Here is a 72089-nt window from a genome sequence, read left to right on the forward strand (position 1 = left end):
GTGACTAAGATTAATTCCACAAAAATTGTGTAAAGATGATCTTTATGATAGGCCAAACAGCTTTCATTTCAAAGAAAGAGTGTCATGTAAAAGTCATTAAATGCCATTAAATGTGTAAACTAAACGACAAGTGCACAGTACAAACCACATAGTAAAATCTTCTTGTGCTTATAGTATACAAGTACATGATCCTAGATTTTGGCCTCTTTAACCACAATTCAGACAATTATTGAAGGAAATAAAATAGGTGGATGAGTGTACCTATAATTGCATTTGCTGTTTAATTATATGACGATTAGAAAAGAGGATCGGGCTAGAATGTCATCAGTAGTTGATAATAAAGAAAGCCTAATAAACCAAGTACAACATTTCTTACATTTACATCAGCTCATTATTTTCAAGGTCCATCTATTTAAATCTAACTAATGATCCAGTGAAATTAAAATATTGAAGTTTAGCTTTTAGTCGGATGAATAAGCTTTATCTGGAATATGGTTACGTTAAACATTTTAAAATGTACTTTCCACCCAAATAAGTTTTTCTCCTTTCTCCTAAATAGCATTAGCAAGTTGCAAATGATGGCATAAGGCCATTGCTGCATCCCAATCCTCCTACTCATACTATGCACTAAAAGTATGTACTGTTTTTGTTATGGAAAAGTATATCAACTTTTGTGTGTAGCAAAACAATATGCAAGCACTGGCACATACTAACAGGAAACGGAAGTGGACGACACACATCAAAATACAGCTCTTCTTTCAATTTATGTATTTATTCAATCATTGTTTCATATGCAATGCTAATTCTCTGTACTTATATTTATAAATTTAGAGACACATTAGTTATTTGATTGTATTAATGCAGAGGAGCGTCACTAAACTCCGCCTACTCACGGTTTATATTAGCCGTTAGAGTGTGCATCATTCTGCACTTTGAATTTCTACGGGAAATAGTAGACCGTCCAGAAATCTTTGGAATGCTGTTTTCAACCTACTATGTTTTGGGACGTACTAATTCTATTTGTGAATACCACTCAGGACGGATAGCAGGTGAATTGGAACGTGGCACATGACTTATTCCAATATTAAAAATAAATGAAATACAAATATCCCACCCCAACATTCTTGCCAGAAAAACAAACGAAAAGAAACTCCATTCTTATTGCCCAATCTTTAGGGGATTTTGTAACACTTTACAATAAGGTTGTATTTGTTAACAATTACAGTACGTTAATTTGGTAGCTAACATGAAATAAAAATACTTATATACAGAATACAGAATTTATTCCTCTTAGTTCATATACATTATAAAACTAAATTGTCACTGTTAACAATCCACCATGTAGGCTACTATCATGAATAATGGTATTGGCATTAACTTACATCAACAAGGATTAACACAAATTTACATTGCTTAATGTTAGTAAACGCATTTAATTAAATATGATTTATTTTAAAGTGTAACCAAGTATATTTTCTAGCTACCACAGACCTACATCTAAGAACAAGTAGAGAAATTACATTTCTAGTATGTGTTCCAGTTGGTTGCAGGTTTTGAGTAAATTGTTCTTTCCTTTAAAAATCAAATTGGATTTCATGTCTCGGTGGCCTCCCAGGTTAGGGTGCAATATACCATCGCTGTCACCACAGAATTACAAATGTGTAACTCCATTCGTAATATAAAAAGTTATAAAAACAAAGACTACGCATCCCCACCAAAAGTTTCACAGTTTTTTGCAAAATCACATTAGCCGTGAAGAGATAAACTACACGGCTGACTCAGTTTAATCTAATGGGAGTACATCAGAACACTCAATCTACAATCAACACACACACATTCCATTGCTTTTAGGGGCTGCTACCTGTGTGACTTATTCCTCTTCTCAGTGTGGACGGGAAGTTAATTAACTGCCTGTAGGACCGCCGGGTCTTTTGACAAGCAGAGTTGGACATAGTACTCCACAAGTGATAAATTTGATTTGCAGCAGTCCACCCAACATCATCAACTTTGTCCTTCCTTCAATTTAAGCCACAGCAGTGCCCACAGAAGATCTTTCGTTCTCCACAGCCACTTAGTCATGTTACTTGCCACGCCATCAACCCACCAGATCTTTAAAAGCCTGTGCAATCATTTTTGCTTGTTTTACCCACAGCGTGTCTGTGTGTAATTGTTTTCATGGCACTTAATTATAACTGTGGGATAGAAGGTCACGTCTACAGTAGTCAGTCTTATTTCAAAGCCCTGCTTGACAAAAAGGGCGGGTGATGAGCGAACACGAGGTAGGTTCGGGCCGGTTAAAGGAACTGTTGCTCAACCAGTCAATGCCATGTCAATTTAGTTTGCACACAGAGCTGGGCACACAAGAACGCATACACATCGACAGCTAGATGAAACAATTCTTAAAAGATGATCTAACACAGTATACCACACCTCATACCACACATTATGTGTATAAAACTATTTTTATTTATGTTTCAAAATTATTCATTTTCGCCTCAAGGCCAGTGAAAATGCCACCAGGGCAAGTCGAAATCAGAACTATTTAGTTGGCTTAGCAGAAAATCCTTATTGTTTAGCCCTGCAAAGGTTATTCGATATAACATTAAACACAAACAGACAAGAAGTCAATGACAGGGGATTTACAATAAATTTCAGTCACCCATGTAACCTCAATTTTTTCAATAGCGCCTCGAAAGGCCATTGTGGTATTCTGTAACGTTCGCCATTCCACCACACATTACTGTTCTTCTGAAGTCTGCTATCTAATGATGAGAAGACGACCACATTGCGAACCAGAGGAGGTCTGTGTCTAAATGCTGAAAGAGACCTGAAGGGTTGCCGAACTACAGAGCTCTCTCTCTCTCCCTAGGTTTTTTGAGAACCTGAAGCATTGCTCTATTGCAAACTGTCATTTCCTTCAAGTAGCAATCAGTCAAGTGTGGGCAGACGTACACACACACATCTGACAGGAGTTAAGCCTCAATATCCAACCCTTGCAGGACCAAGGCCAAATAAATAGTCTGTGTCCGACACTCCTGGACTCTTAGTAGCAGATTACTTTGCCATTGGGTTGAAGACATGAATTATAATATCTGGATTTATAGTGTGTGGCAAAAAACAACAACCAGACGTCCCACATAGATTCCTAGAGTACGGATTGCCGTGTACGTGATGAAAGCAATTGTACATTTTTATTTCCTGGGTGTCAGGTAAACTGTACAAAAAACTGTATTTTTTATACTGTGATAAATAGTTTCCCCCATTTTTCTTGTAAATGTTTTGTATTGTTCTGTTATTTAAGTTTTTGACCGTATTTAAAAATAAACCTAAAAAATAAATCTTGTTAAAAAAATAAAATTTTGAAAACAAGAAAACAACTGGGATTCCAGAAGTAAACTGTTAAATAACGGGTTTTCCTGTAAAATTACACATTCCTCCTGTTTTTCTTGTAAATTTACAGCCTTTTTCTATAATTTTTCTGTTTTTTGTAAACTGTAAAACTTTGTGACATTTTGCGTGAAACTTCCGGTTCAATGTTAACAATTTGTATTTCAAGTCATTCGTTTCCTTGCAGAATGTGAACTTACACACTGACAATTAGAATAGATGACAATTTTGATACTTGACGACGGATATTTAATAATTTTACTGATTCTTTTCTTTCTTATTCTATTCGTTTCGTTTCGTTGCGTCTCTATTTGTATACTGCTGTATACTATACACTAATTTATTTAATATTTAGATAACATTTAAGTGTCATGTGGTGAATCAGTCAGATGGCTCCTTTCTGTCAAAGTGAGCATTTCTTGTCCAAGACAACCTAAAGACATGTGTACCATATTTAGCCAAAATGCAGGAATTTGATGCGTGTAAAATACAAAGACTGACTTGGAATCAGAGTAGCATTTTTTCAGAAGCTCTTGTTGTATGTAGAAAGAATGGTTAGCATCAATCTGCAATGTTGTAGTCCATTAGCAGCTTCCACTGAAGCATATACTTGCCTGACCGTTGCTGAAATTCTTCCTCCTGTAGTGACAAGTTAAGACATTATTCAGACAAACCGCACAGACTGGGCCGGTACACACGCTGTCATGGTTGACAACAGACCCACAGCAGAGCCGGAAAGCCATGCTCCACTGCTCAAAATGTCAAACTTCTAAAAACTTCTAAATGACAGCCAAGATCCGCCTTTATACTATAGCAGATGACAGGTATTATGCACCTTACACAAAGAGCACAAAGAGAAAAAGCAACATACTTGATGAAATTGGACTGATTGTACAGCACTAATATGCCCCTTTGAGTGAAGAGCCACTTCTCTTCCAGAAACGCGCATGGCACGGCGGAGAAGTAAAATATGGCGAGTGAACGGAAACTTAAGGTCCGGATGTATAAGGGCTGGATGTGTAAGCCGAGGAGTTAAGATCAAAGCAGCTTGGATACGAATGTAGGCCCAGTGGATTTAAAAGGGGCTACTTTCTGCTCTACCCAGTACGCATACAGATGAGATCCACGCTCAGCCACTCCCTTGTATGACTAGGCAAAGATCCCTTATGCTGAGAACCTAAAGGGTAAAGACTGACTTAAGTGTTAAACAATTCAGACAGCATATTAGTAAAGATCTATGCTTTAGCGTCCCCGAGATTATGATTGGAAAGGAATGGCAAGAGCGGTATGGCAGTATGCAATTCCAATTTTCTGTAATGCAAACCTGAAATATAACGCAACTATACAACTTGGCAGCTGCTGAATTAGCTTCTTTGGTGCGCGTTTGCCTAATTTACATTCGTCTAAATCTCAGAGCATTTACAGAGGCCAAACACCTCTATCGATCTCATGGTCTCTGAGTGGAGTCCTTGCTTACTAATATGAGGCGGCTGCAATTAAGAACCGCCGGTTGAAGTTCAGAGGTGGCAATTTGCATGCTAATACCAGGAGAGCCTAGAATTAGCTCTTGCTGTGTCTAAAATCAACAATGGCCTTTACATGTACTTGCATTCTTTATACACAATGTGTTTATTACCTTGTTAGCTAGTAATAAGGCATTGAAGAGCAGCAAAACAATACGATTTGAACCCCGGTTATGAGACACGACTAGCCAGATGGTCGTAACCTGTGTAAATTGCACTAGGGTTTCTGATCAATACTCATTTCCTTAGTGCTCCATCAATTTCCAGAGCCATGTCGGTTTCACTGGTGCTCTGTCTTTCACGCGTCTTTAAAATGGCTACGGGGATCCTCGAAAACACCTCCTGGCTTTAAGAGACCTGTTAAACCCTATAAAACTAGAAAGTTGGTATTCATGATGTTTTTTTCCCCCATCAAACTTGTTTTAGGAAGGAACTAGTCATGCAATTCAAGGCGTCAAAATGCTATTTATTTTATGGAATGTTTCAAATCTGATAGATTTCAAAAAATGCGTTATCCAACAAGGTTTTTATACCTCACACCACATAAAGTGCCTCAAAAAGCACATTTGGATATAGAACAGTTGCACTGACTTGAATAAAAGCCGTATGCTGAACGTTTCTGTATGTTTATTTCATCCCTCTCACGCTGAAAATGTTCATTAAGAGGCGTCACACTACACTTTACATTTCATTGATTTCCATTCATACGAATGCAAATGCTAAGAGTGCAGGCTCCTGCAAAAAAGTTCTTATTTCGTCACGTTCCAAAGTTCAAGGTGAACTCTGAACTCGTATAACATGAAACCGTGTAACTAATAAAAGATCGATACGTCACTGTGACCATTTCAGAAGCTAGAAAACAAAGTGGCATTGCTCAATCCAATTTTGTACAGTACAGCTTTTGAAGATTCTAAAATACTTTTAAAAGAGAGACAGTGCAACCACATCTGACTGAATGAAAAACTCTGCTGTGTGATATCACCAATAATTGCAAGAGATGTGGTAGGTGTTTTGCATGCTGAAAGGCTTTTAAGATTACTGAACTAAAAAAATATATATTTACTCAATAGTCATGGTGTGCAAATATCCAAATTATTGACTCACTGAAGCAAGGTCTTGCATATATTGTAAAATAATTGTTTGAAATTTTGCCGCTTTCTCATCACTAAACATAGCACATAACAATTGACTATAAAAAAGTCGGTGATAAACAGCTGCCAGATTATTAAATTTAAAATATTATCATACCTTAATTGTTTAAAAATTTAAAAAGATGTCCGCAGCCAATATGCGTAACATTACCCAAAAAATAGTAAAAATAAAAGCTTTTAACAATTTCGCTTCAACGAGACTCCGAACTAAAGACAATTTGGGGCCCACATGCTGCTCACATTGGAGTCAAAATGAAAAGAATATTTGCTTGAAAACATTGGCTAAGCCTTGCTAGCCTTAACGTTGTTTTCATTTACATGCCTACACACTTTAATGTTCTTTCATATTATCCTTTTATCACTGTCTCTCCTGCAGAGCTCAAACAAAGCCTAATCTCATGAAGCTGAGATTGAGACATCCTCAAACGCTCCAGCTAGACGTTTAAACCCAAGATCCCATGAGATGACCAACGATATTTGTAGTTACGCTCTAAGCCTGCCGTGTTATCTCGATCCGTGGTCACCGGCAGTTAATGCGCATGGACGTGTTGAGCCCTCGCAGTAATCACTAATGTTTATCAGAAGCTGTCATCTCCAAAGCTAATTAAAAATCATCAAACAAGGCTAAACAACAGAGCTAATTAACGGGACACTGAATAATAATCCTCAACGGACGAGATGCTAGCATGAATTTTCATACAAACGAGTGGAGGCTTCTGATCATAGGCTTTTTCTGGACAGCCTATTGGCTACACTAGTTTATTAGCACTGTAAAAAATCTCTGGAGACTTTTATTAAATGTCTTAAGCCTCTGTGCCACTGTTGTGGATTTGGAGCTTGGGATCTTTGCTTCAAACTATAACTGTGTAATTGTGTTTGCATAATTTATAACATTATAATCCTGAATAGAATACTGATTGGTTGAGTCACATTCTATAAACGCACACCTAGCATAGCACATTTAGCATAGTATGTATTATTTTGCCTATGTTGCCTAGCAATTACAAAGGTTTAGAGTAATAAATTATTTATTTATTCTTTTTTAGCCGACTGAAGAGGCATTCATATTATGATGATAACTATAACGCTAACCATAACTATATCTATATTTGGGTCAATTTACATATGGTAATTTAGCAGATGCTTTTATCCAAAGTGACTTACAAATGAGATAAACAATAGAAGCAATAAATATTGGACAATAACAACAACTTTCACTCTGGATGGAACCTTGCTAAAACTGAACTGCTCGTGATCCCGGCCGACCCGAAGACTCAGCAAGACCTTTCCATCAACCACTACTGCTTCCAGAACGGCCAGAAACCTGGGAGTGGTAATTGATGATCAGCTGAACTTAACAGACTATGTTGTCAGCACCACCATGTCCTGTAGATTCATCCTCTACAATATTAGGAGAATAAAACCTTGCTTTCTTAGCATACTACGCAAGTTCTTGTCCAGGCTCTTGTCCTCTCCAGACTGGACTATTGCAATGCTCTACTGTCAAGTCTTCCAGCTTGTACAACCAGACCTCTTCTGATGATCCAGAATGCAGAGTGGTATTCAACGAGCTGAAGAGAGTGCACGTCACACTTCTCTTTGTTAGGTTGCACTGGCTCCCTATAGTCGCTCGCATCCAATTCAAATCTCTGCTCTTGCACTACACCACTGCTGGTTCGGCACCTTTATATCTTCACTTGCTAATTCAGATTTATGTACCCGCCCGATGCCTGTGCTCAGCTTTCGAACAACGTCTTGTGGTGCCGTCCCACAAAGGAAAAAAACATCTGACCCATTAGTAGTGTCTTCTGTACTTGCCATCCCCCCCCCTAAAAATCGTAGCTTCGTATACTGTGGTAGGCTAACTGAGACCAGTTTTACTGCGCCTATGCATTGTTGTTCTTTGCTTCTATTGTAAGTCGCACTGGATAAAAGTGTCTGCTACAGTAATTGACTAAATGTAAATGTTACTCTGAGCTAATGTGATGAAGTATTACAGTCACAAAAATTTATGTAAAAATTAAACGTAAATAAACGTTATTGTGGCCCAAACCTAACTTTTGGTACACATCCCCAAAAACTAGAATCCCTGTAGATTATTTCTGAAATATGTTTAGCCAGTATTATTTTGGGTTACCATTAGAAGAACCGTTTCTTGGTTTAACAAAGTTACACGACACATCTAACGAATTGTTATACAATAAAATATTCATATTAATTAATATTCATGTAAATTAAAATATAAAGTCTTATATTATTAGCCACTAGCCAGACTGATAAGCAAACATAGACCGGAAGTTAACTTCGGGCCATGTGCGTGCATTTGATGATACAGTCTATGGATGTGATATGAACCTTGCTATTCTTTTAAATTAATTATCGTAATCGATATTGTACATTGTGTAAACGGCCCTTAACACTGAAATCATTCATCATATTGCTGTCACTACAATACCATCATGTCTAGACCTTACCATGATAAAATCACTGTAACGTACAACCTAGTAGCCTGTCGGTTTACTTTAATACCTCCTGTTCAACCTAATAAAAGAACCTTTGCAATACGACCCGTCACACACTCAAAGACAACGCAGCGGGACAAATCTGTTTCTCTTCATTTTCCATCCGAGCATGCTCTTAGACACAGGAGGTCCATTTTCAATTCTTCCATAAAGCAGAGGATCAGTGAAACCACAAAGAGCAAGTGTTGAGGCCCAGTAAAGACAATTAAATGAACAGGAATGTGTATTTTTTAGAAGTCATCCTTATAGCCTACCGCTATTGTGAGAGTACCACGATTTGCATAACACAGGTCTCAAAAAATGTGGAAAATAAGACAGTTAGGACACAAAGCAGCTTTGAGTTATTAGAATTTTAAGCAAGCGAAAATGAAACCCTTCCAATTACCCAAGAGATGCAGACTTCCATTTGCGACAGGGGTAACTTCTTCGACACAGCGGAGCAATAAAGCTGCCAGGGTTATTTGTGACATCGAGGGGCAAAGAATCGTGCCGTCTTCATAAGGAAAGAAAGAAAAGACACATGTTCAGAGGAGTCTTTGCAGATATCCAGCCAGAGATCAGAATCAAATGGAAAACAAACCAAAATGAAGTGGAGAAATGCACTAAAAAATGGATTCCATGCCGAAATTGACAGATAGATAACGGATGCATTTAGTAAAGAAAACTCTTAGACAATGACATGCTTCTTTAGGAACCTATAAACTTCAAATACATTGCAAATTATTGATATCATAAATTTGATAAAAGACAATTGTTCTACTACATCCATTTTATTTCCATTATTTCATTTGCTTTCTAGCAAGACTTTAACCACACATTTGTACCTTTGCTTTTTTCTCTTGTTCTTTCATTTCCCCAAATCAACATTATGTTTAACGTTAAACTGTTTTACTGTTTTCTTTTTGTTCCTAGGCCTTTTCACTTCTGATTCTTTTGTTGATCCCATTGAGTATGAAGGGGGAATACTTCGGAACCAAAGCTGCTTGAACGCAGTAACTGCTGTTGCTCTCTATGGGATGATGAATTGAATCGAGGATCAAGTGATTATGCACCCCTGAGGTGTGGCCATGCAAACCAATACAAGCCTTTGAACGTGTTTCAAACCCTCAGCCGACTGAAACGCAGGTGTCTGTATCTCACTATGAAAACGTGGGAAGCCCATTAGCGCTTACGGGCCAGGAAAGCTGACCTAGAAGCTGCCAGAGGCCTGGAAATTCTCATTAAGATCAAGGTCAGGAACTTTCAATTTCACAACAGGCTGAATCAGCTCTCATCTGACTGGCTAAAATAACAGGTGAGTGGGCAGAGAAAACAAGGAGTGACAACATGCACGGTAAAGCGGGATGAAATGAAAAAGACAAACGTGCTCATGTAATTAACTGGAGTGTTAAATTCAAGACAGCCTTTCATCACTCTGACACAGCTAAAACAACATCTCATGAAATAATAATTTTGCAAGAGGATCTGCCATGAATACTGCTCGCCATTCTGTAAATAAATGGGTATAATTAAATGCAACTGAGCAAATAATTGTGTGTATAGTTACGGCAAAACAAATAGGTTTATCACACCCGTAGTTAAGTGTGGCTTTCAATCCTAAACACTGATCTCTTCTTACATTTCTTTGAGCTTCTGTGCCACTCTTACTCTTGAAACTTCACTGCGGTACTGCCAGTATCTTACTGAATGTGATAAATTGCTTGTGATGTACCTCATTTGTAGGTCGCTTTGGATAAAAGCCTCTACTTATTAATAAAATGTAAATGTTAACTGCTGGTCTAGTTATAGTAGAAAGCTGGTATCAATCTATTACTCAGTTCCCAAGGGGGTCAATACTGAGCAAGACCATTAGAAGCAATACTGCTGAGAAAACCAGACCGTAGGTAGAGAGGACATGCTGTGCGTGTCATTGGAATTCTGCAACTAGTTTTAAATCCCGTCATGCTTTTCGATATCACCGTAATTCTTTTCGATGGATTTATCGGTTAAGATTACGATAATTCTCTCTCGCAATTCAGTTTTCATAAAGTATGACATTGGATTTGTTTTCCAAGAAATTGCCTAAATATCTCTGCAGCATGACGTGTCTCACTGAAATAGTTTCTGGAGATGTCACACTTGTTTCTGTGAGGTTTCCTTAAGCCTCTAAAACAGCAAACAAGTCAATGCAGACTGTCCTATTTTTAGAACCAGAAACTCATCAGAAACATTCTCTGCCTGTCAATCATTTTCCATGTTAGGGTTTACAGACTTTAAAGGAGGAAAGCAAATCAGCTGAATCACTTGCAGCACTTTAGCAACAAGCTTCAGCAACACATTAGCTTCATCACTCAAAAACATACATCATCGTTCAAAAGTTTAGGGTAAATGTATGATGTCAAAAATCATTTTAAAAAGCTGACCTTGCCCATCATGTTACTATTTACGGGGTGATACATCATGAAGTAAAAAAATAGAAAAAAATCTATTCTAAGCAAAGGGTGCCTCAAGATGCATCTTGAGGCACCCTTTACTTAGAATAGATTTTTTTATTATAATTCCCATAATAACATTTGTGTTATTCTATAATTTACGATTAAATATAACAGTATATTAAATTGTTAATCTGGCCGTTTACATTATTTTGAGTCTGCAGAGCAACAGAGGCCATTAAAATCTTTTCATTACACAATAAAAATGCAAAAAGCTGAAAAATTTCTTATAAATAATGTACCAAACTGCTTTCTCTAAACTTTTAAGCCATTTTAGACTACATGATTAATTAAAAGGGAAGATTTTATCTCTTCCTGTTGAGTTCTATAATCCTCATATCACTTCACAAGATAAACTAAAGCACTAAAGCGCTAAGAACACAATCGAGTGATAAGCAGGCAGCATCCAAATGGAAAATAACATCTGCCGTTTTTTGCCATACTGCCAGTCAGGTGACATTTAGATAATATATGCACAAAATCTAGAAATCTTCATATTCTGTCCCAGAAGAAAGCTGGTGTAGTCCATTACATGAGAATTTCTCAGCCTAATCATTACCGGTCAAGGGTTAAATTGCATTTGCGATGAGTAATAATCTTCACCAGGATATTAATGAAATCTAATGAAGGCGAACGAGAGGCTTAGTGTTCGAAGAATTAGATGTCATGTCCGCTACAACTGGTCATGAGAAATCAGAGTTTTGAAGAAAATCAGTAAAGCGTTTAAACAGCATCTGTGCAATCCTGGACACCTGGTTTGTTTCAGTTTGCAAGAGAATGTTTTGTTTTTCTAAGCCAGCAACTGGATCTGACGTCTCATGCTTATAACCAACATAATCAGACCTATTTTAGTCCAAATATATTTTTAGTAATTATGCAATGTAGCACGTCAAGCTTAAATGTGTTAGCATTCATAGAAAGCACCATACCCGCCTAAATCTGTGTGATGTAATGTATTCTTTATTTTGCTTAAATGGATTCTGTCAACTGAACAGAATTTCAATTGAATTTCAATCAGTTGGCACGAAGGTTCCTCGCACAGTCTTAATCAACACTGTAAATTTACTGAATTTTAACAGTAAATTTACCCAAAATTCCCTTTTAATTTGTTGCCCTGGCAACCAGCCTTTGACAGCCACTGATCAAAATCCCAACATGTTCCCATCACTTCCATTTCTGACAACTGAAATATTAATTTCTGAAATGGCAATCCTATTTTGTTTGCTCCCTTTATTCCGTGGAACACTATAAATGTCTTTGATTATTAATAATTTAGCTTTTATGTACCGTGCCACTCTGGTACCACCGGCCGATGTTGCAAGTCAGCCCTTTTCCGACAATCTAACCCCATATCTAGCCTGCTGATATTTGTAGCTGCGCATCTCCTGTGCAAAATCTTGCAATGTCAAAACCGTCTGGTTTCCAGGGTGGAACCAAGACAAAGGAGCCGTTTTAGTCAGTGACCCTGCTACCCAGCGATAATCTGCAATGCCGTAGGATTAAACCCCTTTGAGTTTCCAGCCTGGCTGCCATAAGCTTTCTGTTATCGCCTGCAAGCAGGTTCTTGAGTTACGTAACTTCTACAACCCAAGCTTGCACCAAAAACCTGGGAGGAGTCTATGCTAGCCTAAGATTAGCGTCAAGGATTAATTGAGATGTGTAACAGTGGAGTTTTTAGAAGCACGCAACCTGATGGATCTCAAACGCTATTTAAAGACCTCTCATTCACCCCCATACTTTATTGATCAGCTTAGATTATAAATAGTATAACATTTCAGGGATTTCATTTCATTTTCAGGTTTGGAAAACAGTACATTTGTAGGTGCTTTGTTGTCCGTGTTTATGTTTTTGCTCTTTTTTAGAAAGTCAATTATGTTTTGTTTACTTATAGTCAATTATCTTATTTAAGTGAAATAAAAGAACGTATTTAATAACAAAATATGTCATTAATCAGATAACAACATTGCTATTAAATGAATCTTCTTGGTAACGATACCAGCAAGTCTTTGTGTTGACCCTGTCCTCAAAGTGATAGTTTGCTCAGAAATAAAAATGGTGTCATTATTTACTAACCCTCTTGTCATTTCAAACCTGCAGGATTTTCTGCAGAACACACAAAAAGATAACTTGAAGAATCTTGTTAACCAACAATGGCGGTACCCATTTACTTCTGTTGTATGGACATAAAACCAATTCAAGTAAATGGGTACCACCATTGTTTGGTTAACACTCTTTAAGATGTCTTCTTTTGTGTTCTGCAGAAGTCATACATGTTTGAAATGACAAAAGGGTAAATGACGACAGAATTTCCATTTTTGTGTGAACTATCCCTTAAAAGAACATAATTGACATAAGGTAACTGCTTACGATTCTCCTCTTAAGCCTCCCCGAGAACTTTATGTATCTTACCTACAACCTGCCCTCATCGCAGTTAACTGACCCTGAAAACTGAGGTTAGGTTTTCATTAGTTCTAGGTCCATGGTTTCACCTGACAGGATCGATTTATGTGCCATTTTACCAATGATGATGGTGATTCCGGGGAAATAGAAATGTCCCACTAATGCTGACTACAACACCTGGACAAAAGCAAATAAAAAACTATTTCATTTATCCACTACTGTAATCGGCCTCATTGAGCATATGTTCCAAGCATCGGTACTGGCCGCCACCCAAACTACCAAACCAAGTATTCATTGTAAATGATGCAGACAGATTACTGCTGTGATCCCAGATCTGCTCATTACATCCAAGTCATTTCCTCAGATCCAACAAAGAAACATCCATGTTACATCAGTAGTGCGTGAAAGTAAAGCATTGAACCATTGAGCTGGTGGTTTTATGTCACCCATTCTCCTGTTTAGCCCTGGGTGCTGTGGAACAGACCAAATCCAAATGGCTACGCAGTTCAGCTTCGCTGCACAACAATCCATCACAGAGCTGCCAGTTGGAGAGTCAACGGACTACTAACACATTGGTGCTGAAACGCAAAGACAGTTCCCAGAGAACAAGATCAATGCAAAAGACCTCCAGTTATGTAATATGCTGGAAAAATGTACAACACACGAACTTCTGTACAAGAATTATACTGAGGAAAAAGGTAAAATGTTGTTCCTAATTTGAGCTAAATAATCCCATAACCTTAATGCATAAATTTGAAAAAATATTGTCGGTTCTGACAGTCCATCACCGCAATGTCCTGTTGCTACTGAAATAACAAACTGAAAATTATTCATTATATTTATCTGAAAATAAAAGGAAAATGTTTCTGATTTATTTTTACATCTCTTAACCAAAATGAAACCGTGGTACCTCAATGCTAGTGTTACTATTGAAAACATTTCTGCATAGTCTTCACAATAATTATAGATTTACAATAGTGACTGATCACTGCAGGATCTAGTATTATGGCAGATATTGAAACTTCCTCATTTGTCGCCGAATGGATTTCCCGCAGCATGCACCTCGAGCTCATACAGAGGTCATTTACTGTATTGCAAAGTGTAATACATCATGACAGAGACACAGTGCTTAAAACGGTACACCTCCATAACTCATTTGTAATAGTCTAAAATTAATAAAGTGTTTAACCGCAATCACAGAAACTTTAACTAATGTACTGCAATAAAACTGTCAGGTTTTATTGTATTTTATTGAGTCGAGGTGATCATATGGGCCAGAAGGGTTTCATCCCGATCCATCCCTCTCTCCTTAATTTCACTCTCTATTTCCTGTCACTCTCTATGATTTGAACTCAATGTAAAAAATGGCCCAGTGTTTAAAAAAGAAATCAAAGGTGAATACATAATGACAGAATTTTTATATTCGGGTGATCTATCTATTTATCGAACCAGAAATATTTGACACATTGCATTTTCAGACACTGTTCTCTGCATACATGTATCTGCATTATGGTTGCATGCTATAATGACCATAGCCCATAGCCCATCTCTTAAAGTGGCCGTAACTCAGTTTCTGCATATCTCATGTTAATCTTGAGTATTTACAGACAGAGCTGGGTAGTAACGGATTACATGTAATCTGGATTACGTAATCAGATTCCAATCAAAAATCAAGTACTTGTAAATAGAGTAAATACTTTTTTATGGATGACAAAATCACAGTAAGATGTTTACAGTTCAATGATTCTCTTACATTTTCTAGTTTTTTTCCAAATATTTTTTTTCCTGCTTAAAACTTTTTCTTATACACTGCTAAAGGTCTGCGTTTTCCATTTAACGCTCGCTCCTCACAGTCTGTGACCCCCTCACTGGAGACAGATCATTCCATGGACAGGTAGATGCAGGTAGAGACAGGTAGAGTCTACATTACAGCTAGTGCTTGATATGCAGAAGTAATATTTTCATATTTATTAAAGTATGTCTGTCAGTAATGTAGGCCTATTGTTCTTGCTCTTGGTCTACTGTAACCGCATTTTTGGAAGACTGCATAATGGATATCAACTTTTAACACCACATTAGTTGTTGTTGAAAAAATGTATGGTGATCTGCAGACATCTCTGAATTTAACAGGCAATATAGAGTTTATTTCTTATATTTCCCGTACTGTGATCATAAGAAGTTCTAAATAATGACTGCATTATCCAAACACTGCTAAATCCATACATCCGGGAAAATAAAAGATAAAAACATTGATTGAAGAACAAGATTGAAAAATATTTACAACAGAAGGGTGCCCTATTTGCCCTGCACAACACCCGAAGCAACCCTCACCCCAGTTGCCGGTCTCCCGGAATTTGGTATAAAAATTTTGACAGGTATGCACTAGGGGTGTGACGAGACACTTATCGAAAAATACAATATTTTTTGACTATTTTTAAGTGATACTCAATGATGAAATATATGAAAAATACTATAGTCTTTTCAACTGAAAATCACAAAATGCTAAATAGGTACATTTTGAAAATGTGGCTTTAATGAATGTAATTTATGACTTTCTGCTTTGGAAAAGAGGAACTTGTTGACAGTTTCCTCTTAATCTTGATTGTAAGAGGGTCTTTCCAATCGCTCGTCGGTTGACGCGTGGGTGGGCTATCTCTTTCGCCTTGCTGTGGGCGTGCTTTTCTGGGAGGACTGCCCAATAAGGAACTAAGAAAAGTTGTTACGGAACAGTTTTTCATGTTATAAAAAACTTTCCGAAACCTATATGAACTTAGGGGGAGTGTATCGAGCACAGAAATACTAGGTAATACGTCCAACTCATTTTTTGACAAGCTGACCAATGTCAAGCATGAGAAGACAGCACGATTAACATTGTAAAGAAGTCAGAATGAATGACGCACCGTGGCACCACCCCTTTAAGTCTACCTCAGATATTTTAAAACCCCACTGGAATGCTTCTTTTACAGTAGGCATTAGCAGATTCAATGGCCTTCACTAATGAATAATTTGTATATGCATATATGTATGGCCAATTTCACCAAACTAGTACAGTCACCATATATACTGTATTACTGCAGCTTTACCTTCACTTTAACAGGGCTTGAGAGCTCAGAAAATCTTTTGTATCTGTCAATCTTCCAGACATAACAGCAGGTAGAAAGCAAGAAGGTGTCTAGTGCTTAGCTGAGCAGCGGGTCCCTAGAGCTGCTGTCTATGCACTAGCCACTTGCTGTTTTCGTGAACCCCCCATAAGAGAGATTTCAGTGTGTGGCTGCTCCACATTCCCCACTTCTCATTGTAGCAGATCAGATGAAGAATGAGGGAGAGAGAAAACAGATGCTGTGCCACAACAACTAGAAGGATGTGTGCCGGCACGAAAACTTCAGAGACAAAGATGGAGGGAACTTAGCATTATTGCCATCCCACACTTGTAAGCCCTGTTCTGCCAAGCTGTGGTGGATAAACAAGGGTGGATTAGGAGGAAACTGTAAACAATTAGGGAAAAGAGAGGAATTATGGGAAAATCTCAAGTTCAAAACTGAAGGCAATTGCCTTGTTGGCCACTCAGTCAATGACTTAATCGGCAGCATTTTTGTATGAAGGAACATCTAGAAAACGAGTTTGAGATGAGCTGCCAAGGCACGTCACGTCTAATGATCTAGAACACATTAAGTGAGCTCTAGAGAAACTAAACGAATATTAGAATGCTGATTAAGACAATAAGGTATGAAAGACCACACAACAAGTAAGCAGTCAGTTGAGATTACTATAAAAGTAACATAATAATAAATAATCACATCCTTAAAGCTGCAATCTGTAGCTTTTTTGGTAAAAATGAACAAATAATAACTCACATACATGAAGATAAGGGTATGTGTGTAGGACAACTGATCAAACCAATATATTTATAAAATGAAAGAAAATCTTGCACAATATCTATACTTGCAAAATATTAAAAATATCTTTATTCGCGATGTTTCAATCCCATGGCCTTAATCAGGCATATACACCCTAAAAATGATCAAAATTGTGTTATTTGTCCTTATTTTATTCAGATTCTTTGTTCTTTTTTTGTTGAAACATTGGTAAAAAAAATTTGTAGGAAATCTTATGAAAACTTGGTATTCCCAGAAACCTTATAACCACTTAGCAACACCCTAGTAACCGCTTAGAACATGACATGTGTACCACCCCCAACGCCCTATTATCGTGATAGTGACTTAAATCACTTAAATTTTGCTAAAAATCTCCCTCCCTTCTCTAAACTCCTTCGACAGATTCTATTTTTATTCTGTCAACTGCACAGGATTGTGGGATATCAAAGGCAGCGAAGGAAACATTTATGTCGCTTTAAAAAACCGACCAGATGGTGCGATCTTAGTAGACAGAATGTTATACAAACAGTGGATTCGGATTTGCCTTGATGTGTTTTCCCTGGATACTGCCTGAGAAGTTTGTATTGTTCACGATTCAGACTCAACCTCCCTCTACCTATCACACAGACACATTGTAGTGTTCATCTAGTATATGCTTGCGACCAGTGTGTTCGGTTCTGCCCGCTTAACCTTGGCAAGGCCATGGGCCGAATACAGAACAGCATGTCAACAGAACACACCCGTCTTACTCGACACTGTTAGTATGAGCATCAGAGCGCTCGAACAGGGGCTGTCGACAGCTGTGTGACACACACACAGCACACACAGAGGATAGGCTTCAACAGAGCAGCCCATTGCAGCCACCAAATCAATGAGCAGACACATATAGAGAGAGAGAGAGACAGAGAGAGAGTGAGTGTAAAGTAAGGTGAAAATGAGAGACGGTAAATGCTGAAGGGGATCAGGCCGTGAAGTCTCCCTGCGGCAATACACACTCCCATACACAACCTTGTGTAGAAGAACAAGAAGAAGCTGTGTGTATTACAGTGGAAAGTATTTGACTCAAAATCTGACTGCAAGGACATGTTTCAGTTTGAGGTAATGTGAATAGTAAATGTTAGATTTCATTTAAAACCATGTGATGTGACATTTCACACTGTTGTGATGATGGTCTGAATCGTCACATTCGTGTCGCTGTTCTGTTCTTTTTGCATAACACATTATATTCTGTTTTCTCATTTTGTACATAAATGGAGGAGTTCTTCAATTTACATTTACACATTTGGCAGACGCTTTTATCCAAAGCGACTTACATTGCATAATACTATACATGTTTCTAAGTATGTGCAATCCTCTGGGATGGAACCCATGACCTTTGCATTGCTAGTGCCATGCTCTAACCACTGAGCTTACATACATTTTATTTACGGAAATATACGTTTATGAGTCACTGTAAACCATCGTTTGGTTGCAAACTTACTAGAACTTCTACTACTTTTTTGAACAATTGTTGTTCATTTAAAATTCTGTGTGTTAAGTATTTATGGTTTTATAAACTGTGAAAGGTAAATTAAAAGTGTTAAACAGTACGCAAATCCCTTCAATGAACCATAGATTAATTCAAATTCAACCTGCAGAAAACAAATTATCCAGCGGTTCCTGTATATAGCCTAAATATTTTTTTATAAACAAACACGTATCTACCTGAATTATCCACCAGAAAAAAGGTTATAAAGTCACTGAAACTGTAAAACTGCCCTAGAACGGTACAATGTGTCGTCAAACAAATGACACTGATATCTGCGGCATCTGCCAACATCCATTTATAAGTTTCAACATCAAAGTCTGACTGAAGGGAACTTCCAGAAAATCCAGATAAGAGAGTTATTGGTTTCATATCAGAGAACTTCCCTCTGTGTAAAACAGTTTGTCCCCATTTGATTTCCAGACATTTGCTTAAAACCCCAACAGCGGTTAATGTGAAATATTCTGGAGATCAACATTTCTCATGATGACCTGAAAGTAAAACCAAATAACCACATCTACAAACAACATGTGAATTTTAGTGGTTTTAAAGCGCAGTTTAGCTTAGATAATGCTGATATGACATATTTATTTAATGATTTGTAAATACAGACAAAGTTGGTGTAAATAACAAAAAGAGTTTATTAAGAAATTCACAGGGAAATCTATTGATATTAGTAGCAACACCAAATAACATTTCTTGGCAACTACCGAATCCCGGCCTTCATCTTTATACTGCAAGATTACACATCTGGCATATTCACACCATCACTTGAAAAAATTAAAATAGACCCGTATCTCACCTGCTTTTGCAGTTCAACAATCTTATCAAGTTTTACATGTTAATATTAGATCTCCAGGGGAAAACACTGAGCCAAGACACCATCAACCCGAAGTAAACACGGCTTTCCACCGTCTGTAAAACTGCACAGTCAACTCGCCTAGCAGAAAACGCAATGATTTTCCTACTATGAATGTTCATTCTCTATCCCCACAGCACTGCACCCTGAAACTAATAAGCATCATCAATCTGCAGCCAGATAATTTGCAAATTACTGGCAACTGTTGTGTATTATCGTGTTTAATGTTGTTGCACAAGTCCAATGTTTCTCCAGGAAAACTCCTTAGGGGAGCTACTCGCTTTGATAAGCAGCCCGCGCTCCTTTTGCAACAATTTCCCCTCTAACTTTCGATTCGAATTTCACCGGCTGATGAAATCTGGGATCAACAGCAAAACCCCGGAAACAACACAATTCCAGTGGCTCACAACAAAAGCTGTGTATTTTTTCCTCAGTGTACCGTAGGCAAAAGACCTCTAGGAATTTGTCGCTTCATCTAAACTGAGGCCACAAGGAATTACATAGGTACATCGATTCACATACAATATTTATTCAATACTATACAATTGTGAAGCAAGTAGCATGGATTTAATTAAATCGGTTAATAACTCTGTGTTTAATGTCTAAGCAAAACAGAAACAAGACACTAAAACATCCATCCTAGCTTGAGGTGCAATACAACAGTGTCTACAAATGCAACGCAAGAAAAGATCCGCTTCACAGCTGCTCTGATGACCCGACCTGTAGAAGAATCCATCAAGATGATGTAGAGGCACTTGATGGTAAAAAATGTCTAGTAGACAGATGATAAAAACACATCTTATTTTTTGCCACTTGGCACCTGAGCGCTTGAGCAATAAGTCAGTTATCTCAAGATGATGAAAAGGTCTCTCAAAAGTTTCACATTCAAGTGCAATATTCCTTCAAAACGTTGTCTTCAGCAGTTTATAGATAAGCTTGCGATTCAAGGCTTGAAATTTAAATTGGAAAAACAATAAAGCTAAATCTCAAAAGTACACAACGCCCTTGAATGAAGTTTGGGAATAATCCAAATAATCTGAAGCTCTGAACCAAATGCAAATGCAGTTTTATTTTAGCTGTGTATTTGGCTGTTGTGTGGCATCCGTGTTGATAGATATGCAAAAATCGGGTTTGAAGCAGATAATTGCAAGTACACAATGTACCAGGATGTTTGCCAGACTACCACTTTTGTTGCACTCCAGTCACTTTTTTAAATGACGCAAAAGTGTGGTTTAGCGTGTCAGTCAGACAGTTCCTTCATAGCTAAACAGACGATTCTTGGCCAAATACACTACGAAACACTCTGCTTTTAACGCCAATAGTCGAAACGTTGACTTCAGAGACTAACAATAGAAAATATGAATGTAGAATTGAGCCCATCTCCAATGACAGAAACACACTACAAGGCTGTGACCAAAGCTCTGTGCCTGATACAAAATGCGACAAACATGCATGACATGGAAATGACATGTCTGCTAAATAACATGCATCTGCTAGTTTGACATGGTGATGAGAAATGCAGCTGCCCAATGCTGGTAAGGAGGAAGACAGCAGCTGATTCACAGAAAAGGACGTCCTCCCCTTAACCTACCTGACATTTGAGATACGCAAGCCTTCACTTTCACTCCTGTGGGGGGAAGAGAAAGACACAGAGTTAGAACAGGGAGCAGAAATGTAAGACAGATGAGAATATGAGCAGTTTTCCACATATCAAAATTTATTCAAAATGCTAACTATGCTCAGACCAAACAAAAGTCATTGGAGGTATGCATGTACTGTATATCATATATACAAACCTTGAATTACATGATCCTTTTAATTGTATTGTTTCTATTTGCATTCATTTGCAGAAAATGAACACTGGAGAAACAGGTGAAAATAACAGAGAAGATGCTCTGTATTTTTTAAGACCTCAAATGCTGCAAGTTCATATTTACTTTTCAGCAATTGTATTCAGGAAAAGTCACAAATGTGATAACTTTGTAAATTTATGTGATTTTGTTCAAATTCAACAGACACTGGACTGGAATGGCCACAATACATCTTGAAACGTGAATTAATAAAACTTCTGAATGATCTCTTATTCTTTTCCACGGCTGTAAGTTATTAAGTAACTGCTGATATATGAAATGCATACAAAATGTGAAATGTAAGTTAGGAACGGACATGTATGGCTTCCTATCTCATTCATGTAATGAAACTCTTTTTCAACAGTGCATTCTCCATTCTGAAAATACCCAGTGGCCATTATTACATTCTATATCGGTACCAGTCTCGCCGGCATATGTGCAGTGTTCAGTATGTGATGGAGAGCTCTAATATTCACAATGGTGACTTACAGCTGATTACCTCAGGCATCCCCAACCTCAAACCCTGGTTTAATAATTCACAAGCTCACCCTCGTGGAAAAGCTTTGTTAGAAATACTACAGTACTTATCTAAAGGTGCCAACAGCCTAGTTCTCTCTAAAAAGATGTCAAAAACCTTTACAAATCGGTTATGATCCCATCCCATTACACTGCAAAATTGCCCTACAAAACAGCCTTGGGCTGGAGGACTGTTGTCGATTGTGTAGATGTCGGTACTGTGTACATCCATTTGACTTTACTGTAGGTACATATTTGAGGGTAGACATAAAAATGTTGATGACATGGGTCTACCAGATTCTTTTTTCGCAAATCCAGAGCACCCAGAAAAGAGCACCCTGGACCCCACCCCGGTACCAATATAAGCAAGCCTAATAAAATGTAGGGACTTTCAATGTTTTTTCCATGGGTGACCTCTTTAAATTGCAAAAGAGGGTTAACAGCTCCCCTACTGCTCTGCTTTGACTAAATGTGACTCAATTTGTCACATTATATACAAGCTTGTACCAGATTCAAATGTCAATGAGTCCAGCAAAATGCTGACAGGTCAGTAATTGCACAAGCCTGCCGTGTCTGGCCGCAGATGATAGACTTCTGTCAGGCTGCACCCAATAATATTTGGTGGTAAACCGATAGCATTACACAGATATTATAGTCATTTTCATAGAATTTCCCCTGATGTAAATATATTCGCTAACCCTATTAGAAAAACAGCTTAAGGTCAGCTGGTCTCCCTCTGTGGTTTGCTGACTGAAGACATCATTTGCACACCTTTTACCCAATAAACAGCAGCATTTAAATGCAAGGCGCTACAAAGAGAAAAACTAATTAAGCAGTTATCCAAACACATGCACTTCCAAACAAAGTACACTTCATTTATGAGTACAGTAAGATAATAAAGCAATGGTGCAGATGGCCCATGAGGGTCATAGGTGCTTCATTATAATGGTTTAGTGAGTGTTAGTTTTGAGATGATGTTGTGTGTGCAAACAGAACGGAATAAAAGGCTAAATAAGCAATTACGTAAAGGAAGCGATGCAAGAGGGAACAAGCAGATATTTGGCCCAGAACCATTGCGTCAACCAATTACAATTGTCTATTAGTGTATATTAGGTAAAAAGGGACCTTACTGAGTTGTATTAATGTACATCCATGCATTTTTACCTAAAAAATAAATAATGGACCACACACTTTTTTACAGTAGCCTATGTAAAACAGTTATTAAACACACCATAAACCAATTCTGACATGAATTAAAACACTGTGAACTTAAAACTATTATAGGCACTGATATAAAACACTTGAATGTCATATTAAACATCATGCTATTAGTTGTTTTTACTTGAAGGTCTAAAAAATTGCAGAATATTGCATTCGAGGCATCAACAACAAAACAATCATTCTTATCAATATTCAAACCTATTTCGCTATGTGTGATTGAAATAACTCAAAAGTAACATCAGGGGAATAAAACGGACAGAAAACTATCTAGAAGACATGACCTTTGGATGCTTTCTTTAGACAGTAATGCAGATATAATTGGATGCTTTCTTTAGACAGTAATGCAGATATGATTTCTGTTTAGCTTTAGATTAGAGATTTCAAATCTAGCTCTGGTCAACCACTAACCATATGTAATGCTACTTAAAGACACATATAATGTGTCTGGAAAACTGAAACCAGGGCAGACACTTTAAAATAACAAACTACACACGAAAAATATAATCTGACATCAATTGAAAACAAGAATGATGTGGATCTTTAAAATGCTATTTCCTGAACAGAAATAACTCTCTCCAGATTCAAACCTCATCTTAATAGACCTCAAGTAATTCAATAGAACTTTTTAAACAAATAAACATAAAACAAAGCGTGTGTAAAGATTGATTGTTTGCTAAATTTCCATATAAATTGGATACAAATGTGGGTAGTGCAAGATAAGTCATCTATATTAGTTTTGATCCATTAAATCTCCTTTGGATTTCATAGGTTCTATCATTTTTGACCCTGCCTGTAGCTGTACCACTGTTACACCGCAGTGCCCCCACTGATTTACCTGATTCTGAATTTCAAGCTCCAAACGTGTAAAGCGAAACTAATAAACATAACCTTCGCTGCATACAATGCTATTTTCGTATTAAAGGACGAGAAACACGCATTACACTGATAAATCTGAATACTCATGAGATCATCAAAAGAAAATCAGATCGGTTCAGCGTACTGGGGCTTTTTAAGTGAGCAGAGTTTGGCTACTCTTCCCTCTGTAAAATGTTAGACGAGCACAAATCTAACATCACAGCTCCAGCACTTCAAAGCTGTGGCCGTGCCTCCCCTCCGGAGTGGCCGTAGAGCAGATGTCTGAGAAAAGTCCTGCACGGCAATCGTTTTGTGGCCTTCAGTGACGTACGTTTAAGGAGAAAAAACATCAGAGAAACAGACCACACGGTGATGGACGCAAAGACAGCAAGGTGTGACGGTCTTAAAGTGCAGCCGGTGGCAAAATACAAAGTTGAATATGAATTTTTGCATATATCCATACTTATTCTTTATACTATATTACAGTATATTACAACAATTAAATATATTAGACTGGCCAGTTAATTTCTTTGCTCTGTTGAACACAAAAGTAGATATTTGGAAGAATGTAGGAATGCAAACTGTTCGGTGACAATCAAATATTTTCTCTGTGTTCATCAAAACAAAAACATTTAAAAAGATTCTGAACAACTGGAGCGTGAATAAATGATGAGAATTTTAATTTTGGGGTGAACTGTCCCTTTAACATTTGTTCCTTTTTGTTTTGCCATCATTTGTATGGTAAATATGGTAATACAAGACGTGATTCACTCAAACCATCCATCTGGCTTTTAAGGTCTAAACACAGGGCCCTGGTATTATGCTTTATGCACTGCAGCTCATTCACCACAACACAAGGTTATAATGACCCTAATCGTTATTTCTCTAATGAGGTCCTATCAAAATCAATCATCATTTCCAAGCATGTTTTCATGGCATGCTTATGAACACAATTAAATCAAAGCATTCAATTTGAATAACAAATCATATCTACTCATACACTGGAACAGGTTACATTCAGATTGCTTACTGAACTTCATTGTGTTAAATTGCTATGTGTGGGTTAAAAGGAGGCGGGCATCTAACCAGACACCAGGAATTCTTATAAGCCCTGTTGAAGAGCATGCAAACCAAACAAAGCATCAATAGTCTGGCTGTCTGCTTTAGGCTAATGTGGGCCTTCCCACTCCAGACAGTGATATATTTATTAAACACTCACCTTTTTAATGCAATGCCCCTTTATACCAAAACATATTACAGTAAATGGCATATTACAGTAATGACTGCTACAACATTTAGTATGAAGGGCAAATATGAGCTTTTACAAACAACATGTGTTATGTGTGGTATGACCTACAACAGCGGTTCTCATCTGGTTTTACTTCAGAACCTAATATTTATCCAACACGGCACCAAAAGTGTTTATCAAAGTAAATTGAAGGTTGTTTTTTGACTTCCTGTTTATTCATTACTGTAGTTGGTGTTTGGCTCGGGTAAACTTATTACTGCTTCCAGTTAGGAGGACATTCAAAACTGTTTGCACTGATGTTTATCATTTTTAATCATTTACATTTTCAGGACACAGGCCTCTATGGGATATTGTGTTGAATTCTTTTTGACCCTTAAAAAACTACTCACTGCAGGACACCCCTGTCAAGGACAGAAACCAACAGGGTGAGACGACAGCAGCGCAGCTATGAATTATTACAAAGCAAACTTCTGTGTTGTTTGACGGATAGGAATATAAATAAGTCAAAACCATGCCTGACTTTTCAGATCTGTATCATAAAGCATCATTTTATATCTCCCACTGTTAGACTGAACTTAATCTCATCCTAAACAAAATAGATGAGAAAAAAAACATTCTGGCGTGCAGTAAATCACAGCAAGAGACAGTTCTTCTTCTTTCATCATATTAGATCCTGTGATCTATAAAACACTGAAGCAGCAAAGATAACCCATAAGCAATACATTTCATACTTTTTGTATGAACTCTCACTTTGTGGGAACTTCTTACAGCGTCTGTTCCATAAATTAAAGTCTGTCCAGTGTTGCTTTAGGAATGACACACTGACAGTAAATTTATCAGAGGTAAATGAACAAAAATGACAAACTTTTGAAAACAACCCATATTTCACAAGATCCATCAGACCCTTTGTACAGATTTCAACCAATAAATGACGCACGGACAGACAACATGCAAACGTGTCTTGGGTAAACAATCTGTACGTCTACTTCAAAGAATATGACAAAGTCAATTGCTAAATTGACTGCTGTGGAATACAGATCACTGCTCGAGCTATTAGCAAATAAAGCAATACATTGACTTTTAAAGAAATGTTTAGCTCAAACAAAGCATAATAATAAAAACCATATTATCCAAAATTATATTTATTGATTAGTTTATTGAATTAATAATAATAATGATTATTACCTTATCCGGGGACCCGGCCCCGGATAAGCGGTAGAAAATGAATGAATGAATGAATGAATTATTATTATAATTGTTATTATTTTTCTATAATATTAATAATAAATGACTCCAGTTTAGGGTCAAAAAGTGACAAACCCAAATTAATCAAACCTAAGTTGTTTCAAGACAAAAATGCTGGGATGTTTAACCCATTGCTGGTGAAATAAAAAGATTCTGGGTTAATGTTAACCCAATGGCTGGATTTGTCACTTTTGACCCAACATGGGCTAAACATAAGCCAGCATTTTTTGGTGTATTATATATGTGATTAGTCGCAGTTAATTTGATTAATTTAACAGGACTGTTGTAAAATAGATTGACAGTCCTATTAATTATACATGTAAAAAGCAGTTTATACTCCTGGGTGCCATCCTAAGGTGTTGGCCCATTCATGAGGCAGCCTGAAGCTCCCACAGCTATTAAAGGTCACCAAGACTCAAGCATTCATTCTCTTCTCTTTCTCCTCTCTCTCCATTAAATCCGAAAATTGTTTAATCCAGCAGGGCAATGGAATTAACCTTTTCACCCACCAGCCCGTTCCAGCAGTTCCTGGAAGGCAAATCACATTTTTAAAATGTATAAAGAGAGCACGCCGCAGACCTGCGACCTCACACATTCAAAACTTTTAGCATTCATTAATGCTAAAGATAAGCCATGGATACATCCTTCCGAAATGACAATCGATGACAAATTAATTTTAGAATTGAAAGACTCTTGGAGGACCTGGTTGGGAAACCGTCTTAAATAGAAAAGACAAGGAATATTGGCAAAAGACAAAGTGTCAGTCTGAACTATACAATCAATATGTGATTGATACTTTTCTACATGCATGAATTCATAAACGTGTTTTACGTTCTGAATACAAATGTTTCCCACTCAGCAGTTCTCTCCCACTCAGTGACAGCAAGTGTAAGCCTTTGCAATTTCAAATAAGAGATTCACAGCCCCAAGTTCCCAATTCGATTGCTATTGATTCTGCTGTCTTTGGTATGTAGCAAAACGCCTTGGCAAAAAAGCAGTCGATTGAACAAAAAAACCCTATTTTATCATCATGTTCAATTCCAGTTGAAATGACACTTAGCTAGGCGGATACATAACCTGGTTATTCGCGTTTGAGTGAGCTTGTCCATATAAGGGGGTCTTTTCTTCACCTACCAAAGAAACTGGTAACAATTTATCGCTGCTCTGGACTGTACATCCATTTGCTGTGGAGCTCGGTTCTAATGAAACACATTGCAATGCGAGCAGTCAAGCCTGGCCTCTTCACATGTGGCACACGCTTCGTCTCCTTTAATAACAAAGTGATGAGGAACAGGCCTTCAAGTTGACACATGCTGCAAGATTGCAGGAGAAGAAATAAAGTTTCATGAAACCTGATGATGGATGTACAGCAAGCTTCTGACAGATAATCTATGGCTATTGGATTTGACTTCTGATTAATTTTCCAAATGGGCCATCACGCTACAGCACTGCCAGCAGTTTGGGTCATATGTAAATGGCCATTTGAAGAGCTGCTCTCATTAGATTCCCTCCCATAAACTGGGCTCTGCCTTGGTTGCATTTCAAAACCTCACCGCTAAATTTCCTACCCTATATAAAAAATACAGTAAAATTTCCAGAACGCTCAAGTCTTCAAGAGGTCAAATATCATTCAGGCTATTGGTTACGCCAATCCGACAAACATTGGTTTACAGATATTTTTTAACTAAATGTTTTAAAAGCACCAGAAAGCCTTAATATTGACACTTTCTGGAACAATGCTTCCTAATAGCTGACTCTATAAATCTGAGATACACAAAAACGTAAAAATGATACACTTCACCTTTAAGCTGCCATGATGAAATGTGCTGCATGTGCATTTCACACTAAAAATAAACAAAAAATCAGGTCACTGTGTATCCTGATTTCCAGTAACATCCCTGACCCAGGCATCTTTCATCGATTCATTCTCATCTACTGGCTGTACTGTAATCTGTTTAAAGGCATTTAGTCATGGCCACTGAGTCAGCACTTCCTTTAAAAGGTTTTCCTTTCTAAGACTGATGATTCAGGGTTCATAAACATGCTTAGGCCAAAGATCGTGTTTTACTGCAATATATTATGATGAATGGGAAAACGAGTAATGAAATACACACATGAGCAAATCAGCTGTCGGAGCATTGAATTATATAACTCTCTTTTGTAAAAGCAAACTGCAGACAAGTCAACACAAACCGTTAACTTAATCATGTCTAGGAATCTTAGGAATAATCTTAGAAAAGTAGACATTTTCCTTCTTTTCCAGGCAGGACTAATCGCTCCATCATCATGACAATAGGAATATAAGGGCCGTTTTCAGTGAGACTAAGTTTACAGAAAAGGTCTGACTAATACAGCAAGAAATAAGATTTTGTACAACAGAAGCAAAGCTGTCTTGGTCTTTTTCCCAGGTGAATGAAGTCATGCTCCAGGGCCTTTTGGGGTTCTGTTTATTACAGATATGCCAGGGTTTCTCAGCGAAATTATTCATCACAAAGTTTTCTCTGCAGCTTTGTACACATGAAAGAAAAGTGCCGGGACTGTGGTGCATTCAAATCAGCCAAACTGTAAAATGACACATTAAAGCAGGAGTGCTGGTATGCTGAATATCCAAGCGAGAACGAATGCAACGATATACAGTGATGCCATGGACAAATGCCATGAGTGACCAATCAGAATCAAGTATTCCAGAGAAATACATTATAATAAAACATGTCACTTCTACATTAATGACATTTTGACCAAGTCACTGTATACTTAAAGCAGGATTCCCATTTGAATGCATACTGTAGCTTTGTATCGTTGACTTAAATGGCAAAATGTTAAATGCTTTCGCTATGGATAAATGCATAAGCTATAGTGAATACATGTAAAAGTCCAATGAGCAACTTTACAATTACTTGAAAAATTAGCCCTTTCCTGTGAGACACGATATCATTTTAATCTCATTTTCACTAATAAGATCACATCAAAAGTATGAAGTTGGTAAAGGCAAGCAGGCCGGCACACATCAGACCCAGAGCAGTGCTGACTTTGGACTTCTGCATTTTCACATCGCTCATTACTGGTTCATAAAGCTGCCCCTGGCATCCGCCGAGGCTCTTTGAGGACTAGAGAGATTTACTGTCACTTAGCAGGTTCAACACTCACTCCAGTAAGGGTAAAAGAAAATTTACAGCACAAAAACATACAGTAACGTGCTGACCAGCGGTACGTCTGCGGAAATGCCTTGATGATATCAGAAGATGGGATTGTATTGAAGCAGCGATGGACAGGATGGATGGCTGAGCTGATAAAATTATTCTGGCTTGTCTATCAGGCTGTGCTGGTTTCACATACCGGTTCAGTTGTTTTTGCGGAAATATTGCTGTGTTCCAAATGATATCACAGCCTGGAGCGAGACTGAATAATGCATCATGAAGATGAGAAGTGTGTTGCTAAGTGGATTTGTTTAATGCAGGAAAGGGAGGAGGTTGGCTAATGTATAATGTGAGGAGAATTCACTAAGAAGAATTTACGTGTTCATTTGCAGGCGTCTTCCTTGAAGGTTTTCTGTGCAGTTTTAGCGCCAGATTCGCTAAAAGGATTATCCAAATTCACACCAGTTATTGATTTTGCAGGTTGGTTTAGATCACATGCTGTATATAAACATATTTCACTAATATTGTATGTATAATTCTGGCTATAATTTACATTTATTGGTTTAGCAGATGCTGCTAAAGCGACATACATTGAGAGAGCATCAAATTTGATCAAAGAGCTAACAGCAATTGAAGTTTACCAAGCCATGTTTACAAGTAGGAGGAAATCTAACAATTAAGGCTAATTGCGATTAATCGCATCCTAAATAAAACTTTTGTTTACATAATAAACAGTCTGTGGACTGTGCATATACATTTTGTATTTGTAAACACATACATATACATGCATATATTTAAGAAAAATATAAAATATAAACATTAATAAACATTTATATATAATTTCAATTGTTGGTAAATAAAAATAAATACATATAAATATTTCCCAAATATATATATACACACACACACACACACACACACACACACACACACACACACACACACACACACACACACACACACACACATGTATGTGTTTTTGTGTTTATAAATACAAAATTAATATTCACAGTACACAGACTGTTTATTATGTAAACACAAACTTTTATTCTGGATACGATTAACTGTGATTAATCATTTGACCGCACAACAAACGTGTGTATTTCAATGTATTTCTAAATTAAATACTACAAACAGCTGCTGCATGACAATAAAAATTACTAAAGAATGTCAATGACTACATTACAATATTCTGCAGTGATAAAATGCTTCACAAAAGTGTCTGTTTAGTGTTTACCCATTGTTTTTCCACAGACCATAATGTCAAACATAAGTGTTGAGGTGAATTTATTGAGATTACAAAACAGAAATCGCACATGGCTCTGTTTATTCAGCTTTTTCTTGCTGTTTCAATTTGCTATTATTATTCAAATGCAGAAGGCATATTTGTATAAAACATGATCCGCACTCCTACGGTTTCATATGATATAATGCATCTATATGTCAAATCCCTTTGTTAGGAGAGACTTTCATACGTTTTCTGAACGCTGTCTCTTTCCAAAAAAACAGAATGAAGAAGTAGAAATGAATAGCTAGGGGGGGGACGGTGCAGTTCACATTTAAATCCTGCCGTTTCCTGTCACCTTATCTTCTAGCTTCTCTTTGTTCCTGTCATTTATACACTTCCCACAGGCACGCTGTGACCTCGACCTCACTTCCCGTGCTGCTTCCTATAGGCCAACAGGCAGATTGTCCCTGAAGCAGGTGAGAAAAGATGGCAGTGTTTGGAATGGTATGAAGGATACTACATAGTAAATACTATCCTGTGTACTGTACTATAAAAATAGTAAGTAAAACTGCAAAGATTAACATTAATGACTGCCTGATAATGTTTTGCACAACAAGAGTCAGGTTCTCCAGCGATTAGAAAAGATTGTCGTTCGCACCAGCTGGTAAATTAACGTGGCTGGCGTTGCACTTCCTGAATTTGCTTTGAAATTGTGCCGTGCGTGGAGATGTGCTTTTCGCAGATTCATTAGCAGGTGCTCCAAGCATACAGACTGTCTCCGCATGAGGTTTCCCCAGGAAGTCAAAGATGAAATGGCACAAATAATGAGGGGCATTATCAATCACTGGCAGGAGGCTGCTTACTCACATCCACACGAGAAAAAGAGAGAGAGAGAGAGAGAGAGAGAGAGAAAGAGAGAGAGAGAGAAGAGAGAGAGAGAGAGAGAGAGAGAGAGAGAGAGAGAGAGAGAGAGAGAGAGAGAGAGAGAGGCACTTCACTCAACCATTTATGAAAACTGCATTGGGGACCGCAGAACTGTATACCAGCAGAAGTTGTATAGGAATAAACCATATTACGAAGTCGCTCTTACTGGTAGGTAGACAGATTAAATGGCCTATGCAGACATATTGAAATACTAATGCAAGCAAATTCATTAACATTAGACCCGGATCTGGTTGCAAAACGAACTGAGAAGGCCAATTCCACAACTTCATAAACATCCTTTTCTGGTCAACCTGCTTGTACAGAGAGCAGACGAAATCACTGCCAAACACTCAAAGCGTGCAAACCGCTTTTCTGGTTTGTTTGTGGATTAGATTATAGACAGCGAGTGGGTTTATGTGCACAATCATACACCATTTACTGTATCTATAATAACCCATCATTGTCCAATGTCACACAATAGACTGTAATCTTTATTCAGGTAAAGGTTGTAAACCATTTAATCGAAACGCAGTCATCATTCATACTGTAGCCTACATGTTTTTTTGCTCTGCATTCTGATGTCTTATTCAATGTCTTTGAAATCATACACACACTGAGCTGATTTTTAAGAGTTGTGTGTATTTATCCAATATAAATCTCCAAATAAAAAAATGGAAAAATAATCGGTGGGAAACTTGGGATAGCATGCACCAATAAACCATACCCATTAAACCCGTAAGGTGCATTCATAAAGTGAGAAAAGTCTACAGATTTCACCATTTAGTATGGAGAAACAAAAACCTTTATATTTAAGTATGTTATTTCTTAAAATATTATCTGTGGTTGGCGTTGAAACAACATTTTTGGGTCCTGATCTGTGGTCTGCTACCTATGAGCATGAGGCTGCTCTTTTTCAGGAGATGCTCTCAACATCCAATTTTCCATCTGAAGTGATGAAAAAACACAAATGAAGAGTCTCTTTCCAACACTAGTAAATACCCAAATAAATAAAGCAAAAAACATCAGAACATCAGTCATATCACTATGACGGAAATGATGCTACAGCAGCAACATCCACAACATATTCACCCGCCTGCAGAAACAAGTTTCTAAGCAGATACGACTTAAGGGTTCATTGCAGTTCAGGCCTAATAAAAGTAGCCCATCTGACGCGATCAACAGATGACACGGGATTAAAAAACAGAAGCGGGCAGGACAATGCGCACGCTCACAAAAACAAACCTAACATTTTAATATTGAGAAAGGGATGAAGCAAAATGTCAGTGATTACCATAGGGCTTAAGCTATTTACATTCTTTTTCTTTTCTGTGAGCTAAATATTCTTCAGGAAACCGGTAGAGGCAAATACAGCCACTACAGCATTCAAAATAATGGAATCCCTCAACAACTCACTGTCTTAATGAAGCAGGATGACACAAATGACATGTTGTGCCTCATATGATTCCCTAAACAGGATGTGTGAACTTCCCAACCATAACAATTTGAGCGGACATCCTGTTGTCCTATGAAACAAAACTATTTTAGTTAGATATAAGGCGATTTCCAGAGCCACTTCACACTCCTGGACTCGATTTGTATGTTTTAGGTAGTATTCAAAACGAGTTAGTCACGCCGTTCGTCCGGCAGGTCCAGGTGCACAGACCACAAGAGAGGAGATATTCAATTTAAAATATTCAGGTGCCAGGATGTTGCCAAGTATTCTTTATTAAGCTGCTATAAGGTCTTTGGGGTGATTTCTAGCAGAACCATTGAGAGAGATTCCTAGGCTGTTCTGTGTGGTTTCTTATTGGCCCAATTCAAAAGAACCCAGCCCCAAATCTCTATGCTACTGAATTCGGTTAAGTAGGTTTATATCTGTAAGGTTTGTACCTTTATTTCAATGCTTCTGTGTTGGGGTTGGGAGTTTTTGCTCAGTTTGTCTGCTACATCAAAACTGCTTAAAGTAATTGCACAGTTGTCCTCAACATGCCACACAGCTTGAAGTATCATGTTTGTAGCACAAAGAAAGCAAGTTTAATTTAGGGTTAGTGATTTCAGTACAAGCATCAGCAATAATAGGTGTGGTTTGTCAATCCCTATTATTTCTGTTACAATGGCGTTCCTGTAGCTCATTTTGTTAGATTGTGGGATCGATTGCTAGGAAACACATACAGGCACCTTTATACCTTTAAATAAAAGTGTCTGCCTACACACTGCACACATTTTTGATGTTCACAAGTTATCCGAACAATTATGAACGCCTACCATATTTACATTCGAACAGCGTCTAGGACGTTTACTATGAGGAAACCTCTGGCCATTGAGCTTGCTATTAAACTGATTCAGATAATTGGGGCTGTTTCACAACCTGTGATCACTGTAAAGAGATCCCTTAAGGAGCCAAAATCACAGCTTTCAAACCCTGTTCCTAAAATATCTATCTGTCTCCTGATTGGCTCAAGCCAGCTGGCGAACCGTGAGTCAGAATATGACACAGCCTTGATTTATTATCATTTCAAATAGACGTAAATTCTCACAAGTGCATCTTACCAATTCATGACATGTATCTCTAACCGGCTCACCGGGCCCTGCCAGTCTGTGCAACTCTCTGTTGTACCGAATGTCTGCTTAACCTGTTATATAAATCCAAATTATCCTCATTAATCTCCGTCTAATTATTGAAAAGCTTGGGCTGAATAAGAGAAGTAATGCTTTATCGCCGGATGGTGGTGCCAAGGGGTGAGATGATTTCATGTTACAGCCTTATTAAAATTCCCCTGGAGAGCTTCTCTTCATCTACGTGACCTTTGACTTTTTGGCAAACAGCACTTCTCACCTGCAGCTCTGCTCTTGCTCTCCAATGCCCTACAGGTGGTTGAAATGACATAAGGTTATATGTTCAGCTACAGCCGGGTGACGTCAATTAGGATAAAACGTCAAAACACAAAACGGACCTGACAAATCCCTACAGAGTTACTATGATTCTGTTTTATACATTTATTTTTATTTTCAGATTAATTTGAGTTTAAATTTGATCTTTTTTTTTAACAAGTTTTCGTCATTTAATTATTTAGTTGTTTATTTTTATGCTGTTTGTATTTGTTTATTTTCCATTTAAAAAATGTGTGACTCAACGTAAACTTCAGTTTATTTGCTGAGACAACATTTCTAATTTACTGTAGTTAAAATGAATAACATTTAGGCTAATATTTTATTTATTTTTATTTCAATTAACAGAACAAAAGGCTATTAAGTGGTTTTAAACCATAAAACGATCGACCCTTTTGATGCCAACTATAAAACCACCAACCCTGTTACAGTCAACCTCCGAAAACACACAGTGACTCTTTCTCAGTACGTATTACAGACGCCACAAATGCACTTTACAAAAATTACATTTTGTAACAATGTTAAAGGAAAACAACACCGTGTTGGTAAAGCCACCGGATCTCCGTGCACGCCTGTAGTAAGTGCTAAAGCTGCTCTTTAAGGCTTAAACGTATATTGAACATTATGTACTGTAAACAGACTCACACAGTGAGATTACTCATCGCTGCTGTGGGAGTCTGCGGTTAAAGCCGGGATTAGTGACGTAGGAAGTTATTGTGAATTTTCAAGTTAGGAACTTGACTTTAACGGAAGTGCCTGAGCCAAATGCAGAACTCATAATTCAACAATGAAATTTCTGGGTTTTGAAACCCCGTGGCTCTGAAAGCAGAACTTTTGTATCTGCTAAGCCTCAGGCAATCGTTATTAAATGCAAATATAACAGGAACACATTACCAGTGTGGTTCCCATTTTCATTAGAGACGCAATAAGAACAAAATAAAGGAAACCCATTACAGATGAAGGCTTATGCTGTGACGTTCCGTGTAGCGGTGACGTTAATTGGGAACTGGCTGAAAAGCGAGCAGACCGGGAGGGGCGAGTGAGTCGCAGCCAGCGCTGCTTTGACAGTGGGTGAATGAGCTAAGCGCTGCCTTTAACATTAATGCCAAATTGCTCTGTTTGCCTCTCATGCTGGATGGTGGCAAATTCCCACACTTTCAACCGCACAATACTCTTAGAAAATGCTTAGAAAAGAACCAGCTGCAGTTCCCTTTGGATTTTCAATAAAAACGGAGTGTGCAGCAGACGCTTGGGTAGTAAATGGACGTTATAGCTGGTGCCGCTTTTGGAGAGAAATTTATAACCAAATATGGATCTAAACATAGCTATTGTTTACACCATTGGCAAAGACTTCTAATCAAAGCATTTGGCCAACATTTCAACACTGGAAGCAATTGGGAGAAATGCTCAATTCATTCAGAGCTCTACTACACAAACTAATAATAATATTCTGTAGATTCTGAAATAAATACATTTTAAGCTCTATAACCAGCATTATTGGCCACATGCATTTTTATTAAGTGTATGAATGCAAGGTAGGGATTTATAGGTGATTTCTCCTGTATACAGTAAGTGAAAAGCAACAAATGCCCAAACATAGAAAACAAAAAGCTAATAAATGCAACGCATAGTCCACATGCAGAATGAGACATTTATTAAAAAACATGTATTGTGCACATTTTGTATATTCGATTACATGTTTAACTGAAACACAGTTAGAGTGATCCGCTTGGAAAAAGTGCCATTGATGATTTACAGCTTAAAGACTATAGACACATTTTATAAAGAATCCCTAAGGGTGGAGTGTGATTTTTTTTGGGAAACATTTTATGGCATGTCACAGCTGCTGTAAACAGACCGTAACTTGTTTTAAAGACCATTCCTTTTAGTATTTGAATTATTTGGAAAAAGACGAATTTGCAATGCTAATATACTAACATTCTTAGCTATGCTACGAATCAACTGGCGGTGACAACACATCCTTAAGTTAACATGCCTTTCAATTTGCACAGTACTTTATTGTATCATCTGACCATGTTACCACAGACCGCGGCCCTGAATTAAAAATATAAATCAATAACAAGACACCCTCTCGGAATAAACTGCTGATGGCCACATAATATATCAGTTCATAAGACAGACTTTGGATGAACCAGAGGCGAGAATGAACACAACAATACATTTGAGGAAATATCCACAGAGAACATAAACAAGTCATAAGGCCTTCTCAATTCCGGCTGGGGTCACAAATGCTTCATAAATTCAGAATCCGTCTCTCCTACCACTACAGTAATAACACAGAATTGATTTATAGGTGGCTGGGGATGAGTCAGAGGCTGGTTGTGGTTTCCAGAATGAATGAGAAAAAACGTTATACTCAAAACTATAGGAAAAAATGTAGATAAAGATAATATTTAGCGTCTTGCCAATATACAGATGTATGCTTGATAAGCGCAATGAACAAAATGTCCCAATGACTGTGGTTCAACATTCTGATAAGCCTGTAATGCTTCAAATAGGGGCGACTTCAGACTGACAACGCTGAACATGAACCAAGACAGTACATATAATACACCATCCAACACCATCAGCTTCAGTGAACCATAGGCAGGACACTCCGAAATCTACAAGAGGGCTTTCGGTGTAGCTGTAAAGCCCTGCCCTAAGGGTGAACAGAGCCAAGCAAATCTTCATCATCCATTCCAGCCTCTTCAAGACAGATTCATTCCCACCTTCCCCGAGCCGAGGCCCTCGGGGGCCGCATTTGTTCTGCTGCATACACCGACGTGCCAGAGCATAGAATACCAACACGAATTAAAACATCAACGAGACAACAAAAAACGGTAAACAACACTAAGGAATGTTTTTTTATGCATTTAACCTCGGAGGAGAATGCAAATATGGTATATTAAATAATATCATTCAGATCTATGGTATCTGATACCATCACTGTACCATGGTACCATGTTGGGGGAATAATTAAAAACACACATCTCCAACTGCAACTCGATGAATTCCCAAAGGTTCAAAACAAATCCCACCCTACATTTTTCCCCCATTCCTTTACCACTCCGACAAAGACCACACTGCACTAATAAAACGGGTTGTAAATGACAGTTCACATTGCGTTTAAAAGCAATTCTTAGGCATATAGTAAAACAAAAATCTCAGAAATCTTGCGTGGCCTTCGTGGCTTATTGCTTCGGAGAAATAAGGTAGCATTAGGGAGCGAGAACTAGAAGGCTGGAGTCTTCCAACATGACACAGCCACTCACCTGAGAGAGAGCAAGAGCACGCTGTGCATCGGGCGACTAATCTACCCTCCCTCAGGCCGTGATTTAGAGAACGTTCCCCGGCGCTGGATTAAATCTCTCCTCTCACGCACCCTGCCCCCTCCTGTCAGCCACTTCAAGGAGTAATGGGGCCAAATTGAATGCAGAGATTAGAAGCGCACCGTGGCCTGTGTTCCGGACAATTTTGACGCTGCGCTCGCCGGACAGATGCTGCTCTCAAATCAAACTGTCATTGAAAACTTAGTGCTGTGGGAGTTTGGCCTGCTACTTTACTTGGCTGAAAGCAAGTAACCATTTATCAAAGAATGTGAGAGTGGACCAGAGCACTTTGACCAATCTGTGCACTGAAGAACACTACAGTGCACTCACACCCTGGGTGGTGAATTAATCAAACTTTTACACTCTGCGAAAGCATACTTCATGGTTGCCTTCATGGACACTAAAACTAACGGAAAGTTTGTATAGGATTAATGTCAAAATGCAATAATGATACTAGTTAGAATACCGATTAGACAGATAGACAGTTGTGTGTGTCTTTGCCATATTTATTTTTAATTTTTTGCGTGGCATGTGAAATGAAAGTGCATTTATTCACTTTGTTCTTCTTACTTTTCCTTTTATAAATGTAATGTTTTGGTTATAGTTATTGTTTCATGAACAGCTGCTTTGTAACAATGAAAATGATAAAAGCGTTATGTCAATGCATTTGAGTTGAGACAGATAAGTTGATAAATGGAAAGACAGACAGTCAGAAAGATAGATAGATATATAGATAGAGAGACAAATGGCTAAATGGATGGATAGCTGGATAGATAGATGGACTGATAAGTTGGTAAACGGATAGACAGATAGATAGACAGATAGGAAGATACACAGAAAGTTAAACAGATAGGTAGATAGATAGACAGATAGACGGAGAGATTAATAGACAATACAGGCTCATAAATGGATGGATAGGGCAGATGGTTGTACATACATGAAAGGACAGACAGACAGATAAATGATAAATAGACAGACACAAAAAAGGTTCATAAAAGCATAACAAGCGGACATCAGACAGGCTGTTGATGAATAATCTGTCTCCTGAAATGAAATATAAATGGATCTGGTCTCTCCACACTTTTTTTGGTATTTATTAAATGTCTTCCCCATCATACATGATGGATCGCTTGCTTCACAAACCCCGCGAACGAGGGTGAGACTGATCATTCATGAGCTAGACGAAGACAGTCCATTTCCAACACAGCGGGTGTTTCAACAAACCCTAAAACCCCCAAAGGGAAAGGCTATTAACAGCAGAAGCCTGTCGGCTATCTCTGTGGCGCACCATGCTTATCACAAAGTGACTCCAGTTGAAGCGAAGCTCGACTAGACTGTATTTATACAGCTAAGTGCTAGAGGAGAGTAAATTTTCAACCTCAGCTGGGGAATTAATGCTTCATGCAATTCCCTAGAAGCACAAAGAATTGGTTACGTGTCTTTTCGATACGTTCCTGCTAATATTCATCTTTCATGTGGCATTCACTTTGTACTAGTGCCTGACTAAATCACAAGAGTGCTGCCAAGATGAACACTGTCATTTAAGTCAAAAGTTGCAGCGAGCGGTAATCGCTTCAAAACACCAGCGTTCCTGAGCCAATGTTGCCTCCGCGAGGAATTTACTGATAGACGCTCACTTGAGAGATTGCACGGAAGAGAAAAATATATTATGCTCCTGAATGAGGAGGAAAACTCTTATAAATGAGTATTTGTGTAGTAATGGAGTTTATGCCTCATGACACCAGAACATTTTACAGGGATAGTTCATCCATTTTATTCCCTTTTATTCACCCTCATGTCATTCCGAATGTCTATGACTGTCTTTCTTCTGTAGAACAAAAAAATAAGAGATTTTAAAGAATGCTTGTAACCAAACAAAATTTGCCCACATTGACTTCCATTAAATGGACACAAAACCACCGAGACATTTCTCTAAATATATTCTTTTGTGTTTCACAGACGATGAGGTCATATACAGGTTTTAATGACATGAAGGTGAATAAATGACTAACCCTGCCCATATGCTTGTCGCTGTGTTAGAGCTGAAGGAACCATGTCATTTCTTTTCCACTTTTTCCTGCACTGTACCTGTTCGGCTTAAAGCAACATAATTCATACGATTCATACATTACATAAATGTAGGCTAATCCATTTGGCAAGAGACTGATCCTTAAGTTTAATCAAAAGGAAATGCGAACATTCATTTGAAAATTAGATAAGGTCGAAAATTTCAGCTTTTTCAACATCAGATTAAAACATGTGCATGGACCAATATGAAGCTCCAGTCGTATCTGCCTCTGGCATGTGCTTTACAGTGATAAGGGTTCGCGCACTGCAGGTAACATAACTGTTTTGGGAAAGAGGACTCATAATCGCGATAATGGATTGCCGATCAACTCTAACTTGAGGCGTAAACATAAAACTGCCTGATGGGCAAATATTTAATATCTATTCAAAGCCAGCTAGCATTTGAGCCTTTGGTGAAAATGGATTCTCACTAATGTTGGACCTACCTTTAGATTACGCTCTGTACGAAAACTTGGCAACGCATTTGGCGCAGAACTCTACAGCATGTTGTGACAGAACCTAACTTACTGCCAAACATGAAATATACAGTTAGTATAGAATTGAACTAGGCCAGGGTTGTCATTTACACTATTTATTTAAAAACAAATGTAGTGGTGCTGGGCCAACCTAGAAGAGATGAAACACAACCTAATAATTGTCGATCCCACATACAGTTTTTATTAGCAAACAAAGTTACAAAAATGTAACTGAAAAATACCAATTGTACGTTAATCATAATCCTCCCTTTTCAGAAAAAGCTGTACTGTTGACATTTACATTTAGTCATTAAGCAGATGCTTTTATCCAAATGGACTTACAAAGAATTCAGCAAGCAATACATATGTTGACATATAAGAATAAAGTCAAGTTTCAAGCTACATGGTGCCTGAGGTTAATTTTTCAATTTATTATTATTATATTTATAGTTTTATAATTTTTCCAGGCCAAACCCAAATTTTAGTAACATCCGCCGGTTTTTTGAAACTGATATTATAGATTGATATCTATGGATTTTTTAGATAATCAGTTAACCTAGCTAGTATTTATGTGTGCTTTTATGTAGCTTTTATTTGCGGGGTTTTATTCTATTGTTAAATTCAAACGTTGGTGAGAATTTTTTTTTTTTAAATAAAAACGATAGTCGATAGTGTGAAAAATGGCTTTTATAGACCAATACCGACCATTGGCCGATCTGGGCATGTCCACACACAACACACCTGAAGCGAATGCAATGAGACTTGTTTTCCATTAACTGCATGTGATGTTCAGCAAAAAGCCTATTGATCCGCAACTAAACAAAGACAAGTGGATGGACAAAATTACTGTCACAAAATTTCGGACAAAATGTGTTTATTACCCACAATAATGTTCCCCATTGGTTTGATTGGGCATGGAGCGTTAAACTAAGCCATAAAACCGAATGACTGCAAGTTCTCACTGACTGGATTTAATTTTCACAAATTGCTAATCAATTATTAAATTATGAAATATCTGTATCTTTCTCCTGCCACAAATGAAATGTAAGCTATTGCCTTTCATTCCCAGATTATCCAGTGATTCGCAGACTATCATTTAGCTCCCTTTCCTTAGTCGGTGTAGTCGGTCTCAACAAGACCATGTTCCCAAACCAGAATCACCATCAATCAGAGTGTCATGTAAGGCACCATGTTTTCACAGTGGACTCCCCTCAGACAGAATCCAATATAAGCTTCTTTTTGTCAGGTCTTGCTCATGCTGTAGACCCTCAGTGACTAATAGCTCAGAGGCCCTGCTTATCAACGGCAGAATCAATTGTCAATTAGAGTTGTAAGGGACGCTGCATTGACAGTTGGCAGAGAATGTATGATTGTCAAATCCAAGTGTGAGAATGTGCACTTTCGACGTGCCCGCGAATCAAGGGCACAAAACAAATGGTCGTGACAAACAAGGATAGATGTTAGAAACGACAACAAATCTCAGTTAAGACAGAATTCAACACAATTGCACTTTGAGTGTTGTTTATGTTGCTAATTGAGCGCAGCGCTAGCAACCCTAAAGTCATGAATTTCCAACAAATTCATAAATGTAAATGAAAGCTCACTCAGAAATGTACATGATATAATCGTTTACTCAGTCTCATGTCCTTCCAAACCTCTATGACTTTGTTTCTTTCGCAGAACACAAACGATATTTTGAAGAACGTTGGTAACCAATCAACAGTTTATTTCTATTGTATGGACACGAAACCACAGAGATATTTCACAAAATATAAAAAAGTCACAAGTATTGAACAACATGAGTTTGAATAAATTATGACATAATTGTGTATTTCGGGGGGGGGGGGGGGGGGGGGACTGTCCCTTTAAATGTTCACAATTCTAACACAGTTCCCCTTCATGCTTGGGTAAATACGTTATAAAATACAGCAGAAAAGATTTCTTACTCTCAAAAAGAAACACGTTCATTTAAAGATGCAGAGCTGAGTGTGTTCCATTGGCTGTATGATTTTCATTTAACCAGCTGGTATCCCTTGAGGATTCCCATCATCCTGTTACAGATGTAAAGCAGCGGTCACCACACAAAACATTCTCTTAACCTAAAACTATCATCTCGTCTCTATAAAAACATGTTCAAACTGAGCCAGTGAGTTAGTAATGAGCTATACGGAATTCACACGGAAAACATTTAGGATGTTAAGATTGTTTAGATGTTATGTAGAGTTCACCCATTAGTTTACAATAAAGGGAATATGTACAATAAGCCAAACGTCACAGCAAAATAATATTATAAAAACCATGGCACTGGAAAGCAAAGGGCGTTTTAGCAATAATGATGGGCTGACTGTACATTACCCAGGTTATTACTTGACAACTTGCCAAACTCTTAGTAAATGGAGTTGGACATTCAATTATTTTATTATGAGAGACAAAGGAGAACACAGTGTGATAAGGGAGGCATAAAGCTTGAACAGATAGTGCCTGGAACAACAGTCAATTACAGACAAGTAGTTATAAGTTAGTGGTCATTAAATAAAATGATACAACAGTCAGTTCTGGTGCTTGATTCTGATTGGACGAGAGGCGTCCCACAAGTGGAGCTGCACAACACTCCTCATTCATGCGATTCTCGTTCATGTGGCATATGAAAGGGTATTTTCAGGTTTTTGGCTAATTTAAAGCTATGTTGCACTTACCATCATGCATACGTTCAAATAACATTCGCACTGAAATGCAGCCATAACACTCATTCTCATTGCTTTAATAATCCACCGCAGAGTTTTAATAGGGGTAATATAATATACTACAATACTGTAACTAAAACACAGGCAAAACTGTATGCCTTTCAAAATACGATCATGAGCTCTACACAATCTACATTAAGCAGAAGTTAATTGAATATACAAATCAGGAGCCCAATTAAGACAAAAAAAGAAATTTACAGTTGTTTACAGAATTCATAAGTACAAGAATTATTCTGCAAAATCTGCATATTGTCAACAACACACGCAGACATGTAAAAAGGCTTCACAACGCCCAATAAACCAAGAGTCACTACCCTGCTGTGAATTAAAAACCATTATAACTCGAAGCCCTGTCATCTCGATAACGTATGCCATCTGCAGCACTCTTTTCTGTTCCTCGCTTTTCCAAACCTCCAAGGGTTTTTAATTCTGGGACGAAATATTGGAATGCAAAGCTCAGGCAGCGCAGATCTTATGACAGGAGTTATAATTTGTAACTACTTGCACCAGTAAACAATATTCCATGCCACTCGATGCATGTAACAAATCGATGGAATAAGCAATTGTAGCATAAAAAGCAATATTCCTCAAATATCCAGAGATCAGCAGCTATTAAGTCACGTTTATGGGGGACGAAAGCTTGCTGTTTTTCATTCAAATGTGTTTTACATTCTTTTGTTTTTCCTGATACAACCTTTTCTTGAGATATCATATTAAAGTCTCAATTAATAAAAGTTAAGGCAGGTTACCAGTAATGTGTCTACCGGGGCCTATTATTAAAAACAGTCGGTTCACAATCTAACTAATGCAACCAAATAAAATTCTCAATTAAGTCTACATGTGGTTCAACTACCTGTGGTCGCACAGCCTATGCAATCCTAATATAATCCCTTTCACAACCAACACAGTATTTTCAAGGGAGCAATATCACCAGTCGTACACAGGCCTTCAATATTTCAGTGGCATGTTTGTTTACTTCTTTCAACTTAGTATTCAAATGCCAGCGTTACATGGCCACCCAAGGGTTTCATCATAGTCTGTTCCTCAGTATCCGAGATGGATGTCACTCCCTCACGGACAAAAAAAAACAAAAATCCGCTTCCGCCCTGGGCTACTCTGCCATCCCATTCATACAAACAATTATCCATCATGCTGGACACGGCGATGTGCCATTCGCAGTCATATAAGCTGCAGGTGATGAACGTGAGCACGCAACCCATTGCTACGCCTCTCACAAAGCACTATGGCACAACGTCGCGGTATCTACAGAATTATTAGAATTACTGTCTTCAAAACACATACAGGTGACCTGTGGAATCTTACTTTTTCACTGCTTTGCAGACTAAACTTCTGGCAACTGGACGGGGAGCATTTTTCAGCCAAGGACATGCACCACCTCTGGCAAAGGTCTATTATACGTCTGCCAGCCATTGATTTTGAGTTAGAGATGTTAGTATACTGCATAGTGAACGGTATGAGATTCTTTGCAGTTCCCTCGAGCTGCGTCTCCCGTTATAATCTTGGCAACAGTGTGACATTTCCCTTAAGGAAAGCACGGCACGAAGAAATTGGTATCATTTTCTTTTTTACTATCACAAAGGGGACCGTAAACAAAATTTAAGCCTTAGTTGAGGAAACAAACATGCACAAGTACTGTACATAACAACCCTGGAATATTCACACCACAATGAAAAGTCTGCTTATTAAGACACCCTTGACTTTTAGCTAACCCTGTGAATATACACAAATATTTATTGAATAACTAAATTCTTTAGAAGGGAGATCATTCCTTGTTTGTATACAAAGATCACCAAGACCTTCTTTACTGACCAGTTCAGCAAAGGCTTCGATTTCCAGCTTGCTGCGGTCAGCACAAAGCCAGCAGCTGACATGGCAAATTGCTGCATGATACGAAGGCCAGCAGTTGGCCACAGAACAAAACAAGCTTTAACTACACACATAATTATACAGAAACAATGCATACCAAACACAGTCCCTCTCTGAATTCAACACACAAATTATTGAATGTTTATACTGTAGCCTGCACTAACACACTCTATTCAAAATAACTTGTATTGAATTTGTGCTCAAAGTCCATAAGAATAACGTTGTGACTATCTGTTGCTTTATTTAAACATTTGAAAATCTCTCAATGGTGTACTTGCACCCAGTAAAGAGGAAAAATATGGAAACGCTTGAGAACAGAATGCCCAGAGCTACAAGATTAAAAATGTCCTGTCACGACTTGACCCTTTTCTAGTCTAATCTACTGACTGGTGTAAAGAACCCCAGCCATGCTAAACACATGCTGCTGTGAGCTTTGATTTCACCAACATTCAAGTCGTCCTCCAGATCACTACAGACTTAAGTATGTATGTTTTTAAACCAAGAATTTTAAAAAATCTATCCTTTGTGTCAAGAAAAGCATAAGTGCTTTTATAAATTGTATTACCCATAACCATAAGGCAATATCTGCTGCAAGAACAATGTACTATTGATCATATTACTGATGTCTGAAGAGTGTGCTGTATGTATGCATTTATTTTGCCACAAAGCAATGCACAAATCTCAATGACCTTAGCTGTATATCAGAAAACTACATTTGAAAACCCAGGTTTTGACACTCCAGCAATTTTGAAGTAAAAAGCAGCAACCCAGAGTACTTTAAATTACAAGGATATAAAGGAACAGTTCACCCAAAAATGACAATTCAGTCTTCATTTACTCACCCTTAAGTTGTATAAATCTGTTTAAATTTCTTTGTTCTGATGAACACAGAGACAGATATTTAAAAGAATCCTTGTAACAAATGGGGTGTATGCACACAGGACAATGACATACTTCTGCTAAAATCTCAGCTAGGTCACTTATGCTCTTAAAGCACTTAGGGGATTTTTCGCCAAGATGTGTTTAGTAAGAAATCATTTAAATTTCGGCAAACCGAAATCACTACGGGTCAGCATTGTTAAGTGCCTCTGTGATCATGCCTCTAGTAAGTGCCAAAGTTCACTTTGCTTTTTTCATATTTGTTGATGTACCTTGAAACGGATAGCCTGGAGTGCTTCACCTCTTTGGTATTCGACGTATGGCGAAGTGTTCAAATAATTAGACTCACGTTGTTGATCGTAATCCTCTGTACATCCTGAAGCGAAATGACATTGTTCCCTATTCTTCCCTAAGATTTTAGCGAAAGGACGTCATCACTCCATATTCATATACCCCATTGACCACCATAGTAGTAGCCACCATTGACTACCATAGTAGGAAAAATTGCTTTGTACATTTTTTTAACACAAAAAAGATCGTTTGAAGAATTTAGGAACGCAAACAGATCCGAAGCACATATGACTACCATTGTAATGTAATGGTAGTCAGTAGTGGCCAATAAGCATTCTTCCAAATATAGATAGAGATTTGGAACAACTCAAGGGCGAGTAAATAAAGACATTATATTTAATTGTGGGTGAACTGTCCCTTTAAGATCCACTTTTAACACCGAAAAGAGAGTAAAAAAAGCACACATCAAACGGATGCTTGCAATTGAGACACAGTCTATTGCTAAGAATATCACAGACACAACTAATATAGTCTTGAAACGGTATGCGAATCATATTTAGAAAGACGCCCCAAAGAATGGTGTGAGTATTTCACCGACATACAAGCAGGCATAGAGAAGTCAAGCTTAAAGAGGAAACAAGCCAGGTCAGAAAATTGACAGGATTTAGGCTAAATGATGTATGACAGGACCTTAGTGGGTCAACACCCACCCAGACAACAGCCCCGTTCCTGGGACACATCTGATCAGCCAGTCCTTATGTGGGGGATAATGTTCCAAAATCCAGATCCAACTCTGTCTTAAAAATGTGTGGAGGTTATGAACCCGACTCATCCAGATTTCCATAAACACTTTGAACAAGCAAAAGTATGTATCTTGCTAAAAAATCCACTTTGGAAGCCTAATGCGCTATACTAACCGCTGAATCTTTAACCCGCCATAAATACTTGAGCATTGTCATGAAGGTTCACAAATAACATAAAAACACACTTGAATTCTTATAATGAGATTTTCCAAGCCATCGATGTGACGTCACCGCGTGTGACTTTTCAATTGCATCACATGACTTTACAAAGGGGATGTGTAAAAAGGCGCTGTTTAGGAATACTGTACAGGTATCAGAATTCAACCTGTACTGACAGACTGACCGCATTCCTAAGAAAGGTGAAGCGGGTATAAAGACACACACGATGACATACAAATCAATTATTGACGCCCTATGGGAAAGACTTCAAGAATTCAAACCTCGCAGTTCACATCGAAAGGCGATTGAGATGTGATCCTATTATAAAGGTCATATTCCAAACAAATCCCTATAGATCTGTCAAGATCATGTAATGGAACGAGCTCATATGTTTACAATTAACTCATCACACATGTCTTACGTTTGCACAACGACTGAAAACGCGAGCAAAACGTCCTTTGGCGTCAGTTTATTAAACCTCGCCTTCAAATATATATATATAAAGAGATGCCGCTGTACGACATGGGTGCTTTGATGTCATGAGAATCGATAGGCAGCTTAAAACGCAGAAATCAAAGATGCTCTATTCGGATCATGACTGAGAAAAAGAGCATAATTTCGCCATGTTTCAGGGTTGAACTCTTTTGGCACTGCCACAAATCGACAAGCATGGATTGTGTCTAAATGCCTACTGAGCTGCCAACGTGCTTTCGAGCAAGCTTACCTAGAAACTATGGATGCACACGCAGGCACCTCCCAAGATTTTTCAACAATACCGTAACATTCGGGTTACTTCTTAGTGAAAACTGAGCTCCCTAAGCATCACATGTATTCACTTGAGTATAGGCATGGCTTTTAGGTACACAACGCTCCCGGTTATGAATAACGGTGGCATCGAGCGCTCGTATTTACTCACATGGTGCGGCTCGCGCGCCCCAAAAGCCGTCCCACTAAACAAGTCTGTTTATTATAGTTACAAACAAATAACACTTCTGGTTCAAGCCCCGTATACATCTCACGTACTTATTCAAATCTTTAATATGTATCCAATTCCTATCACAGGCGAAACGAGCGGTGACAGCTCGGTGGAACTTACTTTTCTTGGATCACATTCTCCTTTATGGCACCCAGCGTGGAGTGACTGTTGCCCTGTTGTTGTACAAGTCTGCAGATGGCCAGGTGCCTCTGGTGTTGATCCTTCAAGCACGCGTTCTCCTGACACAGATCAGACACTTGCTGTTGCAGCTCCTCGATCCGAACCTTCTGCTTCTCCAACAACTCCTGCTGGGTCTCGATGATTTTATTCAGCTCTTTCAGGTACTCCGCCGCCTTGCTGGGATTTTCGGTCGGGTTTTCCATGTCGACGTACGCAAAATGCCCATCCATGGGTCAAACTGGATCCGCCGAGCTGGGTTCACAGCCGCTCCGCCATTGTTTACGTTCGCTCGTGCTTGCTGACGGCGTTCGGCGCGGAGTACTGAAGTTGCGCTCGAGCGCTCGTCCGCTGCAGCGCGCCGTCCAGAGGCTCTGCGCTGCGCCACAATAACTAACCCGCCGTAAACCGCTCCGTGGATGCTAAATCCATTTAACCCTTCAGTGGGAGGATGTCAAGGGCTTGTGTCGTATAATCCTCTGATAAATCGTGCATATTTATCACTGTTAAGTACTTCACATATAAAACACACAATTATTCTGGCGTAAACCCGTAATAAATGAATGCAAGTTCTCAATTAATTTGTGTAGAGTATTCCAGAATCGGTTTGTTAAATTTTGTGGGGGGTTTTTCATGACAGTGGTGGTCAACACCAACCCCGAGTGCCTGTCCATACAACAGGTACTCCATTAAGCCACGCCCTCGTTTGGATGCGTTGTCTCATCTGGGCATCCTCGCGTGCGTGCTGGCATACTGAGAGTTAGATTATATTGACTGCGCTCTGGGAAATCCACATCATTATAAATCCTTAATTCTTGATCTTCTTAAAGTAATTTTTATGGTAAAATTTGTGTTTGCTATCTATGTGATCTGCAGTTCAACGTTTTCAGCGTTTTGTAAATCAGTTTGATTAACTTTTAATTCAATTGCACCATAAATCCAAGGACTTATTACTCTGGTTATTACTCTGTTTTACTATCCTATTTCATATATTAATTCATGTAGCAAACCCCTCTAATTTGACCCTGAGCAAATGCGCGACCTCTGGTGGTTATATTTGGCAGTAACATCATTTGGCAGTTGTGGTTGTTGGTGATCTTCAATTATAGGTTTCTTTGATTGATCGTCGTGATGGTTGTGTTGTATTGCTCACTACAATTAAGCATAGTAAGCAAATCTTTGTTTTATTTATCTATAAATGTAGTCCGCGTGAGTCTTGCCTAGCGAACGGAAATGGTTAGATCCCAATGTCTACTCCAAATGACAATGAAATATGGCATGTCACATAAAAGTGAGAAATGACTAGTGATCTAAATATAGATCTAAATAAATATCCAGTAGAATGCATTCGCGCAAGCTGACAAAATGAGAGAAAACAACTGGTTTGAGGAACTATTAATCTTCCACATGCGTTGTTTTGAACAGCGGCCGTACCTGTGCATTGTGCCACTAATGAGGAAGAGACAGCAGATAATGTGCATAATTCACACTTCATCCGCTGTGATCAAAAAGCTTGTCTTCATCAAAGCACATGCAATGACGGTTTGAGTTCTACTGTAGTGTCTCTCAAAAACAAATGTATTTTTAATACAATTTCAACTTTTATCCTTCAATTAAAAAAAAGATTTTACTTCTGGCCTTTTTCAAGAGACGGCTTTTAAGAAGGAACATTAGAACTGGGACAGGAAAGGCCATGTGCTGTAAACAGTCAATATTTGACTTCCTCATTATGACTAATTAAATTTGAGAAGGTACATCTCTACCTTTTCCGAGTTAATATCTAAGTGCATCTGGCTATCCAATACGAGTCCCTCCGCATCCACTTATAACATTACATAAGTTCATAAAGTAGCACCACCCATAACAATGAGCTTAGGCTGCATTGATCGAGTCACGACTTATGGCCTTGAGGGAGAACCCATGCAGCCTGAATGTTTGACTGAATCGGGACTATGAGAACAAGCAGCTCACCTCATTCCAACTGTTGAGTCTAGCATTTTATTAGAACAGATTTATAGTGTCTCAAACTGAATGTACGCCATACAGAAAAACATTGCAAGCAAGAGATACGCTGCTGTCTGTAAAGAGCCTCTTTGATAAATGTTTTATGCAAAAGAATCTGTGTAAAAGTAAATGTTTTAGGTTTAGACAAAAGTGTTTGAATTACTCACAATAGTTGTTATTCACAATAAATAGGATTTTAGTAACATCCCATATTATCTGACAACCATAATTGACCTGCAGGTGGATGGAATGCCTAAAGAAGAAAAAAGCAAACCATGTTTTGTGCAGCCTCTTAAAAATGGAAATATATGTCAGCATCTTTCTAGCCGATAAACAAGACTATGTTTTTTTTTTTGTTATTTTCAGCGTAGCTGAGTGTAACCAACAGCTATGATAACATGCAGTGCGGTTCATTTTAGAATAAAACATTATTCGTCTACCTGGCTTGTTCTGCTACAGTGCTGTTTCAATAGAATGAGGCAACACTGACTTTTGCAGCTCCATGTCTGATGTTTGGACTGAACTTCCTGCCTGATTCAAAACAGACTGTAGCCTGGAGGGAGGCTGTCATCTACTCCCTTCCATCTCTCTCTCTCTCTCTCTCTCTCTCTCTCTCTCTCTCTCTCTCTCTCTCTCCTCTCTTCTTCTCAGTCTGTGCTTTTCTTCATCATCTTCAATTCCTCCTTGTGAGTCATTTTAACTCGGCAGAGTTCTTTTTATGCTTAAACATTTCATTCTGCTCAGTTGTATTTGGTGTAGCATCACATCTGCATTGGTTTTGGGGCCTTATTATAACCTGTCCTTCCTATATTAGGCTTTAGAAAAGGCTGGTTACATAAAATTTGTTTTCAAATGCAATTTAGCTTGAGCCTTTTTAATTGCAACACCAAGAAACCCAGCACTTTCTTTTTCGATTTATTCATATAAATGCCATTGTATCCGATCTTATAAAAGCTCCCACAGAACTGTCACGCATGAACATTTCTGTAGATTTGTGTGTGGCGATCAAGGGCACAGAAACAATCACCCTAAATGGCATATACGGTTTTCACACTGTCATTTTCTGAAAAGTGCATTGATTTTTTAAGAAATGGTGAGTATTTTTACATGCACACTGGCATTTCCAAAGCGTAATGTCTATAGGGCATATTAGTATGGAGTGAAAGAAGTGAAATGCAGCCTAGACGTCTTTGTGAATGACAAAGCACTTCTGAATATCCCCAATGATACCGCTTTGAAAAAAGTGCTTGTCTGTCAGTCGTGTTTCACTCTTATAGCACAATTCAAATCTTACATCCGTCCATTGTCTGACTGAAAATGAAAAGATTTTTAAATAGGCAATTTTCTTTCCGTAAGCCAGTACTGAAGCAGATGGTCCTGCCATGATCAACATCAGTTTAGCCGTTCCTGAACCGTCCAGATAATATACAGGTCTCTTATCGGGGGAACAAGATTTATTAAAGAGACGTAGAAAACCCTCTGTTACCCACAGTAAGGGCTGTTGACAACACAATTTGAAAGCATTCAAAATCAGTATAAAGAGCCCCAATATTGAATGAGTGCTTTTAACGTGCAATAGAATTCAGAGGGGCCAAAATTGACCCTTTTTAGACAATGTTCCTTGCCTTATCAGTGCATGTTATTAAATGATACTCTACAGTAAAATGAAAATTCTGTCATGAATTACTCGCCCTGTACTGATAACTCTAGGACCTCTGTTCATCTTCGGAAAACAAATTAAAAAGCTTTTAAGGAGCTTTCTGACCCCCCCCCCCCCCCCCCCATAGACAGCAGCCTAACCTGACATTCTGTGCCTTAAATATTGTTTCCGTTATGCCGTCATAACTGTTTATAGGGGGGTCTGAAAGTTCGCAGACCTCATCAAAACTTTATCAAATCTGAAAGACTGCTTTTAAGTTGATATCACCAATCCCCATAACCAAAGGTCTTACAGTATAGAAATCTACACTTAACTACTTTCCCTATTGTAAATGACTATGCTTTGTCTTCCTTTGAATGCCTTTGCAGTATCAATTATGAAAAAAAAGCTTTCTTGAATTTGAATCTTGAGATTACGCCCAGCTAGACGAGTCCATTGTGGTATTATAACTTTCATGATCGATTCCCATTAGATATAACCAACTCCTGCTCTACATTTTTCTCATTTAATATTCATTAAAAAAATGAACTGGCGCTGTTTTTGGTTTTACAAAACCCATCCTTGTTCACTGTAGATAAAGAATGCAAGTAACTACATTAGCGTAAGCTAACTATGTTTTTATACTAAAAAGTATAGGACTGTCGACTTTACTTAACAAGTGTTCGACCGGTCAACTCAACATTGTTGCAAAACCCTATAATATTAGACCTATTGTTGAATTTACTTTATATAAACAAGTTAATTCAACACGACTGGCTTAGGCGGATTTTCAGTTCCCAGCATGCTTTGTGTAAGACTGCATTTAGCCAGTAAATTTCAAAAATTTGAGTTATTAAAGTGTTTTTCAGTATATATAAAGACTTGTCTCATCTTAATGTTCATTTATCTATGAGCTTTAAAAGAGTTTGTTGTATTATAGAGTTGTAGTCTTTCCATTGTATAAAAGAGTGGTACGTGTGCTTAGGCTGTGAGAGGTTATAACACCCCATATGTCTAGTTATCATTCAATGAGCATCAATTGTGCTAATGCCAGTACTGAGATGCCTCTCATCTGATTTGCTCATTGTGTTTTGACTTACATCCGGTAATATAATTGATGTATGACAACAAAAAGGACCAATGTCAAGGTTAAATATTGAGTTCAATTAACTTTGATAATAAACATTTCTGGTACAATCTGAATGGTTTGGATATACTGAAAAAAGTTTTGTCAACTTTACTTAAATGTATTTGTTCATACAACTAAATTGTTAATTGTAGAATCTACTCAACATATTTGCGTTTTTTGAGAGTTCTCTTTCTCTTCGAAATGTTTAAATGTGAAAGAAAATGGACAGTGTATACTGTTTCATTTTGACTAAGTTTCTCTGCATTGTTTGTGGCCTAATTGAATGTTCACTTAGGCTATTAGTCTGCAGCAACCTGCCTAAACAGCTGCCACACACACATAACATACCCACATGAATCCTGTCGGCACATTAGCATGTAGCTGAAGTCTCAGCCTTTTATGTGCATTGAATGTCTTAACAGTATCTCAGTGGAAGACCCATTTGATGTGGAATCTAGAGAATTAGTCAGCGATGCCAATGAGACGTCTTATGATGGAATACCATTACTTCCTAAAACTGAAACATTTGGAGAGATTACGTTTGCTTCTTTATTTATCTATCCTTTTTAATATTTTTTATAATATGCCAAAACAGAACAAATTTGCAGCATGCAATGAACACCAACACTGGACTAGATGTATATCTGACCATAACAGACACAATCACAGATACACATACCGTATGTACAGTAGTCTATATATTAAATAAATACACGAATAAGCTATAGCATTAAAAAAAGGAAGAAGTAAATGAATAAGCAATAAGGTACATAACAATCACTAAAAGCAAATACAACGGGTTCCATGGAAACCAGCTATACAGGTATGTACCCACCACGAGGCCTTTGTGTGTCTGTGGCTCTATGATCTTTATACTGAAAAGGAAGAGAGATGTTGGTTAGATATCCATTCATTTTTATTCATGTCTTTGTCACTAGACAGGCCTGCATTGGTCTTGTATATACTGTATCTCTAGGCTTTTCACGCAGGCTTCTCTGGCTACTAGAGGCAGGGACATTGAAAAGAAGAACAGGGTTGTCATTGCAAGTCGGGTCTTGTTGTCACAAACATATCGAATTACTATATTTTTGTTCCAGCTGGTGGGTAAAAAAGTGAACATACATGGCATATATTTAGGCTAGTAAATTACATAATAAAGTGCTCATGGAAAAGGGAAATTTTAAATATAACATTTTCTGGTAGAAGACATCTAACATTTAAAGTAAAGATGTTATATGTCAAGCTTATAGATTCATACACTGTATCACAGATCTAATGCTGCATCCCAGTAAATGTCAAATTACTGTTTCACTTGGCCACCTGACAAAGAACTGAGATGCTGTGAAAGAATGCTTAGGCATTATGGCCTGTGACATTTTGTTCTATCCTTGGGGAAACCTGGACACATTTTACTTCTTATAGCTTCCAATCAGCAAAAGCAAAGTCTTATCTGTACAAGGTCAGAAGGGGGGCACTGATGCCACTCAACTCTAAAACCTGTTCAACTCCCACTGAAGGATGCTTCTACACTTTTGGTGCATCAGATGAAAATTTGTAAGTTCTTGTTACCATACCTTTCATCCTGCAAATCTCTAGATTTGACCTCCTAAGCACATGAAGTAGAACTGTATTGCATTTTGATCCGTTCCTAGTGCGCTTGAGATGAAATGCCATTTTTAACACTGAGCACAATTCCACCCTGATGCAATTACTGTAATCACAGTAAATTGCATCTTTTGAATATCTAAATCTCGGATACACAAAAGGCACAGATTTCACTAGCAAACTAGCAAATTATATTTCAATAAGACAAGATTTTAGGCACTTTTTCCATCAGGATTGGTCATTGGAGTCATGGCAATCTGACTTGACTGCGCTGCACTGGAAAGAAGCAAAATACGCTACGCTTTTGAAGGAATGCATCACAATTCCCACTAACAGGATAAACTGTGGGCAAAGTGCTAGCTAAGCCATACTTTCCATATCTTAGCATTGTATGTGAAACCTATTGGGTAATATAAGTTTATTTCATTTTCACATATTCTTGTAACTTACACCATCTGGCTGCGAAAAGCATCTTTCTCAATTGATGGCTATTCAAAAGTATCTGTATGACAAATACTGTACACAGGCAAAAATATGTCATTATTATTGATGTCTTTTTGGCCAGTCATTGAAAATAGTGAACAGGTTTGAGAAGCCAGAAATTGTCTTTTGCACTTTTAACTTCATGAGAGCACAACGGCCGAAGGTGTTTTGAAAGCTTGCTTTGTTAACACTCCTCTAACCTTGATCCTGAACTTTAACATGGCGATTTTGTTCTAGAACCGAGCATAATCCTTCATGTTTTAAGTCAATGGCAAGTGTGCAGCTATAAATCAGATCCAAGGAACTGAATCATTATACATTAAGACAGCAGTTGCAAAAAGTCAGCAGTCTCAGTTAATGGTTTCACAAGCTTCCATTTTTTTAATATGCCCACTACTGCATGCGTTATACAAACCCCATGAAGAGCCCATCCATCAGCATGACTATAAACAAAAAACGAGAAGCTAAAGGTTGGTACATTGTGGTAGGAAGGGGTTGAATCTGTGAAAGAAACTTTTTTAATGGAACATTACCTTTAACATCATTACACTCAGCAAGCAACAAAATAAAAACAGAGAAGGGATGGAACATACCCTAGGGAGCTGACTATCAAGGTCTCCATGGAAGAAAACACCAAATAAGAGGTTTGCGTGATAAAGTGTGAGGTCAAACACTAACTGTAAAGTAAACAGATGAGGGGATATATCAAATAACAGTTTAATTCAAAAGTAAGGTCACCCAAAGGTGAATTATTTTTTCATTATTTACTCAAACTTTTGTCATTTCCAACCTTGTGTATGACTTTCTTTCTTCTACAGAACACAAAGGCACATATTTTGAAGAATGTTGGTTACAGAACAATGGCGGTACCCATTCACTTTTATTGTATGGACACAAAACCAATGCAAGTCAATGGGTACCTGATTTCACTTTTACAGTAAGTGATGGACAGCTCTGTACTTTGGTTTTCAAGGTTGAAATCGGTGCCATAATTTACCCGTTGATGCGTTTTTTCACCTGCTGTGCTGCAACATCAAATTAAAGCCTATAGATGGGATTTTCCCCCGATGTCTGTCATTTTTATAATGTTAAATTAATTAACTTTTAGATTTTGATATAAGGTCACAATAATCAAATGCTATGAAAAATGCTAATCTTAAAATAAATTGGTGTCCGACTTCCTTTTGTTTTCACAACCCAAACTTGAGTGATGTCTTCAATTATCTTGAGATCACTTAAAACATGGGAAAGGTGCACCCAAGATTAATCTGCATTCATCTTTAAGTGCTTGACTGAGCAACAAATCTGCTATTTGCAGTTCCTGTCTTTATTGGAGGGCGGTTAAAAGCTACTTGTGACAAAATCTAATATTAAAGTAAGTCATGTGTAAAGTTAGCTAAAAACAAATTAAATATAGTCTTACACACAAGTAATACTATCGCTTCCTTCAAGTATGGAGATGGCGGCTGTTTGCTCTGAGGTTGCTTATAAAATACTGTAGTGCATGCAATCCAATTCTGTTATGGACATTGTCGGTGGCCATAACGTTTCCACCCCCTCCGGGTGGTAATAGCAAGATCACAGTCTTATGTACCTTTAAAGGAGCCACTACAGATATTTCAAAAATTGCTGCAAAAATTCAAATAAATTCAAACATTTTTTCCATAATGTGCATTGTTCCAAAGCAGCTTTAGAGGGGAAAATGACAAAAACCGAAAAACACAAAAAGGTAAAACACAGCACACTACATGGTGTTTATATAAATTAAATTATTCTAGAAAATAATATCTAATAAATCCAGTCTCCCGGTGGTTTATTTAGCATATTTTGCATTGAGTGAATGCTTGGCTGAAAAGATGTGTCTTTAATCTAGATTTAAATTGGGCGAGTGTGTTTGATCCTCGAATAGTGTCGGGAAGGCTATTCCAGAGTTTAGGTGCTACGTATGAGAACGCTCGACCCCCTTTGGTGGATTTAGTTATTCTAGGTGTTATCAAAAGTCCGGAGTTTTGAGATCTTAGAGAGCGTGACAGGTTTTAGTGGGATAGAAGCTCTGTTATGTAGGTAGGGGCTTAACCCTTTAAGGCTTTAGAATAACCTTAAAGTCAATACGATACTTAATGGGTAGCCAGTGAAGGGTTGATAACATTGGGGTTATGTGATCGTATTTTCTGGACCTGGTTAGAACTCTGGCAGCTGCATTCTGAACTAACTGTATTCTGAACTTTTGTTTATTGATGATGCAGGACAACCACTAAGAAGTGCATTACAGTAGTGAAGTCTTGAGGTCACAAAGGCATGAATAAGTTTCTCTGCGTCAGCAACACATAGTATATTTTGTAATTTGGCAACATTCCTAAGGTGGAAAAAGGCGGTTTTCGTGATCACAATAAAATAGCGTATTAAAGCCATCATCTTTGTTTCCTAGGCTTAAATTGCACAAAAACACACCCGACCCAAAGAGAGAACCCGACCCAAAGTATCATCATTCTTTATCAATTGACTATTGGTTATTTTTACTTCTACGGTCATATTAAGCGTTACACTCCCTCCCTCATAGTAGAAATGGTGGCAGTGTGGCACATTCTTTTTAATATCTATTATCTCGGATGCAATACACTAAATCATAAAGCACTGTAATAGAATAGCCTCTTCACTTTTGTAAATGACAACCACACAGTTAAAACACTCTGGAGGAACGAAAGTTCAAATACAATATCTAAAGCAAAATCATTTTTGAATGTGTTAAAGTTCTTTTTAAGTTTGGCAGGAACATTTTAAAAATGTAATTGAGAACGGTACCTTTTACAGCCTATAAGGTTCAAGCCATGAGCAGCTGGACTCTGGGTGTCTTGACCTCAGGCTGAGTTGTGGTTGAGGATGGATTAAACAGTATGATAACAGTATGAGAGGTGTGTTCTCAGGGTGAGGGGTGACTGTGAAATTCTAAAGGATTAGTCCCAGACTCCCCATTAAAATCAATTTGGACACTTTCTCTGTGGGTCTAGATGTTGATGATGCCTACATTTTTTAAATCTAGACCTCAAGCTCTCTCTAGGTCAGTCAATATTGCCAGCATGAGACAGGTTCTTCTTTGTTATCTGAAATATTTTCCAAACGCATCTAAAGGTTTTATACAGTAATACCTATATTGAACAGTCAGAAACTATGCTTGCTACTTTTAGTAAGCTTAGATATTTAGGGTTAGTCTTTACCAGATAGACTGAAATATTATTGCTCAACTTTTTTTGTTCTGGAAACGTAATAGAGTTCTAAGGAATATACATAATTTTATTTAAATATACAATAAAACCATGAATGCAACGAGTAAGAGCATAATGTTTGAATAAAATAATATTCTTTAGATAGCATTGCTAAATAATCTGATGTTGGGAAAGTATGAGGAATGTCTGAAGCAGTCACTTTCATTGCCTTCTAGAAGAACAACAAAGATTTTAATGAGATCTCATTTGGGATTTTTCCATACATTGATACTTTGTTACTCCACAAAACAATGATTTTCCTTAATCTAGACAAGAAGAGATACATATTTACTTGTACTGCTCACAGTGTCTCACAATTTATCAACCGTGTTTCCAAATCCTTTCCTTCCACGGTAGAGAAACGAGCCGTTGCACAGATGTTTTCTGGCAGTGTTTGGCTGACACACATTCTGGGATAGGCCAATTACAGCAAGAACGTTATTCAACCTTGCGATCCCTAGATCGCCACTCTCATTAAACTTGTATAGTGCTTCCCACCAGCTTCCCTACAGAGTCCAATGTGCCCAGCCGTTTTCTTTCCCTGTGTTCTAGAGGTTTAATAGGTCAACTTTTATCTAAAAAACTAAATCAAAATTGATTTTGGCATCCATTATATAAATATTATAAATCACCATCATCCAGAAGGTCTTTTTGATTTTGGTTGATGGTATTTTTAAAGGGATAGTTCACCCAAAATGTAAATGTGTTTATCATTTATTCACCCTTATGTCATTTTAAACCTGTATGTGTTATGACTCTGTCCTTCCTGTCTCGAGCTTTCTAGCTCCCTGGGCAGAGTCATGACATTGCCACGTTTTTCGGGTTTCTGTTGTGTTATGTGTGGAGACATGTGGCTTTATGTTGTTACTTGATGCCACGTGTCTTCCTGTTATGTCTCTCAGCCCCACCCTCGTATCTCCTGTAATTTCATGAGGGTTTCATTCCCATCGTCTGTTTTGTGTTTCACCTTCGTTGGGATTTTATTCCCATCACCTGGTAGTTGTTTCACTCGTTATGGTTTCATTCCAATCACCTGTCACCACTCTCCCCATGTAATCACTCCTCGTTAGTGTCTCCCTTTATATAGCCTCAGTTTCCCTCTGTTCAGTGTTGGTGCATTACCTTTTGTATGATGTTAGTGTTTGCTATCAACGCTCACGGTAGTATCCCCGGTTCTCGTCTTGTTGGACTACCCTGTTTCAGTTTTGTGAACATTTTGTTTCTAGTGTTTGTTTTCTAGTGTGTTTTTGTTCTTGTTTTTCCCCATTGTGGGTCTTTTATTTAATAAACATTTATACTTAACCCCTCGTCTGCCTGCATCTGGGTTCTGTCCAAAACCATTTCGACAGTATGAGTTTCTTCTGCAGATTCCTACGATATTGTTGAGAAGGAAACCAAGCAACTTTGGCCCCAATTACTTCTTCCATTGCATGCACACAAAACCACTAAGACATTTCTGAAAAATATATATTTTTTGTATTCCACAGAAATACTCCAATTAAGAGTCATATTCAGGACTTTGAATGACAACATGTTTGATTTTAGGTGAACATAAGATGCATAACCCCAAATTAACCATGTTTTATTATGGTAAAAATATTGTAACCATGTTTTTTGGCAGCTTATTATTTTATACAATTTTTATGGTTAAACTATAATCACTGTAGCAAAATCATTGCTCATTTTGTTCATGTTGTAATTTTCATAAAATAATGTAGAGGTGTCCTTCATATGTAATGCAAAAATGTGCAAGCTCTGTTCCAACCCATCATTGGGTCAAAAAGGGACGAACCCAACCATTGGGTTAAATTAACCCAGCGAATGGTTTATATCTGACCCTACAGTGGGTTAAAACGACCCAGCGAGCATAGGTTAATTTACGTTTGTTTGTCCCTTTTTGACCCAATGGGTTGAAAATAACCCAGCATTTGGGATTAGGATTTTGTTCAAATTCCCAAACATAAGTATGAGCAAACAAAAACTATTATAAAAAACAAGGACCTTATTGATGTTTATTTAAAGTTTGAATCATAAGAGAAAGCAGGTAGTTTATATATAAATAAACATATGTTATAGGATGTTCTCTGTTTACTCCTACTGCTGATTAGGATAAAACCCTTAAAAATGAATTTCAAGCAAATTGATACAGATTAACAAACCCCTCAGAGCAGAAGCAGAGAAAACCTGGATCTATACAGCTGTCGATAGCACCATTGTTGAAAGTTCTCAAAGCGAGCCTAATTAAGCCTGTTTCCAGGCTGTTCTTTCTGGAACCCAGTTCCAGAGGAGGTCAGAGATGAGCCGGCGATAGACAGAGTCACGTGCCTTGCTGCAGTGCGCATTGAAGGTTTTAACATCCATCCATACCATGTCTCTCTTCTGATCTCCAAATGAGGAGAGAAGTGATTTGAGCCGGTTCATCCCCACAGACACCACATCCAGCTATGATATTTTGGCTGATGTTCCCTCCAGATGTCATGAGGTAGATTTCTGCTAATCTCTTCTGTCAGGCATGCACAGCCCCTCGCCATCGGAAACAGCATCTTTTTACAATGTCCTTCATATAGCCTGATCGACTTTTCTCAAAAAAGTCTGTGAAACCCAGCTTTTTTATGATTTACTCTTTTCATTAAATCATTCTATGTAATGTAAAGTACATTCTGTGAAAATATGACCTTAATATCTTTAATATCGACTTGAGTGTGGCTATGTCAAAGATTGAAATCATAGTGAAATAACTGGTTGAAATCAAACTTCTGTCTCAAATCTATCTCTCAACTAGATATTGACTCTTTAGTCTGGTTTCCACTGACTGGGTCACAATTCTGGATTAAAAAAATAACAAGTTACCATTACAGCAAATTGTAAATCTTAAGGAACATACAAATGATTCATGAAAAGGGAGAGGGAGAGAGAACAGTTAAACTGAATTGCATTAAATTCATGTGATTGCCCACAGTTGATCTCCGTGCCCAAAAATGTTTACATTGTTTCAAGAAGGTTATCGTGTATATCATTACTGAGGTTGTGAAATCTGTGAAGGGCTTCAATTAACAATTCATGAGCTGCTTATTGCACGGACCTGAAGAGGCTGAGCACGAATATTAATGAAAAGGATGCTGAAGTCTTTGTAGCCGTTTTAAGATTAAATACATGGGCTGCTATAAAAGACCACCTACAGTGAGACCCCAAAACAGCTTGCCCTGTTTTTGTTTGCTTAGCTGCAATACGGCACCTGCTATAGCATATTTTCCCTAACACAACTGTTAGAAACCTTCTTACACAAACAGTATATAAAAACCTGTCAACACACTCATCTGGATAAATCTAGTGATCTGCATGCAATACATATACGCACAATACAATCAGTTATTGATGAAAACTATTTTACACACTACTTCACAACAGTTTTGCAGGCAAATCATATCATAATACTGTATAATATCATTTGCAAAGCAATTGCTTTTAATGTAGAGCTTACAATGACATATTGTTCTAAATTGGAATGAACAGCACTCATCTTTATTACTCTTTATAAAACGCTTCATAATGACACATACTGTAAATTGTATGCATAGTACTGTATCAACTATGCATTAAAATGTATTGCAGAGGCACATTTGTATCTTAACAGCACTGCGTTTGTTATCTTTACGACCTGATTGCTAAAGCGCAAACTCTCAAATAAATATAACCTACAAGCACAACCATTTCTTTCCTTAATAATCTCATCTTTAGTCTTTTCGCCAACAGGTAAGTAAAAGATAGTCAGAAAAGAAGAGGAAAAAGACTCACACTTGATGCCAGAAAAAAAGACCTCAAGCTATTGGAGAAGCTATGGAGATGTCTTTATATTTCTGACCTAAGTTCAAGATAATTGTTCGGTAACTAATGTATAGCAGCAGCCTATGAATTGGGTGAATAAAGTGCATGATGGGAGAACATGTCGGAGTAATTAGTCATTGAAATTCTGTTCTCGTAATTGAAAAGTCTCGCTGAATCCACGCTGTTTGACATCTTGAATACTATTTAAGACGCAATAATGCACTTCTAAGACAAAAGTTTCTCATTTTATCACCCTAAGGCTTGCTATTTTAAATCCACTCATGCAAATACAGTAAACAATAAAAATGACTTATGGCTCAATATAGTCAGCTGTCACTCCAGTCACTTCTTCAGTAAAACAAACCCGGCAAATCTGCCTGCCTCATTATTTCATGCCCCGCAAAACTGATAAACAGCCTCATAAATGAGACTGCATTCATCTGCTCCTTTAGAAAAAAAGTTCATTTTAGCTGCATAAAACACAGATCCTCTCTAAATTAGCCAGTATTTCAGTATAATGAGGGCAAGCAAGACATTTCAATATTGTCGCCCTTCACAGACACCGTGTACATGTATAACACATCTTATTTCTTCATAAAAAAAGATGTGGTTTGATGTGGCAAGCTGGCTGCAGAAACTTGTTTGCCTTTAAAGTACATACACATAATGCATTATTAAACAAGAAACATATTATATACACACATAATAAATTATTACAGTCCAGTTTTTTGTCTATAATCAAAATGAGAAAATGTACTTCTGCTGAGGAATGGCGATCCTTCTCTGATGACATCAATTTGACGGCTTGCAAGAATGTCTCCACTCCAACTATAGACAGTTTGAGCAACGGAGTGGCCCGACTTCCGGTAGACTTCTGCAAAAGAATCAATAATGTTGAATAGTTTAATTTAATTTAATACAATTAATAAACAATTAAATATATTTGGTATAAATTAATATTCATATGAATTAAATAAAAAATGAATTGTTATATATGACCAAAGATAGACCGGAAGTTATCTATAGGCCAGCACGTGCAATCGATGAAACCATCTATAAGTCTGCCGCAAACTCTTTCAGAAAGGCCTACTTTTCAAAATCTGTTAAATGTTCAGTGGAAAACTAACATTTAGCATTTCTGTATATATTCCATGAAGATATTTAGTAAAATTAAAAAAGCATCAAACTCAACCCCTGGTTTAAAGACCCAACAATGTATTGGAAATGAGTTGAATTTTGGGCCAATACCCAGCAATACCCTGTCAGTATAATATGTGTAAATTATAACCCAACAGTTGTATTCCTCCCTCTTGACCCAAGCATTAGTTGAAAACAACCCAGCGTTTTTTAGAATGTACATTTACATTTTACTTAGCTATTTAAACCACATGTAGGCTATACATTTTGGTTACATAACATTCTATTCTTCTTAATAGTTATTATTAACTTAATGCAAGTGATTTCAAAATCTGTTTCTAAATATAATAATTAATCAGAATCCCCTTCTTCCCTAAAGAGTGTTCTTCAATTAAATGTTCATTATGTGTGTAAAGAACAACACTGCTTTGAGAGCAAAGTCAATATCATTTACTAATGTGAAAATGTAAATGACATTATTACCATAATCAGGTGAAATATTCTGTTTCGACATTAAGTGACAGTAATCATCCATTGGGATGTTTTCTGTGCGGTGAGAAGCAGAGAACTGACAGCCTTCCTGAGACTGAGATCTGTAGAGGTTCCTACCATTCACCATTACCAACCCGTTTACATCTGTAATGTGAAACATTTCCCGCTAGAACTGAATATTCAGCAATGCAGGGTTGGACTTGATTCCGTCCACAGGTAATTGTTTGGAGTATGTAATTGTGTATCATATTTTTGTACGAAGAAATCAATTATCGATTTATAATTTAACTTTTTACTTGTGACATTACAATGGATGCAATAAGATCTGAAGAGGTATTGAGTTTGACACAGTGTGTGTATCAGTTTTTAAATACGGTTTTTAAACATTGGAACATCGGAATTATGGGTCATACCGAATTTGCGTTCTTATTCACGGAGGGATCATTATGGAGGTACACTAGTGTGTTTTTGAGGCCAAAATCCCTTTAACCAGTAAGTAGTAAACAACACTGTAAAGAATAAACGGTATCAGAGACATCTCACGTTGCCATGGAGATTGACATACTGTATGCAGTAAATCACTATACATAACCAATATTTTCTTTATGCCAATATATGATTCATTGTCATTATGGTCGCACATGAAATAAGCAATCATCACAAGCCAAAGCAAGCGCTCATTTGACCTTAACCCATTGCACATCACTCAAATAAATCACAGTGCAGATTTACGATCCACAGATCAATAAAATCTGTTTTGATTTTTGTAAAAACGTCAGACAGGAATCCCACCAGCTGTTATTTTGATTTTGGCCAATTTCCCTTTATTTTAACCGTCAAACCTCAGAGTGAATAATCTCACCTGCAGTACAATGCAACTGAGAGTTGTAAGAGACGGACAGATAACATTAGTATAATGCGTACATCAGACAATACACATGGGAAAAGGTTTGTTTGTTTTACTGACAAAGACACATAAGGAACTAAATGCACGGACAGCTCAGAATCAATCGTGAGGATGAAAACCAAAGAGGTGACAGGCTTAGGTGTCTATCAGCAATGAACTGCTCAGCCCTTCAAAAAGCTGTACGCAAAAAGCAGAAGTGCTCTCTTTCTCTCTCTCTCTCTCCCATCTCTTCTCATTTGTATCTTTCACAATCTCTTTCACTTATACTTTCTGCTTTTGCGCAAGCGATCAATCACAAAAGCAGCGTGTGATATATTTTATTGATGCACTTAGGCCTTATCTAAATGTAACGTGAGCCGAGCAGTTCTTTCTATTTAGGTTGGCAAGAAAAGACAAAATTGGTTTTCATGAGCTTTTCAATATAAACATGCTTTTGTGCAATCTATTTAGATTACGTTTTTATGAAGAAATAAAGACACTTTATTAAAAAAGAAATACACAAGAGGTATTATAAAAGTGGATATGAGGCATGAATCAAATATGTTTGTATGTAATTGTTTTGACACTGAAATACTTTTTACTTTCTCTGTAGGTTAATTTACCTGAAAACATACACTGTGGCCCTGTTATGCTATCAGAATGTTGATGTTTGTGATGACAGTCAAATGAACCAAGCAGCACATCACTGGCACATAACTTCCAATAATACAACAATGTTCCTCACCTAATAGAGTTGATCTATTACTTAGGCTGTTTTCCAATCAGGTGGACTATTTACACCATTCTTCTTTGAGTTGTGGCCATTACAGCTGAACTATATTACCACCAGTGTATAAAGTGCAGCCCTTAGTTCATCAGTCAAATGACTCCGGCGGAAAACAAACAGAATCCATCACGTCCCAGAGCGCTGAAGAATGCCAAATTTCAAAAAGCAGCGCTTTGATTTGTAACACAAATAAGTCATAAATTATGCAGTCTATGCCAGTGAAACGTCAGATAAACAAAGCTCTGCAGCAGGTGCGGAAGCAGCAATAGATTTACAGTATATAAAAAACACAAAAGCAACGATTCCTGACTTCACATAATAGACAGAATGCATCAAATAGATTTTTGAACAATGTGAATAAAAACTAGATCGATTATTTATAGTTAAGAAAAGGTCATAATGTCAAATACGGCGTTACAGCTGTGACAGATGTGGGGACAAAGAATGATAAAGGGCGCAGTAAAAAACTATATTCTGATCAAAATGTACACACTAGACTGTTGTAGAATACAATTTATACTCTAATTTCTATGAATATTCACATGCAATAGGTTTTTAATTCAATCAGTTTCTAACATGGCTTTTCATTTTCTATTTATGCAAATAATGAAAGAAATCTCTCAGGGTCCTGATTTGGCAAGAAAGCGCTTGCAGTAATCAGTGAATGAGGGAAGATTTTAGGTCTGAATGCTATACTGAGCTGTAATGATTTACACCTAGTGCTTTGCTCATGTAGTTTTTGTTCTGTAGATATTGTTTTCTTGTTATAACGAAACAGAACTCATTACAGTAACATTCATTTATTTCCGTTTATTGGTAGCATAAGGCTTTCCGAAAACATTGTTTCAAAGCAGCTTTTGTTTGAAGTCTTGGAGTATAGAAAATGATTGCTTAAACATCACGCTGCCCTTTCAGGAAAGACTACTGGCTGTTTGTAACATCACCTAATTCATATTCATATCTTAAACGGATAAGATTTATGATGGGTGTTGTCAGACAGACTGATGTGTGATAGATTACATTCAAAGGTAAAATGTGGCTCCCCTTCCTTTGCGCTGTCGTAGGTCAAATGTTCAAGTATCTCTCAGCATGGTTTTCAATGCATTTTCATTTGAATGCAGCTTATATTACCTGCATATTTTTTATATATCGTTGACGTCCTTCCAAAACCTCGGATGTCTAAATGTGCTGCTTTTCAGGAAATGGAAAATACTGTACTTTTTAAAACGATTAAATGTTGTCCTGTCAAATATGATAAACACTTTTAAAAACGTTTTATTGGTTGGGTATTTGCAAAACCCAGTGCCAAACACAAAGGGTGACTAATATTAATGATTTATTATGGCGAAAAATTAAAATCACAAAATATGGAAATACAAGGTTTAAGAAGGACAGCAGCCATATGCATTCATGTCCAATGTAGGCTACAGTATATCACATGGTTAAATGCATACCATAAAAACTAAGACTTGACCGATACAGACATATTTACTCACCCACTAGTGAGAAAACACAGATGTCCAAGATGACTAATGAGCTTTGTTACCATTCTATTTTCTAAATACACCTACAGTATATATTTACCATACAGTTCAGTACAGTACAGTACAGTCCAAAAGGCGATTGTAAGGCCACATAAATGAATCTTAGTTTCAATAAATCCACTAATAAAATCATGCACCTGAAACCCATGTGCTCATGAGAGCTATTTGTATTCTCATGGCAGTGTGACACTCATTAAATGTAAGTGGATGCACTTACTCCACAGTCCGGAGCTCATTAAAAGCCGTACCTCTTGTTTGTCTGATATATTGTGGAAAGGTGGACATTGTCCAGCGTTACATAAAAACATCACATTCTCGTGTAAGTTTTAAGTGTGTTTAAAACAACTTAAAATGACTCAGGGAGGATAAATGCAATTTTATGTCCTACCTGTGCGTGGATTTATGTATCGTTGAGGTGTTACAATGTCTATCCTCCCACCAACTAAATGAATACCCGCTTGTTTGGCAGAAGTTCTTAGACCCAGCTAGTGCTCATTTGGTTACAATCTGAGACCGCAGGTAGGCTGTGAAATTCAAATGGGCTGACGGCGAAGAAAAACAAACGTATTTTTCTCTTTCCCAATTTGTTTGAGTCCTTTCCTAAACTGACTGTTAGGTCAGTTTGGACCGTTTTTATTCTCTTTACCTGTTTCTTTCTCATTCACTCTGTAAACAGCAAACAAGTGATAAAATTGTCTCCATACTATATGTTTGTGGAGAATATTACAGACACGCTCTGTATTTCAGAAACTCATCAATTTCACAAAGAAAAAATACTAAAACAGCATAAAAGACTTTTGACTCCACAGCTGTGAACAATCATAAAAGGCAAATCATTAGGAGACTAGAACCATTGATTGCTGTACCAAGCACAAGCCCCCAGGGTCACTTCTCACAGCACCACACTAAAAATCAACAAGCCAAATCTATTCAATGAACACTGCACAAACAATTCATAACCAAGTGCTTCTAGATACTGTAGAACATTGCGGCTGAAATATTTAGTGTCAGTTCATGCATTGTAAGTGTGGGAAGGTCTCAGTGAGAGGACTCATTGTTCGAGAGAGATTTGGTTGTGTGTCATTTTGTTGTTGCAGGAGGCGAGTGGAGTTCAGGGATTGGTACAGAATGGGAGGACAGAAGCTTGCCTGACAAAACCTTGGATTTATCTCAGCTCCGGCTGCCAGCTTCAAAATGCTGTCTGTGACAGCCTGGGGCATTTGATATCAACAGCACTTTCAGATTCTTAGTTTGCTTTCGAGGTTGCTGCGATGTCTGTTTTATGAAACGGAAAGAACCGTCTCTGCTTTATTTTGCAGTGCTTTATTAGAAAAGTTAATGATGTCAGCAGGTTGCATGTATTCAAATGAGAAACATAATATTTATTTAGAGAAGAATGTTATAAAGTAATTCTCACATACAGTATGTACTCAGATTACAGTAGATACAATGGCCCTGAAATATAAGCTACATTTAAATGTATTATAAAGTAAGGTATGAAAGCAAACAAATGATGCAAGAGCTTTTCCCAGAACAATTACTCCCAACCAGCTGGGTAGAATATCTGTCTTGTCAACAATGTGCAATAAATCTTTTAAAAAACATTTAGTTAAATTTCGATTGCACAAACTTATGCAACACGAGAAGGTGCTGGTGTATATTGTACAGAATAATCAGGTGAATATGTCCACAGTGTTGTTTTTGTTATTGCAAATCTAACAAGCTTCATAACAGCCAAATAGCAAATGTCACCTGTTCTTTACTACGTTTAGTTAAAGATCACGTTGTCGCCGATGTAGACCTCAGAGAGGATTCGACTGCAGATGGCAGAGATTTTTCATTCGAAAAGTCCTGATCCCTTTAAGTTTTCTTTACATGAATTAAAGTGTTATTTCGCTCAACAGAGAAACTGTATTTTCTTACTTAAAGTTGAGGTCAAGCCCAGTGAGGATATCTTTCATGCTCCAGAATGTGATGCAAATGCAAATCGTTGCAGTTAATTATGAATGGTTAACATATTTACATCCAGTATACAGTATTTGACACGTTTTCCTCAGTGCATAAATCTCCAGATGAATCTTTGCCAAGCTTTTCATATATATAAATATATATATATATATATATTAATATATATACACAATAATATAGCAGATTCATTGCATAAAATAGAAATCAAGGTAAAGCTATCTTAAAATATAAAATATGATTATGTAAACAGTATCATCTAAGTATCATCTAATTATTTAAAAACAAAACCTCACAGGGTTTTTAAAGTTATAGTTAAAAAATATTTTATTATTTATTTGCCCTCATGCCATTCACCACATTGACTTCCAGTATGGGGACACAAAAACACTGAAACATTTCTCATCTTTCTCAACAGTTCTATACTAAGTTTTAAACATGAACATTAGGGTATATTAATAGAGAGTGAGCTGTCCTTTTAAAACACAAAGTATGCTGTTGTTAATTCTACATTGTCAAAAACTTGTGCCCAAAGTGAAATTTGTGTTTTTTAATGTTAACATAATTAAAAGTCAAATAAACTATTGCCATTCTGAGAAGCTACCAAGAACAGGATGGGTCAAAACCTTGTAATTTAATGTCACTGTTATCCTGACAGGCCCTGATAGACTGACAATCTGATACAGTGAGCTGGTCTTTGACTCTTTGAGCTGTCTGATAGCACAGTACAATGATGTAATCTGAAGCTTGAGTAATTGGATGATTCTCCTGTAATCTCACCACAGACTAGTGCCATCATATTCCTACACATATGATCCTTTATCTTCCTTGCAGTCCTGAAACATCCAAACCCAGAGCAATTTATCATACAACTCTGTCATATAGAGCTCCCATACGGAGCCTGGAGAACATAGGATTCATATTCCATACAATGCGTCGGTGACAACCTTTGCTGTTTGTGTCGCCTCATTGGGGATTTGCACCCGTCCTCAGTGTGAGAATTATTCTCTCTACCTTTCAGCCCAAATAGATATTAAGCTTGCAGATGAGGACCTCATTTTAAGATGCTTATACAGAAATGGATTTTAGAACAATGTGACGAAACCAGTGGATTCACAGAACTGTTTGTCAACACCTTTGGACTCAACCAAAGAGCACAAGTTCTAGTAAACCAAGCTGCTGATGATAACATGGACAATTGCTGTCATTTATCTTAACTGTTGTCATGGAAACTGATCAACCAACTACTGGAGGCCAGGGGAAGCGTCTGCTTGCCTTCAGCGAGTCGTATGAAAAAGGCAGATGTTGTCCAATTATCATTCTCTTGTGTCAAGAAATCATCCAAGGTCAACAAATGTATACTTTCCTCTACATGTATACAGTCAGTGTGCGCAGTATATCATATTTAAAGATGGATGTGATCTTAGATACAAATCCGAATTATTCTTGTCCTTTTGAACTTCTTATCTAATATTTAAGTGTGGACAGAGCAATTCAATTTTTTGGGAGACTAAACATGATGTCTCAATTGACCTACAGAGCAGGGCTCCAGTCCAAAAGAAATCAGTTAAGGAGAGCCATTGGCTCATATAGGGGGAAAAAGCAGGTGCCAAATTATTTTTTAAGAGCCAAATAACATAAACTTCAAAAATTGCATCACATACTTTTAGTTAACCCGACGTGTCTAAATCTTCCTTCTCATAGGTTTTGCTCACAAAAAGGATTTTTCCAATCAGTTTTCTCTCATAGGAATGGTCATACTGAATCTGCAGACTTTTTTTGTTAATTCCACCCTAAAATTTGGGAAAAATCTGCAGAAATCCACAGAATAGTTTAAAATGTGTTTACATTTGTACACAAATATAAATATGTGCAAATGTGTTCAAATAGTCTTTATACTGTAAAAAAAGTAGGCTTGGCTATATATTTTATTTTATTATTACGAAGGGGCTTGTTATGTTATTACGTTGATTGTAGTTTGTTACATTACATGCTAGCAGTGAGTGCCTTTACCAGAGCAGGAATTTGTGATTCTGATAAAACTGCAGGAAATGAGGACAGGGATGGAAACTGTTGTCTATTCCCTTTTATCAATTTTATTCTGTTATGTAACAGCTGGATGGCAGCTTTTTCTCATGGGCCACCCTGCTGAAAGAAAACAGCCAGTGAGCTTAACTCTGAAGCTGGAATGCTGACTGCATAATTTCAAGAGCTACACGCACTATTTCTAGTAACTACAGCGCAACTCTATTTAAAGGGGCATGAAAATAAATAAAGCGGAATAACAAGTTTCAGTTCTCAAAACTGCATAGTGACATAATGCTATTTGGGGGTTCTTTTTCATAACATCAATATTCACATAGGCTATAAGTGTCCTAAATAATTTGCGATTTTGTATTGTGATGAATAATCCTGATCTCTTTACTTTACACTTATAGAAACGAATTGTAAGAAACTCTCATGAGTTCATCTGTTGTGCCGTCATTATGACGCAGACGGAGAAGCGCTGCGTGTAGCGTAGCTGCGTTCAGACAGAGAGAGGAGGAAGTGTTCAAGGAGCTATTCAAGGGATTGAATGTGTGTAACTCTTCAGTCTTTAGACGTTTAAATAAACTACACTAATATATGCCAGGACGCTGGTTGAAAGTCTTTATTAAAAATCGCCTTGACTACGAATATAATTACGCCGTAGAAATAAGAGACTTATAAAAT

The 72089-nt window shown here is 37.6% G+C and overlaps 2 protein-coding genes across 3 annotated transcripts in view; one reads left to right on the forward strand and one right to left on the reverse strand.

The window, feature by feature from the left end:
• Positions 1-17530: 17530 nt before the first annotated feature.
• On the reverse strand, positions 17531-49089 carry LOC306909091 (IQ motif and SEC7 domain-containing protein 2-like). The gene is made up of 2 exons (XM_079482477.1): positions 48562-49089; positions 17531-21340 (listed from the first exon to the last, which is right to left on the reverse strand). Exons 1-2 carry the CDS (start codon positions 48849-48851, stop codon positions 21301-21303), a joined length of 330 nt encoding a protein of 109 aa, XP_079338603.1. The 5' UTR covers positions 48852-49089; the 3' UTR covers positions 17531-21300.
• Positions 49090-71655: 22566 nt separating this feature from the next.
• hdac11 (histone deacetylase 11) overlaps positions 71656-72089 on the forward strand; it is a 19979-nt gene continuing 19545 nt past the window's right edge. The window contains exon 1 of one of the 2 annotated variants that reach the window (XM_079483410.1): positions 71656-71954. The gene's annotated coding sequence lies outside the window, so the exon portion shown is untranslated. The other variant, XM_079483409.1, reaches the window with a different exon arrangement.

The sequence above is a fragment of the Barbatula barbatula genome, assembly GCF_947034865.1.
Source record: "Barbatula barbatula genome assembly, chromosome: 20".
Classification (NCBI taxonomy): domain Eukaryota; kingdom Metazoa; phylum Chordata; class Actinopteri; order Cypriniformes; family Nemacheilidae; genus Barbatula; species Barbatula barbatula.

Excerpts from the sequence above, each read along its gene's own strand:
- LOC306909091 (XM_079482477.1), bottom strand. The coding sequence starts at position 48,851 with ATGGATGGGCATTTTGCGTACGTCGACATGGAAAACCCGACCGAAAAT. Across the intron at positions 21,341-48,561 it reads GAGAATGTGATCCAAGAAAA|GAGTGAAAGTGAAGGCTTGC; the intron begins GTAAGTTCCACC and ends TTCCCCCCACAG.